Source organism: Telopea speciosissima, chromosome 7, assembly GCF_018873765.1.
Source record: "Telopea speciosissima isolate NSW1024214 ecotype Mountain lineage chromosome 7, Tspe_v1, whole genome shotgun sequence".
NCBI classification, from domain to species: domain Eukaryota; kingdom Viridiplantae; phylum Streptophyta; class Magnoliopsida; order Proteales; family Proteaceae; genus Telopea; species Telopea speciosissima.
The window spans coordinates 39,658,476-39,730,564 of record NC_057922.1 but is presented as its reverse complement, the minus strand read 5'-3'; the positions used below and the strand labels follow the sequence as shown (position 1 = coordinate 39,730,564).

Sequence of the window (72,089 nt, the reverse complement as noted above, 5' to 3'; positions counted from 1 at the left end):
CCATGACCTACCATGAGAAATCAGAAGAGAATGTGGGATGTGAGAAGCACGATTTCCGCAACCGGATTATCTTATTGTAAAGGTACTGTGGAATAGTCGGCTCGATCAAGGAATGTGCGGTTGACAAGAAGATGAATGATGGTCAAAGTATCCTTATCTACTTGAATCCCCAGACATGTTCAATTTCGAGGACAAAATTTTTATAAGGTTGGGGGAATGTGAAACCCCTACCCAAAAATAGGGGCTAATTGAATTTTTTGTTGAAAGCCCAGAATCTGAGGTCAAGGCTACCAGTATACTTGGTGCAATGGACCCGAGGTTGAACATGATGAGGTAGCCCATTGGTGAGGACCAATACACCATTAAGAAGGCAAACACAAGCTCCTTGTGACTGTACAACTCATCATAAAATGTACAGGCTAAGGAAGGTGCCATACCTTGATTCTAGGACCCTTGGACTTAAATCCTACTTCTAGGCTAAACTAATGATGACCCTCATCACCTTGAACGTTTTAGATAAAGCATTTTTAAACCCAAATATCCATTTTCATGATTGGTTTGATGATGAGAACCCAATTCCATACATACATCTTAAATCCCAACATAAATGACAAATTCTACTAATTTACAGATAGACCTTCTCTTAGTTAAAAGGATATAACTCCACCACCCAAACTTCATTTGAGTTGGTTATAATTTTTTTAGAAACTAGACTCATAGGTCTGCATTTTCTTAGAAGACACCATTACTTAGGTCTGTCTCTAAGTTAGTTAAAAGCTTAGCTCAAGTTGCTATCAAAATGGGATCCTGCTGTTTTGACAGGTTGACCTTTGTGTAATAAGAATAGCCTAACTTCATAACCCGATCTTCATTTCAATTGATTCCAATTTTCCTAGAAACTAGATTCATAGAGCTTCACTTTCCTAGAAGGAATCATGACCCAATTATGTCTCTAACTGGAATCATGACCCAATTATGGCACTAGGCGATGCCGCAACATCACCCAGAGTGGGCAATTGCTGTATTTTAATGTACAGATGTGTGGGGACCACCCATATTGGACATGGGAACTCTCCATAGGTTGAGGGAAGTCTAGGGGACCACCTCATACCCTCGGATCACTGTGGACCTCACCAGAGTGCCTTGAATGACTGAGAATCAGTCTAAAAATGCATTTTGAAGAGAGACCTAAGCAGACAAACAGGCCTCAGTAGAGGCTAAGTCTATAAATAGGGGGCCATGGGCTCATTTTAGAGCCCTTGGCAGATCTGAATCCGAGAGAGGAAGGAGAGGAAAGAAAGGAGAGAAAGAAGAGGAAGGAAGAAGGAAGGAAAAAGAAGGGAGGTTGCTGCTCCATCCCTGGTTGATCCGAGCTCCCCCACAACATTATTCAGGTAAAAAATCATGTACATACCGGATGTTCTCTATCTCCTTCCCTTGCATGCTGTGTCTTGCAATCCTGGGTAGCCCAGACCAGCTAGGGTTTGCCAAGCCTTGGTCCAGAACATCCATGCAGACCTTGTGCATGGTAGATCTGGGCTTTTTAGTAAAAATCAGAATATAGTTATGCTGCTGCCTTGGCCGAAATCTGGCTGTGCATGGTTGCATTGCCCAGATCCCATTCTGATTGATGGATTGAAGCCCAGATTGCAAGCCAGGGCTGCAAAGACCAAACCCTTGGTGGTTGCAGCCCTGAAACCCTATTGAACATGTGTATCCAGCCTTGCATGTGGCTGAATCCAAGATTTCAGGTTTGATAAAACCCTGAACACTATTCACCAGGGTTATTTGGGCAGCCACAGACAGGCTGACTGGAACCCTGATGGGAAAATCAATGGAACCATGAGATAGACCATTGCAAGGGCTACCCAGATCCCTAAACATGCAGAGGATCAAGTGTGGGCCCAACCCTACAGGTCCCACCTTGGAAACTCAGCCCAAGGTCAATTCTACAGGCACTGGCCGATGCACTGAGTGATGCAGCAAGACCCAGTGATGGAATCTTTCAAGAATAAAGGGGCAGATCTGTATTTTCCTGTTGGCCTTGATCCCCGGACACTGTGGGATGTGAGAAATGACAAAAATGCCCTTCCCCCACATCTGTCCATATGTGAAAAATATTTTGGAATCCTAAGTGGGACCCACAGGTGACTGTGCACTGCTGTGTTGATTCTACAGCACTGACCTAAGGTGGACAGTAGTGTAATTATGTCATAAACTGTAGGAGGACCATGTTCTGACCTAGTGGCAGGTACTGGTATTACAAATGACCAATTTTCCCCTGTGCCCTAACACTGGCCCATGCACCGAAACATGACCTAAGGCTCGGTGTAAGGCTCTGTGATTCCAAGAGTGAACCAATTGAACTCCGGGTCAACCTAGTAGGATTAGGGTAACCTTAGGACTTCTAATGACAGACTGATAACTTAACATGACAACTTGTGATTTACATCTAGGATTTGATTCCGTTCTCGAGGTGCACAGCAAGATACCGGCCGGAACTAAACAAACAACTGAACCGATAGGATCAAACCAAGGTGAGTGGAATTACACCCTGAGTGTAGGTGTAATATAACTCATGGGTCATGACAACAACAACAATATTTACTGTCTTTAATTATTTTAAATTGTTTTATATTCTCATTTGAATTCTGAATCTTATTTGATGAACATTGGAAATGTATGATAATGCTTGTATGTGAAATTGCTAGATTAGATGCCATAGCCAGCTTGGAAATGAGACCTGTGGCAGCCTGTATTATGGGATACGGTTGACACCACTTGACTCATACGATGCCATATAGACATGGGGTTAGAGTTTCATCACCCGCGCTGCGTACCCTTGCCAATAGGGGTTAAGGTGTTGGATGCCTGTGGGGGCAACAATTAATGTCAGGAGCTATATGCTGGGCTTTATGCCACAATTAATGTCAGGAGCTATATGCCGGGCTTTATGCTACAATTAATGTCAGGAGCTATATGCCGGGCTTTATGCCACAATATAATCCAAAAGAAAAAGAAAAGAAGAGAATTAAGCTAAATGCCAACGATTACCTCACAGGTTAATCACAGAGGGCTGGTCGGGCTGATCTAGGAAGGGATGCTGGAGCTGACTGGTCCTCTCCAACAACTCAATGGGTGTATCGCGGGAAGGGGTAACCAAGCCCGCACCAGGGATACATGTATTGGGGATTATAGTAGCACTGACTTGACTTAGTTGTGATGCTAGGTGACTAATAAATAAAATGATCTGCACCTCATGTAGGACTCATTTGGTTGTACTTGCATGTGCATGCATGGTTTATATTTCATTTACGGGCTCGGTGGAGCTTACACTCTTGTATATTCTCTTTTAGTTGATTTTGCAGGAGCGGATTTGCCAATGGGCGAGGGAGCAGTCGATGGAATTGTAGATCTCCCTCATCTCATTGCTTAGCGACGATTTGTTATTATTTAAGTTTCTTTCTTTCAAGAAGTGTAATTACTAAGACAATGTACTTACTGAACATAAATGGATATGTATATGGTATAACATAGGTATTTGGGATTTTATTATTGGTAATATAAATCGTCTGTGGGTAGTTCGATCTTCCGTTGCACTCTGATATTCTTTAGTATCTTTTTACCCTCAATGTGTGGTTTGTGAAGTGTAAATACTGCTTCTAGATCCTTGGGGATTGGCGGATGTCGTAGGATATCCAGTCACTTGCCTAAATCCTCCCAGGGGGTGGTTTGGGGTGTGACAGTAACACCTCACCCCAGTGTTGGGTAGCCCCAATATCCCTGCCAGTGAGACAGTGGTCAACCTGATATTCACTCCTTTTACCCTGCTCTCCAACCCAAACTCTTGTGCCCCAGATGGCACCAAATTGCAGTAGAAGTATCGAACCAAGTTGGGATAACAAAGTTCAATGGGAGTCAACATAGAGGCCCAACCTAAAGTGTTAAACCTAGTATACAGGCTATATTGATGGAAGTCATCCACCTGAACTACCCGACCATTGACTATCTTGAGGGACTTAAACTTGTCCCACTCCTTGAAATGCTCATACCTAGAGAAGAGGAATCGGTCGAATTCGGGCTCCTCCGATGATGAATCATCCCTAGGAGAAGAGGGAGGCACCGTAGATGAAGATGATGATAAGTTCTCACTCTCAACCCAAAGCCTCTTCTGGGCTACAGACTTCCTAGCTGTGCGATGACTTGTAGACATTGGTCTACAAAGAGAAAAAAAAAAAAGGGTTAGTGTTCTGGGAAAGATGATAAAACCCTAGCTAAAACAAGGAGAAACCAAGAAAAGATCTAAATTAGTAATTGTAACCAAAAATCTTACCTAAGCTTGTGTGGATTCATGAAAAATCCAAGGAAATGTGAGGATTTAGTGTGGAAATGGTCACACTACCCTCCAAAGAGATGCCCTAGGTGTTTAGAGAAGTTTAGGAAAAGAATCGTACAAAATGGGCCCCTCTCGGACTGTTATACCTGCACCTCGATTTTCTGGGCGATGGCACTGGGCAATGCATCCAACGCCCAGAGACATCGTCCAGTGATTATTTCTCTGCTGATTTTGTGTTTCAACACATGGGAACTTAAGTATTACCTAAAATAACCTCAATGGACATGGGAATATGAATTTCCATAAAATAATCATAATGGGTGTAAAAAAATATATATATAATAATAATTATTAATCAAATTAATTAATTTAAATAAGCCCAATTGTATCGAATAGTCTAGTTAAGGGAGAAAACAACTCTTACTTAGGAATTTTAGTAAAACACATGGAAATGGGAATTCCTTACTTTTATGTTTAATTCAAGTATCTAATAATAGATAAATATATATATATCTATAAGAATTAATGTGTGTAAATAATTAAGACTATGTGCTTAATACTGTGTTATATGAACTTAGTGGTGTGATGCAATGCAAATCCAAACATAGATATGTAGGTATGTTGTAATACATATTTAAGATGCGTAGTGAGCATAGATCTACCATACCCACAGTCTAGGTCAGCCAAGATTAGGATCTAATAGGTTGTCTAGTCAAACTAAGCCTTTAGACGCTAAGGTACCTCGAGCCAACCCAAGTATGTTCTTATTATTTATAGTCATTTGAATTCCAGTAGACATGTACTTAATTCTTTTAATTAAGTATAACCTGATGCTTAGAACCATTTTCCATGACAGGATCCATTACCTGAGCCAAGGCTGGAGACCCCAGCATCATGATCTATATTAGACAACTACAAGAGAGACTAAGATGGATACGACTAGTACTATCCCGAGCCGAGAACTGGTTGGACTTTTATCTAGCCCTTGTTGCTATTAGTGGACCAGGGGAACGAGATTTCTATCTATCCTTAGCCGAGGAAGTTAGAGCTGACATAGAGTACCTGCTTGCGATGGAATTTGTGATCGGAAGGAAGCTGGAATTGCTTGCCTATTAGACCAGGTAAATAATTAAAAGACTTTTATTTAAAAATTTGAAGTCTCTCATATAGTGTCATGCATAGCATATTATTACACACAAAATGTTTAAGGAAGAGAACATAATAAATGAAAGAAACACCTCATAACAGACAAAGAAGACATATCTAACAATATACCTTACTGGTGCGACTTATGAAATTCACTGGAACTATGGACTAGATTGTACCTGCAATAACTAGGAAATAACTATTGACCTCGATGAGCAATATTGGAATATTGAACATGCCCCTCTTTTTAGAGAAGCAACAATGGTCAACACAAGAAAAAGCTCGCGTGGTGGTCGTAAAGGAAAACAACCTCGTATTATATCGGAGGTTGAATTGCCAAAAGGGACTGAGGCTCAAAATTCTGAAGCATCGGCTACTTCGTCAAAGGCACCAGTGGCTGCACAAGCCACTGCTATAGCACCTCAACCAAATGTGGCAGTCGGCGATGTAACTGTATTCATGACTACTATGATGCGGACCATACAACAACAACAAGAATTTCTTGGTCAGATGTCTACACAGTTTGCAACCATGATGCATGAGCGTGCGGCACCACCACCCAACCGGCCCGTACTATTGCTACCACCTGTGCCTCAACACTTAGTGAAAAACTCTACCGCCAAGGTTATGGAGAGATTCAAGAAACTCCAACTGTAATACCCATGCCCAAAATATAAGGGTAATTTGGACTTTTCACTTTGTGTACAGAATCTATACCAATGGACCAATGAAGGGTGGAATTGTGGTTGTTAGCATGCACACTAGAGGTAAAACCTTGCTAGTATTTTATTAGTATTAGTGCAGGGTATGGTTATTTATTTATTTATTTATTTTTCCTTCTTTGTGCATGGTTATATGTTGCTAGTATCCAAATATATTTATTTATAAATTTATTAACATTTAAGAGAGGTTAGCCTAGTAGTTAGGACCCCATATGGATTTAAACAAGTCTAAGGATCAATTCTTGAGGGAAGCAATTGAAAGGAATTTTATTTGTTTTGCTTTGGATAGCTTGGTGGACACAATATTGACTTTTGACTTGGGGACTATAATCGATATTAAAACTTAAAATTTAATTAAAAGGGGGTTGAAACCTATTCTAACAAATAAAGAAGAAGAAGTAAAGAAGAGGAAATAAAGAAGGATTGAAGAAGAAGAAATAAAGATGAAGAAATAAAGAAGAAGGAGGAGGAAAAACAAAAAAAAAGAGAGGGAGAAAAGAATTTCACGTAAGAGCAAGAGAGAAGAGGATTCATTGGACTTGTCTTTTTTGAAAAGGTATACATTTTAATGTTCTCATATTCTATTTCATGATCATTTGAATATAGGAGATTGATTCTTGAGGTTGTATTGTTACAATGTACAGTTTTGGACAGATTCTGTCCGCTGTTAGAAAAAAAAATTATGTCTCTTAATCGGTGAGGATTTTGGACCCCAATTTTGGTGGAATTATAGATGACATGTATATGAAATATTTTTTCAGATTTGAGGCCCATCCAATTTCTTTTGGTATCTCATCTGAATGAGAACTTGGGACTAATCTATTGTCTTGGCAGAATTTGAATCTGAACTTGGGAATAATGAAAGCCCAACTAATATTTGGAATTTAGACTTGAAATTTTGGTGTGAATCATTATTATTTAGTCTAGTTTAATACAAAAAAAATCGGATTAAATTAAGTTTGGGATATGGTATTTATATATCTTTTAAATCTTTTGTGCAGATTCTGACAGAATCTGTGCACTAAGATTGAAACAAATGATTTAAATATAAAATAAAAGAATTTGGAGATGATTTTTGGTGGAGATCTTGGTATTAGGGTAAATTGGTCCCCTATAAATTTTGAGAGTCTCCAGATATGTACAAGGGGAGAAATATTATAATTTGAGGGCTGCCCGTGTTTACAAGTTGGGTACAGCTTTATATGGGTACATAAACCTATTGATTTTGCTATTTATAATCTATGTAGGGGATATTGGATCGTTATTTTTGTGATTTGAAGTGCAGTGAGAATTGAGTTAAAACTTGCAAGGTGAGTGAAACCCCGCAGAACCTATGTATTATTTTCATATACAAATCTCTTTTCTTTGATTTATCATTTATGAAATTTCATGATTTGAAACAACATGACTATTTGTGCATAATTATTTTGAATTCTATTTTGAGGAACTTTACATGTTTTGAATTATAATTTGATTTCTATGGAAAGAATGCATGATTGTGATTTTATCAAAAGCATGATGAGACTTGTCATTTTATAGGATATGATTTGAATGTAATATTGTTGGACTGCAACCCTTCCAACAGGGGGTTATATGTTGGGTGGATTGTTGAGCACAGGAGTGAGGCAAGAGCGTGACGTTTAAGGACATGGTCCGGTTCTGTGAGCCAGGAGCTCGAAGCTCACAATTCCATTATGTTTGATATGTAGACCGGGGGGTGAGGCAAGAGCGTGACGTTTAAGGAACGTGGTTTCCCCTCCATAGGAGCCCGTTATCGGTTCTGTGAGCCAAGAGCCTGAGTCCCATCCTATTGATTATATTGGTGATATGTTAATTTTTAGCAGTGCCATTTTATGAACCTACTGAGGCTATTAATTGGAACTAGATTGATGAACTTTTGAACTCATGGCATGTTTTACTGGAATTTGTGATATTTTCAGATTTATATAACATATGTTTTGAGATTCTATTACATTTCAGGATATGCATTTGTTTATCGATATTTATGTTCTGTTTCCCCTTACTCATTAAGCTTTCCCCAAGCTTACCCCTTTATTTAACCACACAGAAGACGAGAGTCAGGAGCCATGCTCATGTGATGAGTGCACTGGAGTTATTGGAGGAGATGATACTCAGATTGGGGATGATTAGAAAATTTATGGAATCAATTATCTTTTTTTTATTTAGAACTATTATAATGATTTGGGTTTGTATTTGACCCTAATACATGGTTTATTTTAATATTTGGATGGATGGATGTAATAGGGATTTATTTTTACTTTTAGTTGTGGTGCCACCAAAACCTTAGTTTTAAATATTCGAATTCATATTAATCGAATGCTGAATTTAACCGTTTACGTCTTCCGCTGTGTTATATGATGGTATTATTGAGGATTTATTTGGAGATTATGACTAATGGTTCAATTTTGGTTCATCTATCTAAAACCATTTCGATCTTGTGGATTTGTGTGACGACCCTTACCCCTAGGCCGGTTTGGGGGCGTTACAGTGGTGGTATCAGAGCGGAGTTTTAGAGTAAAATATGAACTAGAACTGGTGGCATAGGATTTTTAACATAGAGATGTTACACCTAGGATTGAACCTCTATCAATAGGGTAGTTTGTCTTGGTTTCCTGTGTACTAGAAATTTTGGCGTGGGAGTGATATATTGCTTTGGACTAAAGTGTACCTCTTATTGTTAGGTACAATGCCTCCCCGTAGAGGATGCTCAATTCCTCCACCACCACCACCAGCTGAGGAGAATCTACCCCCACCACCTCCTATTGTACTTGGGGTTACGCCATAGGATTTTATGGGAGCCTTTACAAATTTTATGAATTTTGTGCAACAACAGGCTATAGTTGGCGCTAACCAACCACAACCAGGGTAACAAGCCCCAAGGAGAGAGGATACCAGCAGGGTGATGGAAAAGTTTAAGAAATTGGGACCATTGGTCTTCAAGGGAGTGAGTACAGATCCCTTGTGGCCGTCAGTTTGGGTTGACAAGATGGAGAAAATCTTCAGAGTCTTGGAGTGCACCAATCACCAAAAGGTCACTTGCGCCACATTCATACTGCAGGGAGAAGCTAATATGTGGTGGAAGACTTCTAGGCAGATACTGGAAGCTCAAGATCCAGTAATTACATAGGCGAAATTCTTAGAGGCCTTCTACGAGAACTTCTTCCCTGAAAGCCTCAGGGAGAGAAAGGAGGTGGAGTTTTTACATTTGACACAGGGATCAGATTCAGTGATGGCCTACAAAAAGAAATTTGAGGAATTGGCTTGGTTTGCACCTGCACACATTGATACTGATGCTAAGAAGGCTAAGAAATTTTTGAGAGGTTTGAATCCCCAATTGAAGGGATCAATCGTAGTATTGAAGCTGAGATCATACGCTGAGGTGCTAGAGAGAGCACTATTATTGGAGGATAGTCAGAGGGGTACTATACAAGGCAACTCGAGTAAGGTACAGGGAAAGAGGCCTATTGACAGTCAGCACTCTAGGGATGATAGACCCTAGAGGCATCAGAGGACTCACTATGAGCAGACCACACAGACTCCTTGTCGTACCTGTGGTAAGCATCACAGTGGACAGTGTAGGCCAAATTCTGATAATTGCTATAGATGTGGAGGACGAGGTCACATGGTAAAGGATTGCCCTACCTCATTACCTCGTGAAGCACCATGGCTTGGACAACAAACAACACCACCGCAGAGGCAGCATCAGATACAACCGTATGGGCAGTAGCAGATACCACAGAGGTTACCATATCAGGGGCAACGTCCACATCAGACACAACAAGGACAACAACAGCCCTCGAGGCATCAAAAAAAGCAGAAACATCAGACTGGACAGACAGTTGAAACACAAAAGGCTCAGGCCAGAGTTTTTGCTTTGACGACAAAGAATGTTGAGGCTTCACCCACAGTGGTTACAGGTAAACCTATATCTAAGGATTTGATTTACAGTATAACTGATGACTTCTTTGAGTGATTGATGAATTGCATCTAAAACTAGAAAATGAAAACTAAAACCTAGAACATCTTTCAAGTACACTAAACATTTCTACCATATCTGCCAATGTATTATTTGACTTGGGTTCAACACACTCCTTTCTATCTAAATCATTTTCTGAGAAGATTAGTGTTGACCCTAGACCATTGAAACCCTCCTTATTGGTGACCCTACCATCTGGAGAGAATTTGGTTGCAGACACTGTGTTTGAGTCTTGTTTGGTTCAGATAGAGGGTAGAGAGATGCCAGCAAACTTAATTCTTCTAGACATGACAGACTTTGATGTCATACTTGGCATGGACTGGTTGTCTACTTACCACGCCAGTATACAATGTTATGAGAAGGAGATAGTTTTTAAACCCAAGAATGAGACTGAATTTAAGTTTAGTGGGTTAAGGACGGGTAAACCTGCATCGCCTCTGATATCAACAGTGCGTGCAACGAAGTTACTTGCTCAAGGTTGCCATGGATTCTTGGCTTCTCTAGTTGATTTAAAGAAAGAAGAGCAACAGTTGGAGGATATCCATATCGTTAGAGACTTTCCAGATGTGTTCCCTGATGACCTTGTTGCGTTACCACCCGATAGGGAATTGGAGTTTACCATTGATCTAGTACCCGGTACGGCATCGATCTCTAAAGCACCATACCGAATGGCACCATTAGAACTGAAAGAGTTAAAAAACCAGCTGCAAGAATTATTAGAGAAAGGGTATATTAGACCTAGTGTGTCTCCTTGGGGAGCACTAGTTTTATTTGTGAAGAAAAAGGATGGGACCTTGAGATTGTGCATTGACTACAGAGAACTGAACAAGGTGACCATCAAGAACAGATACCCTTTACCCCAGATCGATGATTTGTTTGATCAGTTGCAGGGTGCAAGTGTCTTTTCCAAGATTGACTTGAGATCTGGGTACCATCAGTTGAAGATCAAGAGTGAAAGACTGCATTCAGGACCCGTTATGGCCACTATGAATTTGTGGTTATGCCATTTGGGTTGACTAATGCAGCAGCTGCATTTATGGACTTGATGAACCGAGTATTCCATGACTTCCTAGATAGATTTATTATTGTGTTTATCGATGATATCTTGATATATTCCAAGAACAAGGAAGATCATGAGGAACATTTAAGGATTGTACTGCAAAGACTTAGAGAAAAACAGTTATATGCCAAGCTAAGCAAGTGCGATTTTTGGCTCAACCAAGTTGCATTTCTGGGTCATGTTATATCAGCTAGTGGGATTTCAGTTGATCCTGCTAAAGTCAAGGCAGTTACAGATTGGGCCAGGCTAACCATAGTTACTGAGATCATAAGCTTTTTAGGTTTGGCTGGTTATTATAGAAGGTTTATTGAAGGCTTCTCCAAAATTGTTGTGCCTTTGACTAGACTTACCAGGAAGGGTGTGAAATTTGATTGGTCGAGAGGAATGTGAGAAAAGTTTTCAAGAATTGAAGCACAGTTGGTGACAAGACACGAGTTGACGATACCAAGAGGAACAGGAGGGATGGTTATTTATAGTGATGCTTCACACAGAGGTTTGGGCTGCGTACTTATGCAATATGGCAAGGTGGTAGCCTACGCTTCGAGGCAATTGAAAAATCATGAGAAGAACTATCCCACATATGATTTAGAACTGGCAGCGGTGGTGTTCGCGCTAAAAATTTGGCGGCACTACTTGTATGGTGAGAAGTGTGAGATTTACACAGATCATAAGAGTCTAAAGTACTTCTTTACCCAGAAAGAACTGAATATGAGACAGAGACAGTGGTTAGAGCTAATAAAAGACTATGATTGTGACATTCACTACCACCCAGGGAAGGCGAATGTGGTTGCAGATGCATTGAGCAGGAAGTCACAAGGATTTTCAGCAGCCATTTTGACTGAACAAATACAATTTCAAGAGGACATCAGGAGCCTAGAACTAGAACTTATTGTCAGTTGCCCCACATCATTATTTTCCAAATTGACTATCAAACCATCATTGATTGACCAAATCAAATCAGCTCAAACTATAGACCCTTATTTAATAAAAGTTAGAGGTGAAATCCAGGCAGGAAAACAAACACAGTTCCAGTTGACAGAGGACGGGGTTGTGATGCATGGCACTCGCTTATGTGTACCAAATGACACTAAACTGAGAGATTTAATTTTGAAGGAGGCTCATTATTCTCCTTACACCATTCATCCGGGTGGTATCAAGATGTATCGGGATCTAAAGGAACATTACTGGTGGAATAATATGAAGAGGGAAATTGCTCTGTATGTAGAAAAATGCTTGACTTGTCAACAAGTAAAAGCTAAGCATCAGAGACCATCAGGATTGTTGCATCCATTGAAAATTCCGTAATGGAAATGGGAGCATATAAGCATGGATTTTGTCACTGCACTACCAAAGTCCCCTAAGGGACATGATTCAATTTGGGTAGTGGTAGACCGTCTGACCAAGTCGGCACATTTCATTGCTTACTCTATGAAGCATTCTCTGGAGAAGTTAACGCAGCTATATATTGATGTGGTAGTCAAACTTCATGGAGTGCCAGTTTCGATAGTGTCAGATAGAGACCTGAGGTTCACGTCTAGATTTTGGAAGAGCTTACATGAAGCCTTGGGGACAAGACTAAAGTTTAGTACAGCTTTTCACCCACAGACCGATGGACAGTCCGAGAGAGTGATACAGATACTTGAAGACATGTTGAGAGCCTGTGCTCTAGACTTGAAAGGAAGTTGGGAGAAACACTTACCTCTGGTTGAATTTGCATATAACAATAGTTTTCAGGCGACCATTGGTATGGCCCCATATGAAGCATTATATGATAGGAAGTGTCGATCTCCTCTTCATTGGAATGAGGTTGGTGAACGAAAAGTTATGGGACCAGAATTGATACAAGAAGCTCAAGAGAAAATACAGCTCATACAGAAAAGAATCAAGGCAGCACAAGACAGACAGAAGAGCTACGCTGACACAAAAAGGAAGGAGCTGGAATTCAATGTGGGAGACAGTGTTTTCTTAAAGATTGCACCGATGAAGGGAGTAGCAAGATTTGGCAAGAAAGGGAAGCTTAGCCCCAGATTCATTGGTCCGTTCAAAATTTTGTCGAGGATTGGACCAGTAGCTTACCGACTTACACTACCCCCAACTTTAGCTGGAGTACATGATGTCTTTCACATCTCCTTACTCAGAAAATATGTTGCAAACCCATCGCACGTCTTGAGTTATGAACCGTTGCAGCTAAGAGAAGACCTATCCTATGAAAAAACCCCTATTCGTATTTTGGATCGTAAAGAACAAGTCCTACGGAACCGCACCATATCATAGTGAAAGTTCTTTGGAATAATCATGGCATTCACGAGGCTTCTTGGGAAACGGAAGATGATATGCAGAGAAAGTATCCACAACTTTTTACCGATCCAGGTATGTAAATTTCGAGGACAAAATTTTTATAAGGGGGGAGGAATGTAATACCCATGCCCAAAATATAAGGGTAATTTGGACTTTTCACTTTGTGTGCAGAATCTGTACCAATGGACCAATGAAGGGTGGAATTGTGGTTGTTAGCATGCACACTAGAGGTAAAACCTTGCTAGTATTTTATTAGTATTAGTGCAGGGTATGCTTAATTATTTATTTATTTATTTTTCCTTCTTTGTGCATGGTTATATGTTGCTAGTATCCAAATATATTTATTTATAAATTTATTAACATCTAAGAGAGGTTAGCCTAGTGGTTAGGACCCCATATGGATTTAAACAAGTCTAAGGATCAATTCTTGAGGGAAGCAATTGAAAGGAATTTTATTTGTTTTGCTTTGGATAGTTTGGTGGTGGACACTATATTGAATTTTAACTTGGGGACTATAATCGATATTGAAAGGAGAAGAAAGACTCTCTTTGTCAAGTGTACTTGAGAAGTTGAGATAAATTAAGGGAAGGGAGAGAATGAAGAAACTTAAAGTTTAATGAATTAATAAATTGTAAAATAAATTAAGAGATTAAAACTTAAAATTTAATTAAAAGGGGGTTGAAACCTATTCTAACAAATAAAGAAGAAGAAGTAAGGAAGAGGAAATAAAGAAGGATTGAAGAAGAAGAAATAAAGATGAAGAAATAAAGGAGGAAAAACAAAAAAAAAGAGAGGGAGAAAAGAATTTCACGTAAGAGCAAGAGAGAAGAGGATTCATTGGACTTGTCTTTTTTGAAAATGTATACATTTTAATGTTCTCATATTCTATTTCATGATCATTTGAATATAGGAGATTGATTCTTGAGGTTGTATTGTTACAATGTACAGTTTTGGACAGATTTTGTCCGCTGTTAGAAAAAAAAATTGTGTCTCTTAATCGGTGAGGATTTTGGACCCCAATTTTGGTGGACTTATAGATGACAAGTATATGAAATTTTGTTTCAGATTTGATGCCCATCCAATTTCGTTTGGTATCTCATCTGAATGAGAACTTGGGACTAATCTGTTGTCTTGGCAGAATTTGAACCTGAACTTGGGAATAATGAAAGCCCAACTAATATTTGGAATTTAGACTTGAAATTTTGGTCTGAATCATTATTATTTAGTCTAGTTTAATACAAAAAAAATTCGGATTAAAATAAGTTTGGGATATGGTATTTATATATCTTTTAAGTCTTTTGTGTAGATTCTGGCAGAATCTGTGCACTAAGATTGAAACAAATGATTTAAATATAAAATAAAAGAATTTGGAGATGATTTTTGGTGGAGATCTTGGTATTAGGGTAAATTGGTTCCCTGTAAATTTTGAGAGTCTCTAGATATGTACAAGGGGAGAAATATTGCAATTTGAGGGCTACCCGTGTTTGCAAGTTGGGTACAGCTTTATATGGGTACATAAACCTATTGATTTTGCTATTTATAATCTATGTAGGGGATATTGGATCGTTATTTTTGTGATTTGAAGTGGAGTGAGAATTGAGTTAAAACTTGCAAGGTGAGTGAGACCCCGCAAAACCTATGTATTATTTTTATATACAAATCTCTTTTCTTTGATTTATCATTTATGAAATTTCATGATTTGAAACAACATGACTATTTGTGCATAATTATTTTGAATTCTATTTTGAGGAACTTTACATGTTTTGAATTATAATTTGATTTCTATGGAAAGAATGCATGATTGTGATTTTATCAAAAGCATGATGAGACTTGTCATTTTATAAGATATGATTTGAATGTAATATTGTTGGACTGCAACCCTTCCAACAGGGGGTTATATATTGGGGTGGATTGTTGAGCACAGGAGTGAGGCAAGAGCGTGACGTTTAAGGACATGGTCCAGTTCTGTGAGCCAAGAGCTTGAAGCTCATAATTCCATTATGTTTGGTCTGTGGACCGGGGGTTGAGGCAAGAGCGTGATGTTTAAGGAACGTGGTTTCCCCTGCATAGGAGCCCGTTACCGGTTCTGTGAGCTAAGAGCCTGAGTCCCATCCTATTGATTCTATTGGTGATATGTTAATTTTTAGCAATGCCATTTTATGAACCTACCGAGGCTATTGAACTAGATTTATGAACTTTTGAACTCATGGCATGTTTTACTGGAATTTGTGATATTTTCAGATTTATATAACATATGTTTTGAGATTCTATTACATTTCAGGATATGCATTTGTTTATCGATATTTATGTTTTGTTTACCCTTACTCATTAAGCTTTCCCCAAGCTTACCCCTTTATTTAACTACACAGAGGACGAGAGTCAGGAGCTATTCTCATATGATGAGTGCACTGGAGTTATTGGAGGAGATGATACTCAGATTGGGGATGATTAGAAAATTTATGGAATCAATTATCCTTTTTTTATTTAGAACGATTGTAATGATTTGGGTTTGTATTTGACCTTGATACATGGTTTATTTTAATATTTGGATGGATGGATGTAATAGGGATTTATTTTTACTTTTAGTTGTGGTGCCACCAAAACCTTAGTTTTAAATATTCGAATTCATATTAATCGAATGCTGAAGTTAACCGTTTACGTCTTCCACTGTGTTATATGATGGTATTATTGAGGATTTATTTGGAGATTATGACTAATGGTTCAATTTTGGTTCATCTATCTAAAACCATTTCGATCTGGTGGATTTGTGTGACGACCCTTACCCCTAGGCCGGTTTGGGGGCATTACATCAACCGCCAGCATTTTCCAAGATAACTTCCGAGGCAATGCTGCCGAAACGGTGGATTAGTGCCCTAGAGAAGGCATTCGAAGTACTTGAGTGCACGGACGCACAGAACCTGATATGTTTGGTTATCAGTTACAGAATGAAGCCGAAGCTTGGTGGAAGGCTACTAGGCCCAATTTGGAAGCCACTCACCCGAAACCCACGTGGGAGCAATTTAAAGAAGTTTTCTTCAAGAACTACTTCCCAGAGAGTTTCAGGGACAGAAAAGAAGCTGAGTTCACCGCACTGGTGCAAGGGACCAAGTCAGTGTTGGATTACCAACAGCGGTTTGAAGACCTGTTCCATTTTTCTCCAAAGCACCTGAAAGGGAAAGTTAGTAAGGCAAAGAAGTTTAAGAAAGGACTCAAGACTGAGATTGGATCAGTATTGTCAATCATGGACATCCGGGACTATGCTCAGATGGTCGACAAGGCGAAGACGATGGAAGATAGATTTAAGGAGAAAGAGAAAGAGAAGGCTACAACGTCGCCTGGGTTGAACAAAAGGCCAAATAATTTTTAAACATTTGGGTGGCCAAATAAAGCTTATCAAGGAACAAGTTCAAGCTCTAATCTGACTCCGTATCATAGTGGGTTAGAACCCTTTTTTCCCCACTTTCAATCGACCTGCTCAACCAGCTATGAGTCAAGGGACAACAGCAGCTTCGTCAGCCCGTACAGCAACAGGTCAAGTGAGCCAAGCCTCAACACCTGCTGTTCCACCCTATAAGTGTTACCTGTGCAACAAGGAAGGGCACATGGCTAAGGAATGTAGATCACGTGGGTATGGCAACAACTCGTCGAATCAGCCCTACGCTAGACCTTTTAAGCCACGGGACAATCGGATGCGAGGAAAGGTGTTCGCAATGACGAATGAAGAAGCTGAGGCAAACCCCGATGTATTGACAGGTAAGATTGCTGAATACTACTAAATTATAGAGAATAACTGGTTTACCTCAGGTAACCTAAATTATATACAAACCCTAGGTACCCTGAGTGTCTCAACCATACCTGCACGAGTATTATTCAACTCGGGCACATCCCACTCTTTTGTTTCTACCACTTTTACGAGTAGGATGAAAGATCAACCGAGAGACATCGGGCATGAGTTAGTAGTCAGCATACCGATGGGTAGTGTCGTGAGTTTGAAGGAAGTATACGACCCTTGCCAGATTAAGATTTGTGGGAAGAATCTAACCTCACGGTTGACAAAGTTTGATAATGAAGGATTTTGACGTAATACTAGGCATGGATTGGTTGTCCACCTATGGTGCAAACATCATGTGTGCGGAGAAGAAGATAGTGTTTAAATTGGAAGGTGGGTCAGTCTTCACCTATCAAAGTGAACGAAGAAGGTAACCCAGGAAGCTAACCTTATCTGCCCTCCAGGCGCGAAAGTTGCTAGACGAAGGATGCCAAGGTTTTTTGGCCACTGTGATAGACACGGAGGCGAAGATAAAACCCTTGGAGGAACTTGACATTATCAGAGAATTTCCTGATGTTTTTCCAGAAGATCTGACACAGCTACCACCTGACCACGACATAGAGTTCACGATTGATCTAGTTCCTGGTGCAGCACCGATATCCAAGGCACCTTATCAGATGGTGCCAATCGAACTGAAGGAATTGTAGGTTCAACTTCAAGACCTGCTGAAGAAGGTATTTATACAACCCAGTGTATCACCCTGGGGAGCACCTGTGCTGTTCATGAAAAAGAAGGATGGTAGCATGCGACTGTGTATCGACTACCGTGAGTTAAATAAGTTGACCATTAAGAATCAATATCCGTTGCTGCGCATCGATGACCTATTTGATCAAATATAAAGAGCAAGAGTTTTCCCCAAAATTGATCCTAGGTCAGGATACCATCAATTGAAGATCAAGAGCGGTGATATTCATAAAACGGCATTCCGAACTCGATACAGACATTACGAATTCCGGGTTTTGTCGTTCGGATTAACCAATGCCCCAGCAGCATTCATGGACATGATGAACAGGGTATTCCATGACGTGTCGGATAAATTCGTCATTGTGTTTATTGACGACATTTTGGTGTACTCCAAGAGTAAAGAAGAACATGCTCGACACCTTACTTTTGTGTTGCAGCGGTTGTGGGAACACCAACTTTATGCCAAGTTTAGTAAATGTGAATTTTGGCTTCATCAAATTGGATTCTTGGGACACATCGTCACCAAGGATGGCATCAAAGTAGACCCGGGAAAGGTGAAAGCGGTTCTCGAGTGGGAGACTCCAAAGAGTGCCACTAAGATCCGAAGTTTCTTAGGATTGGCCGAATATTACCAACGGTTTATTAAAAATTTCTCACGGATTTCAGTACCCATGACAAACCTTACAAAGAAGGGAGGCAAATTTGAATGGATTGAAGCATGCAAGAAAATTTTTCAGGAATTGAGAAACCGATTGGTAACAGCTCCAATCTTGAGCATTCCGGATGGCACTAGAGGAATGGTGGTATACACTGACGCATCCAGGATAGGATTGGGTGGCGTCCTAATGCAGAAGGGTAAAGTAGTTGCCTACGCCTCCAGACAATTGAAGGAACACAAAATGAACTACCCCACTCATGATTTAGAAAGTGAAATCTTCAGCGATCATAAAAGTCTGAAGCATTTCTTCACCTAGAAGGAGTTGAATATGAGACAGAGGCGATGGTTAGAACTGGTGAAAGATTATGACTGTGAAATCCAGTACCACCCTAGTAAGGCCAACGTTGTTGCTGATGCGTTAAGCAGAAAATCTCAAATAGCATCTCTCGCTTCCTTGGTTGTAAGCGAATAGTTATATGAAGAAGCTCGGAAGGTTGATCTAGAACTCGTGATCAAAGGAACGGCTATACAATTAGCAGCTATGGATCTATAGTCATCGATACAAGAAGAGGTAATTGTAAAACAACCATTGGACCCCGAGCTGACCAAGATTATTTGGGAAGTGCAACAAGGAGTCCATAAGGACCCAGATTTTTCATTAGCTCAAGATGACGCATTGAAGTTTTGAGACAGATTGTGCGTGCCTGATGATTATGATGTCCAAGACCGAATCCTAAAAGAGGCGCACAACTCACCCTATACAATTCACCCCGGAAGTACGAAGATGTACAAGGACTTGAAGAAGTACTACTAGTGGATGGGGATGAAAGAGACCATAGCAATATACGTGTCCAAGTGTCTCACTTGTCAACAGATAAAAGCAGAGAGACACCGACCGTATGGATTATTACAGCCACTTCCTATACCTGAATGGAAGTGGGAAAGGATCACTATGGATTTCGTGACAAATCTGCCTAACACCAGGAAGGGCATGAGCGCGATTTAGGTGATCGTAGATGGACTGACAAAGGCAGCTCACTTTATACCAATCAAGATAAGTTACTCAATGGAGAAGCTGGCCCAACTATATATAGAGAATATAGTCCACTTACACTGCGTGCCTATCAGTATTATGTCTGACAGAGACCCTCGATTTACCTCAAGGTTTTGGAGAAGTTTGCAAAAGGCATTGGGATCTCAACTGAACCTTAGTACAGCTTTCCATCCGCAGACGGATGGACAGTCAAAAAGAACTATTCAGACTCTGGAGGATATGCTCTGAGCCTGTGTGTTGAAAATGAACAATAGTTGGAATGCTCACATACCTCTAGTGGAATTTGCATACAATAACAGTTATCACTCCACCATTGGCATGGCACCATTCGAAGCGCTCTTTAGCCGAAAATGCCAGACTCCGTTATATTGGGATGAAGTTGGCGAATAAAAATATCTCGGACCAGAGATGATACAAGCAACCTGTGATAAGGTGGATGTCATAAGGGAGAAGATCAAGATAGCCCAGTCAAGACAGAAAAGTTATGATGATAATCGAAGGAAAGACATTGAATTTGAAGTCGAGGACAAAGTATTCCTCCTAGTGTCTCCTACGAAGGGATTGCTACATTTCAATAAGAAAGGCAAGTTGAGCCCAAGATTCATCGGTCCGTATGAAATTCTTAATAAGGTGGGACCCGTAGCATACCGACTGGTGTTACCACCATCTTTTTTGGGCATCCACGATGTTTTCCATGTGTCGATGCTAGGAAAGTACATCAACAACCCAACGCATGTACTATCAACTGAACCTGAACAGTTAGACGCGGATATGACCTACGAAGAACAACCCATAGAGATATTGGACAGAAAGGAACACAATCTCCGTAACCGCACCGTTGCCTTCGTAAAAGTTCGATGGGAAAACAACCCGATAGAAGAAGCTTCATGGGAACGTGAGGAACAAATGAAGGAAAAGTATCCTCAACTCTTCGAAGTGCAAGGTAAGCAAATTTCGAGGACAAAATTTTTGTAAGATGGGGAGAAATGTCAAACCCTGCCCCTGACTGACTAGAATCTTGACTGAAGGACAGGAACTCCAGACATGGTCTCCAAGAACACTATGGAGTATCAGTCCAGTGATTGAAATTGATGAAGAAACCCTGTGTGGATCCTCCTACATACCTGTCAGAAGATGGATCACTGACCCTTGCAACTGCACAGCTCATAGCATAATGTACTGCCTGAACTCCAGGTAATCTCTCTCCTCTTCACAACTGTGGTACCCACCTCTGGAAATATGTGTAAAAGACCCTAAATGACATGTGGGGACAAGGCCCTGACCATGGGTCAAACCCTATGCAAGCCCACAGAGTTTCAGACTTGCTGAAATCTCTGGGCGATGCACTGGGCGATGCAGACATCACCCAGAGACATCGCCCAGAGTGCAAAACAGCATAATTAACTGATTTTAAATTGTGGGGACCACTCATATTGGACATGGGCACCCTCCATAGGTTGAGGGAGTCTGAGGGACCACCTCATACCCCTGGACCACTATGGACCCCACCAGTGTACCTAGAATGGCTGAGAATGCAGTCAAAAATGCATTTTCAAAAGGGGCCTTAACAGGCAAACAAGCCTTAGTATAGGCTGGGCCTATAAATAGGTGTACCATAGGCTCATTTAGAGCTCTTAGTACTATTCAAATCATGGGAGAGAAAAGAAGAAAGAAAAGAGAGGAAGAAGAAGGAAGAAGGGAGGAGGCAGCCCTGCATCCAAGGCCAGATTTTGAGCCTTCTCAGACCTGTGCAGGTATAAATAACACTGCTCACACCTGCTTCTACCACTGATTCATATGTTTTGTTAAGTTTTCTGCTCTCTGGTAGCCCAGAATAGCTAGGAACTGCCAAGGACTGTACCAGATCTGCCATGCAAGTATGATGCATGGAAGATCTGGGAGTTTTATAAGATTTTACAGGTCTGTTTTGCTAATCTTGGGACCGAAACCTGGCTGTGCATGGCTGCACTGCCCAGTTACATTGAGAACAGGTTGTTTGGAGCCCTAAATGCAAGCCCTGGCTGCATGGGACCAAACCCTATGTGAGGGCAGACTTGAATCAGTGTATTTCACTTATAATCAGCCTTACATGTGGCTGAAACCAAGTCTGGGATGTTGGGAAAATCGTGGTTACTATTTACTGGGCTGTCTGGGTAGCCTCAGGCAGCCAAGTGGTGGGCCCAGTTGAAAATCCACTTGGACCAGAGTGAAGATCACCCCAAGGGGTACCTAATACCCTAACATGCATGGGGAGAAGGTTTGGTCACTGCCCATGGCCAGCAACCTAGGAAACTCAGCCAGATTTCATTTTTGAAATCTCTGGGCAATGTAGACAATGCCCAGAGACATCGCCCAATGAATGGAAATTGACAGATTTGCTAACCTGGCTTGGGGGACCTCACCCATTGGCCATGAAACTGTATGGGAAGGTGGAAAATGACCTAAATACCCTTTCCCATGTCTGTTCATAGGAATAAATGCTTGGGAGCCCAAGTGGGCCCCTCAGGACTTGGAAACCCTACCTATGATTGGTCCTACAGTACTGTCAAGTTGGGGACAGCACTGTAAGCTTAATGTGACGTAGGGTCAGGTACTAATACTATAAATCACCATTTTACCCCTAGGCCACCATCTCTGGATGATGCACCGGGACATAAGCCTAAGGCCCAGTGCAAGGCCCAGAGAACTCCAAGTGGAGACAAATTACACACCGGGTCAACCTAGTGAGCTTAGATCAACTCTAGGACCTCCAAAAATAGTTGGAATATTAAAATGACAATTTCTGATTTATATCTAGGATTTGATCCCACGCTCGAGGCCTACAGGCAAACTGCGGCCGGAACTGAATTTGCAACTGAGTTCTTAGAACCAGACTCAGGTGAGTGAAGTATTATCATATATGCATGTGTAACTGTAATGCTATGCCGACAATTAAATTCTTAAATTATAAATGTTGTGTTATTTAATTCTATTCAATTACTCAAATTACTACACAATGATTGTCTGTTGATCAATACTGTGATTCTTATCTGATGATTGTGAATGTTAGACTAGATGTCGTAGTCGGCTTAGAAATGAGGCCGGTGGTAACCTGTAGTATAGGATATGGTTGACACCGCCCGACTCATACGATGCCATATAGACATGGGGCTAGAGTTTCATCACCCGTGCTAAGCACCCTTGCCAACAGGGGTTCAGGTGTTGGATAACTGTGAGGACTACCGTAAAACCCTAGAGGCATTTACACCGGGAAGCCTCAACACAGCTGGGATGCCCCAGGGCAGATTTGCTGGGAAGCCTCGGGCTAAAAGCTTGGGAAGCACCGAAAGGTGAATTTTTGGCAAAATGCCACATATGATAATTATGCACCGGTTCGGGTGATTTGATATTGAGTCAGTTACCTCACAGGAGTTAATCCAGAGGATCGATCGGGCTGACCTGGGTAGGGAGATGTTGGAGCCGGCTGATCTTCTCCGACAACTCAATGGGTGTATCGTGGGAAGGGGTAACCAAGCCCGCACCAGGGATATATGTATTGGGGATTGTAGTAGCACTAACCTAACTTAGCTGTATTGTTAGGTGGCTAATAATTAAACTGGGCTTGCATATCATGTAGGATCATGTGGATTATGGTTGCATGTGCATTCATGATGATATGTTTCGCTCATGAGCTCAGTGGGGCTCACACTCTGTTATATATATTTTTCTTTAGATGATTCTGTAGGTGGATGCCGCTGTGGCATGGAGGCTCATTTCGAGGAGGAGAGCCCTGGTTATTATGATGATATTGGTGTGGACCCCGACGGAGGTCATGCCGATGATGCGTGCATTCTCGGTGGTCATTGATGAGGACCGTTGAAGAGTGCACTTGATGCTTTTTGTCTTGGGGACTCCTTTTTGTTTTTGTTAGGAGTTTATTGCCATCTTGCCTATGGTGCAGTTTTAGTTTCATTTTCTTTTTGGGGTTGAGTTATCTCACCCTGTGTATATATATATATATATATGTATGTATTTCTTTCTTTTAGCTTTTGTCAGCTTTGTTTCTCTTTGTGGGTTGTATCTGGGTGGGAATGTTTCAGAACACTTTGTATATGTATATATCACCTCATTCCCGTATCACTACTTCTCTTTGTTTATTATAATTGTAGTTTATTTGCAACACTCTGATCTTGCTTATGGTAAAGTGATGAATGTGGGACCGTGAATGTAATAACTACTTCTAGATCTGTGGGATTTGGCGGATTGTCTTTACGCAATTCGGGTCACCTACCTAATCCTTCCAGGGGGTGGTTTGGGGTGTGACATCTACTCCCTTCCTTGGTGGTCCTAAGGCTTGGTCTTGAAGATTTTCACCTCTATTCACAAGGTAAGGTCCTCCTTCCTCTTTTCCTTAGTTTTTTCCAAATTTTCTTCTTAGGTTTCTAGGGTTTTTGCTAGTTTCTTCCTTTTTCTTCTTGGTTGAACACTTGGGGGTACGAATGGGGTGTTTTAAATCATGTCCCCACCACTTTACTATTGTTACATAAATGTGAGAACCCCAACAACATTGCCACCATCGATTCATGCTAGGGTTTGGATGAACCAAGCCCAAACCGAAATTTCTCCTACTATTTTGAAAAAAAAAACAGCATAAGGTTTTGAATGTACTAATGATTTCTCCTATGATCACTACTTATACTCGTTGGTTAGACCCTCTTACCCTTACCTTGGATTATCTAACCATTTCTAGGTAATGCCTAAAGTAGATTCCATCTTTATATGGGATTACCCCCAATTCTTGTTAATTAGGTGCGAGTACTCTTGTATATTGGTTTGAGTTAGCTTGCAGTTTTGCTTTCCTTCAAATTTTCTCCATTATCCTTGTTTAGTTTACTATTGAATTAACCTTTTTAGTGGTGTGAATGATTAAGAAGGTTTAATTCCATGCTTGCTGTATTATATATATATTTTTTTTTTTTGAAATGCCTTTGTGATAGGCTTTTGAGCCTTTGTTTCACCCATCTCCATTTGCTGTTTTAAATCTAGTTATGGATGGCTTGAGTTTTCATTTAGATTGATCTCAGCCTTCTCTTGTTTTCTTTTACTTGTGTGTAGATAAGTAATCACCATGGCTCCAAGGAACCAAAGAAATGCGGCCCCCGAAGTGACACCCTTCGATGCCAACTTATTTGTGTCTGCTAAAGCAGAGGGATTATACAATACAAATCTCCACAACAGAAGCATCCTTGTAGGAAGGAGTATCATGGTTAAGGAGTTCACTGCTTTCAGGGTGGGCCCAAGATTCGATTTACTGGGGTGGTTTAACATACTATCATTACCCCAGCTCTATTACCCTACGTTGGTCAGACAATTTTACTCCAACATGATCATCGTCATTGAGGGTGCGGGGAGGCGCCGAATCACTTCATTTGTAAAGGGAGTACCCATCTTGCTTGATGAGGTAGAGTTGGGAGCTATTCTTGATATGCCTCCCAATGGAGGTTTGATTTACCACCCTCCAGGGAAGGATCCACATTTGTGCATGGACTCAACTGTCTACAAACAGATGTACAAGACTCTCACCGGTGACACGTTCGATCATCGGGTGATCCTCACTAAATTCGGTTGCTCCCAGCATGTCTTGACTTACATTTCCAAGACCAACTTGATTTCGGCCAAGGGACACACCATTGAGCCTTCTCTTATGGCTGGTTTCCTCACACACGCTCTGAACACCGGTGAGCAAGTGAGTCTGCCCTATACTATCCTCAAGCATATGGGGGCAAGCGATGTCTCGGTCCCGGCGCAAGCTCCACCTACCATACGGGAGGCTACTCACCCAAATTTTCCTTCATTTTGGGGTGGACCTCGACAACGAGGTGGGGTCAGAAAGTTTCGAAGAGTCATTTGGGTACAATGCCCTACTCAGGATGCGTATCCCATACGAGACCTTCAATGATGGGGAGCCAGTTGAGCTAGAGGGAGATGAAGGGGCCCAGGAAGAAGAAGAAGAGGAAAGGGAAGGGCCAGTGCATCACACTATGGGTGGCTCCAGATCTGGGAGTATGGACATGGGTGTTGTCCTCACTGCTATAGGGCAACTGAGCACCCAAGTCACTCAACTGAACACAAGTATGGCACAGGGATTTGCTGACATCAGGGGTCAGTTCAGTGCTTATGACAGGAGATTTGAGAGGATTGAAAAAGATATTCATGACATCAATGCCTATCTTTACTACGAAGGCAATGATGAGGAGGAGGAGGATGAGGAGTACAGTGATGACATGGAGGACTAGGCTCCATAGTGTCAAAGTCATGTTTTGTTTTCTTGCTTCAGTATTGGGGTTGTTTTGAACTTTTTAGTTAGTTTTTAGCCTGTGTATGAACTTGTGGTTTCAGCTGTAATTTTGTAATCTTGTTTTGGTTTGGGGTTTGATGTACTTACCTCCAAGGGAGGTTTTTTTTTTTTTTTGTATGGCTCAGCTGAACTGGTATGGAATGGGCATGTATATATGGTCTTTTGTTTTCATTATAGTCTCCTATTATTTGCTATGTCTTCGGCTTTCACACCTAGCTAGTCCTCTTTCTATGTTCGCACACACATCATTTATTATCTTGAAAGCTTTTAAATTACCCTAGTTGTGCGGAGTAAATCAAGAATCCCTGTTGGACTGTGGTTGGTGCAGAGCCTCACGCTCTGATACCATACTGTCAAGCCCCCATTTCGATAAAGAATATAATAATAATAAAAGGGGTGACTGGGATGACACACTTCAGCCCAATACACTATCAGGATCATAGATACAGTGTCCCAATCCACAGTCCTAAACTAATATAAATGTCACATTAATATCAGAGTGCAAAAGAAGGTAAATAATTGCATTTCCAAGAGTAAGCATCAGTGCAGAAGAGTTTCAACCTTATGTGATATAGTAGTTTACACATTGTTTACACTGACTATGATATAACTATACAAAATAATAGTATAACACGAAAATGTTTTTACAAAAGCTTATAAGCCCCAAAAAGAATAAAAAAGGGGACCAAGTTCCAAGTAATCACTGTGCTCCATAAGAGCAATCATCGCATGGACATTCATCGCCATGCTCCTCGATCACATACTCTGGATCCTTGGATCCAATAGCATCATATCCCGAGGGCTCAACATCAAGACCGCAAGATAGCCAATACCTGTATCATCATCTAAAAAGATTGTGTACACGAGGGTTAGCTCCATTGAACCAATGAGGGGATGGGGATGCACATACACACAAAGCACAAATAGTCCATGATGAATGATATTATTAATTATTTTCCACCTAACACACAATGCTAGGGAAGTAGGTATATGCTACTATGATAATTTGGAAATACACTGTGGTTCCTTCCTTTCGATGCCACAGTGCAACCTCAATTATAACATGGGAGCCCGCGCCGATCGTAGTCATTACCACCCATAGGCAGACCCCAATAACCATTGCTACCTTGACTGGCCTCTCTAACTCTCCACAAAATCCGGTGCTCTGGTTACCCAATACCTAAACCCCTATTGGTAAGGGTCGTAGCATAGGGGACTGTTCCTAACCACAGTTATATTACATGAGTTCCATCATGTCGAGAGGTAATCCGGGTGTATCAACGTCCTATTCCATCTAACACCCGGGTACTGGCACAACACGGCGCATCCAGACAAAATGTCATGCATATCATTAGTTCAAATAATTCAGGATTCCGGTACCAGCACTTCCCGGCACCGAAACCCAACACAGTCCACATCATAATCCATATCACAAGTACCCAATAGCAATATATGCAATAATGCAAGCATGATTATGATGATGAAATTAACAATATGTATATATATGAATAGATGCATATAGGCAAGCCCAAACAAGACCCAAACCCAATCACTTGTCATCTGCATATCGTTTGGTGTGGTTATTAAGGTTTGCTCCAGTGCACGCTCTCCCGCTCTACTTTGGTCGCCTAGGGATGCATGAAGGAGGGTGTTAGCAGGTGTAGATGGGTCCTATGAGGATCCCCAAGTGTCATTGTTACATAATTCAAAAGACAACAGGGACGGAAGCAAGGACAGAAGTAGTGCCACTGGATCCGTTCCTGGTTTTGCCCAGGCTCTGGGTCAAAATACAAGGGACGAAACATCGGGCGAAATCTTAATCATGGTTCCATCCGTTGTTCCATCAATACCCTATGGAATTACTAAAAGGTTTGAAACATCAGACGGAATCAGTCAGGGTAGTTCCATCCTTTGTTCCACCTAGGCTATGACCAATTTATATGGGACGGAACTACGGATAGAGGCCCGATGCCTGGTTCCGTTCGTGGTTCCGCCCAAGGTAAAACATGCATTCCAACAGTTTTCATCTCCCAGCCCTTTTCCTTGGGAACCATTAGCCACAAGGGCACAATGTCACCAACCACCTATGGGTTCGAGGTCTCACAAGAAATCCAACTCCCATGGTCCAAATCTAGGGTTTAGAGTTGAGGGAGCCATAGAACAGCAACATAGTTGCAATGGGGTTTTATGGGGGTGCAAATGGAAGAGGAGAACCCATTAATGGAGTCCATTTAACAACCAAGTCCACACCTTGGATTCCAAGTGGAACCCTAGGCCGATTTCTCCCATTGTGAGGTTTTCCCCCAAGGTTAAATGGAACAATGGGGAGGGGAGGGGGAGGGGGAGGGGGAGGGGGAGGGGAGAGGGAGGGGAGCTTACCTTAGTCACTTGGAGACCACGAATCACCTCCAAGCAATCAAGTCCTTCCACCCAAACCTTCTTCTCCTCCTTCCTTTCTCTTCTCTTCACTCTTCAATGCCCAAATGTTGGTAGTTGAGAAATGAATAGCCAATAAAGGCTAATGGTCTTTAGTATTAAATTTAGTCCTTAGGGCCCGTTTGGTTTAGTCCTTAAGTCATGAAACCTATTTTTTGTCCAAGTTAGGCCTCGTGGGCCCACTTACATGGCCCAACAATGTAAGTGAAAGTCAAGGGTGGGGTCCACCATGCTTGGGAGCATAGTCACAATGTCAGGGACACGGGGATGTGGGCCCCACATGAGAAAACATACAAATCAACCATAACAGCACGGACGGACGATCGGACGGAAGCAGTAAAGGTGGCTCCGTCCGTTGTTCTACCCCTGCTGTCAAGGCCGAAATCCACATTAGAGGTTGTGGGGCCTTGGCCCACACCTCAAGGACATCAAGGAGTGGCTGACCACATGAGAGTTAGGGAAAAACCATGCCCGATGTACAGAGTTCCTGGACCCCGAACAACACTCTCTTTTCGATGCACACGGCACAGAGGCACCACTTGTTGATACACACAGCCATCGGGTTCTCCTGCGATCCTCTTCACTTTTGAGACAAGTGCTAGGAGGGCAATCTAGGAAATCGCCATCCACGAACCTTCCCCAGTCTCGGTTAAAGAACCTCTCCTCAATCGGGAGTCCGGTGCTTCGATCGATGATCTGATGAGTTGGTTTGACGGCCATCGCAAATAATTCCCCGACATACTCTGCTGCCTCACCTATGTGGCACAATAGTATAATATTATATTAGGGTTTTGGGTGCAGTTGTAACATCTATAATCAAAAAAAGTTGCTTGATTACAAAGATACTTTTGCACTTGTGTCTAAGTTAGTTATTGTCCGTTGCCTCCTTGCCATCACTGTTTCTTGTAATTGGCATCTCCATCAACATGATGCTAATAATGAATTTTTGCATGACGATCTAGAAAAGAAAGTATATATGAAACTTCCACCTTGGTCTTCTCGACAGGGAAACAAATTCTAGTTTGCTATCTTCGCAAATCCTTATATGGTTTCAAACAGGCTTCATGACAATGGTTTGCCAAGTTTTATGTTGCTGGGTTGATGTAGGCCTAGATCACAAGTCTGATCAATTCAAGGCACCAATATAATAGGAAAGATGATCAAGAGACTATTTCACAATTTGGGCAGCAAAGCAGCACTAAATTCTGAAGAAAAAAAAATCCAGAATATTTGCCCTATTTTGGTCAATAGTGAGCTTAGTTCACTTTCCATATTTGGGTTTTGGAAGATTAGGAATTCTGGATTTTATTTTCTAATGGGCGATATCAACTAAAAGTCTAAAAGCCTCCTAGGGATTTTTGGAAATTCCCCTCCATAAGTTTCAGTAAGTTTTGAGCAACAAACAGAGAAGATTTGGACAATTTGGCCAGTTACAATTTAGAAGGTGTCTTGAAGCTTCCCAATAATACATAAGGAGATCTTGCCCCCGACCGATTTAGTTTTTTAGGAGATTTTATTTTCAATAAATAAATTAGATATATATTTTGACAAGAAACCTACCTTAGTAAAGGTTACCTCGTTTAAGTTTATTTTCTCTACGAATTCTCAACTATAGGATTTAGGTTTTTATTTTATAATCTTAATTAGCCGTAGGTTTCAATTAAGTTTTGGTTTCTTATAAATTGTAAGAGTTTTGCTCATTGAAAATAGAGTGAACAGAAATTTGAATTTGTTTTTGGCAGACATATTGAGTGTATAAACCTTTGAAACTACAGAGAGTTTCACAGCATCCTTGAAGAGTTGCAGCTTTTCTTTTGAAACCTTGAAAGTTTCGCTATAGTTTGGTAGAACTGTAGCTTTCCCCTTTCGATTGTCTTTCTCTTTTGTGCTCGTGTTACACAATTGCACACCTGGTAAAGTGTGTTCTTGACTCTCCTGATCCTTAGTTTTCAATGAGGCTGCATTATTACACTCAATCCCAGACAGATTACAACATCGTTAAATCCACCAACAAAAATTTCAATGCCATTCTTGTTTATGATGGCGACATCATTGTAGTTGGTATTGATCTAAAAAAAATTTAGTTAGTTGAGGATTTTCTTCATTCAAAATTTTACATCAAGAATCTCGGACTGCCTTAAATATTTCCTTAGCATTAGCATTGAGATTGCACGCTCTAAACATGGTCTTTATTTTAGTCAACACAAATATGCACTTGAAATTCTTGATGAATCAGGTTTATTGGGGTCCCACCCTTTCTCTTTTCCAATGGAACAACATTTGAAACCAACCAAATCAGGTGGTGATCGTTTGGATGATCCTTCTAGTTATCCTCGATTAGTTGAACGTTTGATTTATCTCACAATTACTAACCCTGACCTGGTTCACTCTATTCATATTCTTAGTCAATTCCTCGACAAGCCATGAAAGCCACATCATGATGTTGTTGTTCGGCTCCTTCGATATCTACCAGCATATTGTATATTGTGATACCGACTGGGCCCATTATGCCGATTCACACACATCCATTATTGGTTATTGTGTTCTCTTGGGATGCCTTTCTGATTCCATGGAAGTCCCAAAAATAGAGCAGTGTATCTTGTTCCTCCATTGAGGCTGAATACTATGCCATGACTAGTTCTACTTGTGAGATTACTTGGATTACATATTTGCTTACAGATCTCGATGTCAAGCATTCTGAACCAGCCATCTTATACTGTGACAATCAAGCAGCATTGCATATTGTAGCTAACCCTGTTTTTTACGAAATTGTCACCTTGTTCATGAAAAATTGTGAGCTGGATTAATGAGCATGGGTAAGAAATGTCACTATTCAACAAGTACACCCATATTCAAATCGAATTAAACATATTTCCCTCAACAAGCATCATTGATATAAATGGATATATGGGTAAGATGGGTTGGTATAAATGTCTTCACCCTTTCCATCCCCAATTAACTACGTAGGGGTGATTTGAGATTGAAGTAGCTAAAAAGGGCCAAGAATATGCCTAAAATGCATCTAAGAGAAGTGTTGAGGATAGACATGCATAGCTTAGGATTAATAACAAGTATACCTTTGAACCAGGAGGCTTGAACCCTAGATCTCCTAGTATCAATGGGCTTTTACACCACAAGCTACCAAATGCACTAGGCACTTGTTCACACAAAAGATCCATGTAACCGACCCTATCTAGTTGAGATAAAGACCGAGTTAAGTTGAATTATATAATGTAAAGGTATTTATGTAATATCCCTTTATATGTTCTAATATAATCCTACTTGTATTAATGCCCAGGCTGTGAGGGGCAATCTAGTAATTAGCCCATCTGACCTAAACCCTAGTTTTTCTATATATACTAGCTGGAGGCAGCAGTCTGGGTATTCCAAACTAGATACTCAGGGTGTAATGCTTTAAGCAACCTTGTGCTTAAAACCCTAACCCTAACAATCTTAAAGCATTAGGATATTTGTTTTCCTGCGATCAAGATCGGCTTTGGATTTTGGATTTACAATTTGTTTTTGAGAGATCGTTTTGGCGTTCGTCATTCTCGTTCACGGCTTTTGTCCAACTGTTCGTACATCATCTTCGATCTAACTCGAGCCAGCAAACGATTTTGGAGAACGCAACTAAAGGTTTGATGTTTTGAAAAAAAAAAAAAAGAGGATACTTTTGATTTGATTTATCAAATCTTATTGGGTTCGGCCAATATCTACCAGCAGCCAGTACTAACGTGTACGGTACCAGCGTCGACACCACTGCAACTCCGCGATCTTTTTCTCCGTTATCTAAATTCAGGGTTCTCCATCTCAGGTGTGACTGTTCCTTGAGCATTTATTTTTTTTATTTGAACTTTTGCTTGGGCATATAAACAAATCACTTAATATGGAGAAACATGCTGTTCCAATTGAGATGATCAAATTGGAAAGCTTTAGTGGCTCTGAGTTCAGTTCTTGGAAAAGGAGGACTCAGTTTGGACTGAAGTACCTCAATATTTTCTACACTGTAGTAAATAAATTTTCTGATTGTATGGACCTAACTGAAGCCCAATGGATAAGTGACGAAGACTTTTGCAAAGACTACCTATTGAACTGCCATCGATAGGCGCAGAGACCTATAGTAAATATGAGACTCGCAAAAGAGATTTGGGAAAACCTAGAAGCCCAATTCAAAAAGGAAGACCTATCAAAAACTCACTTGGTTGACAAGTTTATGGACTTCAAGTTTCAAGAAGATAAGGAGATACTTCCACAAGTAACAGACTTTGAGAACTTGAGAACAAAATTGAACCAAGAAAACATCCCCGTTGTTGATGCATTCTTAGTGGGTGCAATTATCTTTAAGTTACCCTCTACCTGGCATTCCTTTAAAACTGAGATGCACAGAAAGAAAACACAAGTGGGGCTGGATGATCTCAAACGGTTCATTAGAATCGAAGATGAGAACAGAGCCAGGAATAACTTGGAGATGGTGAAACAACAACAGGCATCTGCCAATTTGGTTTCACAACCCAAGAAATATCCTAGGCAATCCAAGCCACCTAAGAAAGAACCCCAACAGTTGGAGGCCAAAAAGACTAATTTTAAAAAGAGGGGCAAGTGCCGCAACTGTGGAAAGTGGGGTCACTATGCATCTGAGTGTAGGGGTCCTAAGAAAGGGAACACTGACACACCACAGAAGGAAGTTCACATGCTGATGGACAAGACTGAGCCTACTAACTTTGTTGCCATGGTTGGCAAGGGTAAGAGGTTGGCCAGTACATCTTCAGATTGGTGGTTAGACTCTGGAACGACTTGTCATGTTTGCAATAGCAAGGACCTGCTCACTGATGTTATTCAAGTAGCAGAGGCTGTCACTGTTGCAAATGGAGACTTCGTGGAAGTGGCTCAACAAGGGACAGCGAACCTGGTTCTATCATCAGGTAAAATATTAACTTTGAAAAATGTTAAAATCTTTCCTGATTTTGAAAAGAATTTAATTTCCATTGGAATTTTGGTTGATGCTGGCATGTCTATTACTTTTAGTAGTGGTAGAGTAACATTGTCTGTTAACTCCTTTTATTTTGGATGTGCTTATAATTTGAATGGTATGTTTAGGTTGAGTTTAGCTAATGAGACAATAAACCAGGTTAACCATAATTCACTTGATCCCAAAATACTACATTGTAGGTTAGGGCATGTGAACTATAAGAAAATGCTCAAACTAGCTAAAACTCATAATTTACCATTAGACACTTCAATTAGATTTAACAGATGTGAAGTGTATGCTCAAACTAAAATAACTAGAAAATCGTTCAGACCGTTTTCTAGGAGCACTCAACTTCTTGAACTTATACATTCTGACATTTGTGACTTTAAAAGCTACACAACTAGAGGAGGTCGGAAGTATTTGATAACATTTATAGACGATTTTTCTAGATACTGTCATTTATACCTGTTAAAATCTAAAGATGAAGCTTTTGAAAAATTTAAAATTTTCAAGAATAGGGTAGAAAATCAGTTGAACTTGAAAATTAAAAGATTTAGAAGTGATAGGGGAGGAGAATACAAATTGACAGAGTTCAAGGAATTCTGTGCCTCTGCAGGCATAATCCTTGAAACTACTGCTCCTTACTCACCTCAATCAAATGGCATAGCTGAAAGAAAGAACAGGACGTTAACAGAGATGTTAAACTCCATGTTATTGACAGCTGGTATGCCCTCTTGCTATTGGGGAGAAGCAGTGTTGACTGCAAATCACATTCTAAATAGACTATCACATTCAAAATTGACTTCTACACCTTATGAACTATGGCATAATCATCCCTGTAGATATGACACTCTTAAGGTTTGGGGCTGTATAGCTTATGTTAGGATACAAGACCCTAGGAGACCTAAGGTGGGAACTAGAACAAACACTTGTGTATATCTAGGTTGTACAGAAGACAGTGCTGCAGACCAATTTTTGGATCTATCAACCAATGTGGTGATAGAATCTAGGGATGCTATATTCTTTGAGGATAAATTCCTTAGAGATAAAGGCCTGACCTTGCCTGGTTTGGTCAAGTGGTTACTGGAATCACCTTTGGAATCAACCAATTGTTTCGACACTACTCCCACAATGCTCCTTGAATCGAATCTAGAAGAGTATCTACTAGAGATCGAGTACCCAAGAATTTTGGTGAGAATTTTGTGACCTACCATTTAAAGGCTGATCCATCCACCTATAAGGAAGCGATGAGATCTAGGGACTCCTTGTTATGGAAAGAAGCCATTGATGAGGAAATGAGCTCTTTAATACAGAATGAGACCTGGCACCTTGTTGATCTGCCTAGAGGGGCCAAGACAATAGGGTGTAAGTGGGTACTGAAGAAGAAACTTAATCCGGATGGGTCTATAGCCAGGTATAAAGCACGATTAGTAGCTAAAGGCTATAAACAGGTGAGAGGGATAGATTATTTTGACATCTACTCCCCGGTCTGCCATTTGGCAACAATAAGGATTCTTCTTGCCATAGCATCTATTGAGCACTATGTTGTGCATCAAATGGATGTAAAAACGGCTTTCCTTAATGGAGATCTAACAGAAGAAATCTACATGAACCAACCTGAAGGGTTTGTCATGGAAGGTTCTGAAAAAAGAGTTTGTAAATTAAACAAATCTCTCTATGGTCTTAAATAAACACCTAAATTGTGGCATGAGAAGTTTGACAAGACAGTAAAGAGCCTTGGTTTTCAAACCAGCAACTCGGATAAGTGCCTTTATTTTTTTTCTGAGTCAAACAAGGTCGCGATTATTTGCTTGTATGTACACGACATGTTGATTCTAGGTTCTGATCTCTCTGTAGTGAGTGACATTAAAGAAACCTTGTCCAAAGAATTCGATATGAAAGATCTTGGTGTGGTAGACACCATTCTTGGAATGAGAGTAAGCTTCAGTGAGCAAGGGATCACCCTTAGTCAGACTCATTACATTGAGAAGCTACTTTCTAGTTGGGGATACAGTGATTGTAAACCGATTGAGACACCCTATGACTACAACAAACGGTTGAAACCTAACACAGGTGACACCATGAATCAGTTAGATTATTCTAAACTGATTGGTAGTCTCATGTATGCAATGAGTTGCACTAGGCCAGACATAGCCTTTACGGTAGGCATGCTGAGTCGTTTCACTAGTAATCCTGGAAAAGAGCATTGGGATGCCCTATCGAGGCTGATGAGATACCTTAAGGGTACTCAAGGTTATGCTTTATGTTATAATGGACATCCTCCAACTTTGGAAGGATATTCTGATGCATCTTGGTGCTCAGATTTGGGAGACAGCAGATCCACCAGTGGTTATGTATTTACACTAGGAGGAGCAGCTGTAGCATGAAAATCCAAAAGACAGACTAGTATTGCTCTGTCATCTATGGAATCGAACTTTATGCTCTAGCTTCATGGGAGATGAAGCAGAGTGGATAAAGGATCTGATCATGGATATTCCATTGAGGAGTTTTAAGTTAAACTCTATATCTATATTCTGTGATAATCAAGCAACCAAGACGATTGTGAATAACTCACTCTTTAATGGTAAGAGGAGACACATCAGGCTGAAACAGGCTATGCTGAATTATAGAACAGAACAAGGGATTATCACTTTGATTGATGTGAGATCGAAGGATAATACGGCAGATGCCCTTACAAAGGGATTGAACAAAGATCGAACATTCAAAACTACAGGGGAGATGGGGTTAAAGACCATTTAGTCGGTCTTAACCTAACCCAATATTATTTTGAATTATTCGAATCTCATCTAGCCTTGGTAAGCATTCGGGACGATTTACATGTTTCGAGATAACTTAGTTAGGTTACTAAGTATGGGGGTTTGTGAAACCATTCCAAACTTGATGGTGTAGCAAATTTTCATGTGAAGTCTCCTTACTTTGTTATTCCACAAAGGAATATGAAAAAATGTCTGATATGTTTCAATGATATTGTGCTAGTCTTTATGTCATTCCAAATTTGATGACATGTCTTTCATAGTATGGTGTACCATTCCAAATTTGATGATACAACATAAATCTATGACTGATATGACGAATACAGTATTCCAAATGGAAACATGGTATGGTCCTTATGATAGAGACTATATAGGATCGAGTTCTTGTAAAGAAACTTGACGATGATGCTTATTGTTTTTTGATTTACCTTCAGCCATATATGAAATATACTAAGTTCTTATTGTTGAACTAGATACTATTGTGCAAATGATTGAATTCATAATATCTTATGAAATTCATATTTGACAAATTACAGAGAATGGCGAAGATGGAGGAGAACGGTTGAATCTGGATCTCGATGAGGATGACTTACTTGATGAGTAAAGTCACATGGATTGCAAGGACTTTTTCTTTTGATTATTTCTTTTGGTTTAGCCACTTACATGTGGAACTTCGGATTTATTGTTGGGTTTAGTTTTGATCTAAAACCCTAGTTTTATTTCTTGAAGTTTACTTATTTCTTATTTGATTTATTGGATTATTGATATTCAATTTATATTGATTCAATTACTGATTGAATAATGGTTCCTATACATGTGTAATGGATATATGTAGAACATAGGAGGAGATTGTAAGGGTATTTATGTAATATCCCTTTATATGTTCTAATATAATCCTACTTGTATTAATGCCCAGGCTGTGAGGGGCAATCTAGTAATTAGCCCATCTGACCTAAACCCTAGTTTTTCTATATATACTAGCTGGAGGCAGCAGTCTGGGTATTCCAAACTAGATACTCAGGGTGTAATGCTTTAAGCAACCTTGTGCTTAAAACCCTAACCCTAACATATAAAAACGATTGGTGATGGATACCATAAATGATAAAAAAAAAACCACAAATGTATCTCAGGGATATGTTGTCCACGACCTAATGGTATTAACACAGACCATCCAAATTTTTTTTCTTCCTGGAATCAATACTTTTAGTGCTAAAGACAAACTACAATGAGGAAGAGACTCTTGCAGCCAACATACATTAATTAAGACCTACAAGAAATGTACATACATTCTACTTCAAGGGAACTAACTTGAAGATGAACTGTAGCAGCGGATTCACGGTTGACAATTTGAGAAACACAAGCATCAACAGAGGACTTTATTTACCAGGGACTTTATTCAAATTCCGTTATAACCATTCAAAACAGCACCTAGTCTAGATATCAACCGCCAGTGGAACGGAATTTGCCTGCAAAAAAAAGAAAAAAATTCAAGTAAGGTGAAACAGTTCTCCCAATGATTAATCAATATATCATGGTAAAGCACAACTATTTTACTCTAACCATCCATTTCAATTTGTTATGTTGAAGCTCATTAGTTATTGTTAAAATGGACACTAACCACAGTATGCAACTGTGCTTCTCATGCCAATCTAAGCTCTCAAATGGGGCAGAAAGCAAAAGCGTTCCTTAAGTTTTATCATTCATTTCAGTACACCTTAGGAAAAGTCCCTCACCAGGTCCCGGAACTTTAAAATATAGAACATCTCCAGATAGCGCCGGGTCTCTCGCCTTTCAAGCTTTGACACATACTTCCAGAATCCATATACTCCAGCTAATGTCATTAGCCTGTCCGAATATTTCTTCCATGTGTACCTGCAAAATTTTAAGGTGACACGGTAACTAAGGGAAATAAAAATTGCACCACATCAAAATATGCAAGTGTTTTAAGTACCAACAGAATCAGAAAGGGAAGGATAGACCTTTCATAAATTCGCTTCAGTCCTCCCTCAGAGATCTTGTCCCATGTGCTGGGATCCTTCTTGCACTGTTCAAAGAATTCAGCCATAAGTTCAGCTGCTTGATCAGGGCGATATGGATCACTATGGAAGCCTGAGATACCGTGCTCAATTATCTCAGCAGGACCTCCATGACGAGTTGCAAATGCTGGAAGGCCTGAAGTCATGGCCTCGACAACAGTAAGCCCAAAAGCTTCATAGAAAGCAGGCTGTATTGAAGCAAAGAGCAAAGTCAAAAAAGAAGACAAAATGCAAGGTGTGTGTGGAGGAGAGAGAATGGATTAAAGAAGGCAACAAACACTATTTACCTGAATAAAGGCACCTCTTGTGTCAGCAATGTAGCGATAAAACTCACCATTGCGTGCTCGATTCATTTGGATTGATATCCAACGGAACTGGTTATCCAACTTGTATTTCTTTATGAGGAAATGCATCTTCCCAATCTCTTCAATTTCTTCACGGTCATTGGACTTCTTCACATCAATATAACCACCAATCACAACCAGGTTTACAAGTTCCCTTAATTTGGCATTCTTACCGTAAAGCTCAACCAGGCCTGTCATATTTTTCACTCTGTCAAGTCTAGCCATGGAAAAGATGATGGGCTTCGATCGATCACTCAACATTCCACTGTGTCATATAAATTCAGATTAAGAACTGAAAATATTTATTATTAATTGCAACATCAATTGTTGTTAATCTTAGTTATTTTCAACCTATAACCATGTAATTAAAATATTAGTGAGATCGATTGGTGGTAACTTAGAACAGCTACATCTGGTAACTTACATTCTCCTCAATAAGCTAAAGATGCATCAGTAGTGAATCAAATTTAAATAAATATAGTTCCCAAGTTATGCTCTTTCTCATTTAAGATTATTCAATGGATCATCTGCAGATTTTATTTCAATCCTGGCAAAATCTTGGTATGAGGCCCTAATTGTTCTTCTTAAGGTCTGGGACATTTGCTTTCTGTCCATGACCGAAGTATGTTTAGACTGGTCCAACCTAAGAGATTGCTAGAATCAGATCTAACAAAAAAAACGACTTTTTTTTTTTTATTTTAATAACTTGAATAATCCATAAGAAAATTTTCAAGGCAGCCTCTTGAAACTTTCAAAAGTGACTCATAGATCGGGTGGTTAGAAATCATCTGACCATCTTGATTCACTATGTATAGAATCTTTTAAATAGGACCGAACCATATGTTGATTCTACAGGAATTGAATACATGGGAGCTGAGCATCAGACTCAAGACATTCCATACATTCTGTTAAATAAATCCAGGCAGAGCTACTGATTGAACCAGTCAAAACATGATTTACAGCACACACAAGCATCTCCGAATCAAGAATTTCCAAAACTAGACGAGTAATTTCAATAAAGCCTCAAAAAACTTGTACAGATCCAGATGGTAAAAAATGATCCAGTCAGCCTGATTCTTTTAGGTCAGACCCAACCACCAATTATTCATGTTTGGGACACTAGACCATATAGCATACTGTAGCCGCACTCAATATGTATATATAAAATTTATAATATAAAACCAGGCAGAGTTACTAAACTGACTCGGCTAAAAGATGTGACGTTTAATAGTAACTGAAAGGGAAATGCCACTGGCATGTACATAGTATGTGCATAAGAGCTAGCTACACATGGTTGGGATCCCATTCCATTTAGCGGGTCACACTTCACTATTGGGACAGGCTTCACCTTCATTTAATGTGAGTGGTTTTAGCATTGTTTATAACTGAAAGCTACATGAACAATGAAAAGACTTGAACAATCCAAACAAAAAGAAAGCATCATTTTCATAATTTATTTATTTAATATTAGAGAAGGCAATATCAAAACATACTCACATGTGCTCATCATTTTGCTCAGGATCATATAAAAGCTTTTCGATTGAACCATGCAAGGCATAAAGTCTCTTTTCCTTCTCTGAGTATGGGAAGTATATGGTCATATCTGCCCCAGGGGAGACTATATTGAACTTTGGATCGAAAACATCAATACCATGAACAACTCGGTAGAGCCCTGGAAGAGTGAAAGCTGAGTGGCTCTCATACTGCCCAACGGTATTCTTGCTGAGAAAAAAAAGGATACAAGATTAACCATCTTTGAGAGTAGCAGATCCATTGTAACACAATTGCACTAACATGCGAGCACCTCCAAGTACCAATATGCCATTATACAATTAGGCACAATCATGGAAAACAACATCGTGATGCATCCGGTACTAATATCTTTACAATTTATGGACTGAAGAAAAAAAGTGTGTCCCAGTGCATGAGGCTCCCGCTACTGCAGTGTCTGGGAGGGGCAAATGTAAGCAGCCTCACCCCCCCCCCCCCCCTTGCTTCACAGGAGAGGCTGTTTCCAATTATGGACTGACAAAACTCAGTTAAAAAAAAATAACAAAGGATGCTGATGTGTGAAGATAACCCGTTTCATGAATCTACCCAATTAAAACAAATAAGCAAACCATGAAGTAACATATGGGCAAAGGAAACCAGGGTGAAGATAGAACATGATAAGATTAATTTGAGGTAAATTTTTTTTGACTGCAGAAAAACAGGATAACTTACACGAAGCAAAGACTAAAATAATTATAATGACCAAGCATCCAAGTGCACTACAAGAAGCAAGAAAGAAAAAGAAGAAGAAACTAAAGTAGATCGGGATACTTCAGAAAGCATGGGACTAGAAAACAATATGTATCATGGGCATTGATATAAAGAGAAATATTGACTACTACATTAAATGAAATCATTACTACTATATTAAATGATAAAGATCGTTCAATTCCTTCGAAGTCATAGGATCCTTGTTTCTCATTCAAGAAACTGCTCCTTCCACTCTGTTCTAGAGAGTGACTAGGGCAAATTCAGTCATTTTCTCATGTTCCAATTCAGCACTTTCCCTTTTTTATTATTTTCAAAGGAGAAGATAATTCTTTTTACCGACATATGCAAATCCATCACAATATTATAATATGACCAAGAGATCTTTCTAGATCATCCATTGCTCCTCATTCTTGTGACACCACCCATGAGAGCGATGTTAACCATCGGTCCTTGAAGCATATTCTCAAATCTGCTAATCTATGGATGTCACAATGGGGGTATGCATGGATGTTCCTATTTGACATCTTGTCTGGGCTACTGAATTTATGTTCTTAATTTCCTAGCTTGGATACTTTGCGGGATTTGATTGAAACTTTAGAATGGGCTCATGAAAGAATGTCTTTGGCTAATTAAAATTGACGGAGAGATAAACCATTAGTCTTTCTATGTGTTGACACTTGACAGAAAATGTACCAACAGAACAGAGTTATCTTGATCAACATCCAAGGAAGTCTCAGGAGAATGTACATCTATGATCCACAAACACAAATACAAAATGCAACTAATGATGGACTTAGTAGAAATAGAAATTCATGACTTCACTGGGTTCATCATGGAATTGGATTCGGTTGAGCTTTCGGGGTTGACTACCATCCTGATTTGTAGATTGTAGCTTCTATGTCTGAATCTATGATGGCCTCTCATATTTGCATGGAAGGTATCATGATTGGTCTGAGAACATTGTTTCAGATGTCTATGTTCATCATGAATAACTTACTAATAAAAATTCCAGGTTAACGGTTTGAGCAAGTTAAAATATAAGAACTTGTGAACCATCCAGTCTTAGTAGTCTCCTAGTGTTCAGTGCATCTTGAAACAGAGGCTTTGCCAAGTCAATGGGACTGCTGGAGATCTAGCCATACAACACTACAAATCGCATAATGAATTGGACAACTAAAATAATAATCAATAAAAGCTTAATCAATTAATCAATAAAATAAAAACAAACTACAACAACAACTCAGCTTTATCCCAACTAAATGGGGTTGGCTACATTGATCCTTACCCTCCAATCAGCTCTGTTCTAGGTCATACTTGACACAAGGCCTAAGCTACGCATGTCTTTCCTCACCACTCCTTCTAGAGTTATTTTAAGTTTGCCCTGGATTTTTTAGCTCCTTCAATTTGAACCAAATCACTCTTCCGTACTGGAACATCAAAAGGCGTCCGTTGAACATGGCCATGCCACCTCAAACGACTTTATCGTAGCTTATTATGTATCGGAGCTACTCACAGATCAGCTCTAATATGATTCCTTACTTTAACCTTCCAAGTTTTGCTACATATCCATCTCAACATCCTCATCTCAGCTACACTGAATTTATCTATATGATGCTTCTTAACTGCCCAACATTCCACACCATACATCATAGCCAGTCATATAACCGTCCTATAAATTTTTTCTTTAAATTTGAAAGAAATACGTTGATCACATACCGCTCCAAACACACCTCTCCACTTCATCCATCATATTTTAATTCTTTGTGAAACATCATCCTCTGTATCACCTTCTTTATTTATGATTTGAGTCCGGATTCCTAAGATAATCATTTTTCGGAATCTCCCTCTCATTAATTTTCAGCACCTCATTATTTGTCCTATCTTAACAAAAGTTACACACCATATACTCTGTCTGTGTTCTATTTATCTTAGAACCTTTTGATTCCAAGATTGATATCCATAACTCCAACTTGGTGTTATTCCTTGCTCTTGTCTCATCCACAAAACAATATCATCAGCAAAAAGCATACACCAAAGAACCTCATCCTAAATGTCTCTAGTTAAATCATCCATGATAAGCTCAAACAAAATCAAGGGCTTAAAGCCGATCCTTGGTGTAACCCAATTGTAATTGAAAATTCACTACTTTGATCCCCCACAATTCTTATGTTGCCACCACACTATTATACATATTTTTAATTATGCCCACATATTTACTTGAAGCACTTCTCTTCTTTAGTACTTGCTAGATTAACTCTATAGGGACTCTTATCATAAGCTTTTTCTAGGTCAACAAAGACCATATGGAGATCTTCTTGCAATCTCTAAATCTTTCCATGAGTCTCCCAAGTAAAAATAGCTTTTGTTGTGGATCTTCTTGGCATAAAACTAAAGAGTAGGCCATTTAAGCCCTAATACTAGAAGCAATCCACATATACAATTACTAGTTGTAAAGAGAGACAATTACAAAAAAGACAGGAAGTTCACATGGAAAACAATTAAATAAAGTCTCTATTCCAGGAATAAATATTGAATCTATTTTCAACCACACAAGGGTTGCTGAAGAAACCAGTATGAAAAGTCAATTGCAGTAGCATAAAACAGGAGAAGATTAGATTACACATTAGGGAGTACTACATCAAAGGACCATATAAAATGAGCATGAATTAAATAATTAAAGGATTATAATTGATCTTTTGTCAGTCAACAGTACAGCACAAGGATTTTCATCTTGAAGTAACAGTATACGCTAACAGGTAAGACAAATAAATATGCTTGCATGCAAATTCATTAAGATATCTAACAAGCCAAAAAATGGACTTACCTTCCTGCAATCTCTTGGTATGTACTGGTGATTATAAAGTCTGCATGGTTCATAGCAAGAATATCAGCAGTAAATTGGCACGAGAAATGGTACTTGTCCTCGTATTTTTTCCAATATATGTCTGAATCTGGATATTTTGTTTTCTCCAGTGCATGTGCAATTGTACACTGCACACAAACCATTCAAAATTTTCAAAGTAAAATTTGGTTCTTAATAGTTTAACTAACAATGGTATGCATAAACATGCAATCAGATAATGATAAAAGACCTGTGTGACTCCAAGCTTATAAGCCAGTAATGATGCAACGAGATTCCCATCACTATAATTGCCAATTATCAGATCTGGAATAGCCTGTAACTCAGCAGCAATTTCACTTGATACATCCTACAATATTCAAATGTTAGATATAGCCCATAAACATGAAAGCAAGCACACACACACACACACACACACAAACAGTGGCAATTTCACTTGATACATCCTAATCACAATATTCAACTGTTAGAGATAAGCCACACACACACCCTCACCCACACACAGATAATAGTTTTTTCAGTTTATTTTACTTCACTCGAATTGCAGAATAATAAAATGATGGGAGAGGGTTCCCCACGATGCCAGCATGGGGAGGAATCTGCACATCACACAAATGGTTGTACTGAAAAAGACATCATCCACATGGGACCCACATATTATGCAGTCCTAGATTGGTTGAGGACCAACTAAGAGCCAATTAATCAGGATCTGTTATGAACAGGTATCGGCTAGGTCAAAATAGGGTTTTTGGAGAAATTAGGATTAGGGTTTGATGTATGGGTTATGTCAAGTTGATGTAGGGGAGTCTATCAGTGAAGGTCCTGAGATGTTTTGATGGAGGGAAGTATGTAAACTTGAATAGGCAGCACATTAGGGTTAGGGTTTTGGGTTTTTAGAAAAGGAAAAGATGGATTTCTAGGGTTTGGCTGGACAGAAGTAAACCAAACTTGAATGGTTTTCTTAAAAGGGTATGAGGGATAATCGTCAGATTTGTAGACTGTTTTGACGATTGGTTTGGGCTGGGCAAAATTATGGTTGTTGGGAAATTCAAAATAAAAAAGGGGGAAAGGTAGGGTAGAGGATTAGGAGAAGAAGATTGGGGATGGGGATTGTTTCCAACTCACTGTTGTTGCAGGGAATCCTTGATAGCAGCTTGTTGATGGGAGGAACTCGAATAAAAATCGAATCTTTGACAAAAACTAGAAAGTAGAACTTGAAGAGAACCACCCAGGCTTCAGACAGCAGAGTGTCGATTGGATCAGACACGAATGCCACCCGGGTTTCACACCGCAAGGTGTCGATTGGATCAAAACACCAACCCCACCAGCCTTGATCAAACACAAGACAATCTCCAAGGGAGAGAACAAAGTTGCAGAGCAGCTTGAGCAGAATTTTCTAAAACAGTGAGGTAAAGAGGCGCCCCACGATTAGCTTTATTTATATTGGCCAAAGGCCTAAATTCCTATTCAGACTAGACTAAGAAGCCCCTACCCGACCTTATTACAATTCACAGCCTCTCTAAAATTCGTGGAGAGGTGTGGACCCAAACTTATAATCTAAACAAATAATAGAAACTGACTCACCTAGCCCTAGACTTATTCCCATCAATATAAGCCTCTTTTGGTGATGTATCTGCATCACATATTCAAAGCAGGAGAGAGAAAAAAAACTATGTGAGAGGGAAATTGCACTCTGTCATCATGGAGAAGTTTTTCCCCTAAAATGATATTTAATATACACTGCAGCTAGTTCTAAGAAATTAGTATTTTCTTCTATAATGAAACAATGAAAAGAAAATCACCAACTCTATGCAAGGATCTAAGAGAAACTACTTGGAAATAAAATATGGAAACCTCATCACCTGAATGTATAAATTTACACATTTTTTTATGACTCTATGCAGAGTGCCTTAATGCCTAATTACGGATGAAGCTGATCAATTTTTAGTCTAAACAGGATATCACCTCCTAACTTACTAATATCTTAAAATTGCTATGAAACTTTTCGGTATGGTACGAAAAGAAAACAAATTTCAATTTTAACTTCGGTACACCTAAGAGAGGATGTCTCTTCAATTCATTAAGAACAAAGGGGTAGGGACTACATACATCTCTCCCTGGTGTACCTTAACATTCTTGTTTCTAATATTAGTGCCAAAGAAGATGTCTAATATCATCTGTGGTAAATTTCTCTTCACATGTCCATCTAGAGTGCAATAATGCAAAAACAATGTTGCCAAGCTAATTTTGCAAACACTCCTATAACAGTCCACATCACAGAGATCTCCCCTAAAGGTTAAAATTGATCCCAATGGGTGTGGTACCATCATATTGATTGTAGGAAGAAGCAAAAGTCAGAACTGAGAATAGGGGGCATCCAAAAATAAATGACTTAAATAAGTGGGTTACAATCTTGTTGATTACTGTGAAAAGCAAGTCAGAGCTGAGAAGCAGGGACATCCAAAAAAAATGATTGACTGAGTGAGTGAAAGGTTGTAAAAAAGAAGAGGAGGAAGAAGAAGAAGAAAGTGATAAGAATAGAAGAATGAAGCAAAAGTGAGAAGCAAAAGCTTCTGAAATACGTAGGCACAGTGTGGGTATATTCCTGGGCACAGTTCCTAACATTACTGGTCTTCCTAGTAATAGAGGGTCCTGCTACCAGGATCAATAGGAAAACTCAGAAACTGTGTTTGGGGATCTAACTAGTGCCTTTTTCTTTGGACAACTGTCCAGACTTGTCTCCATATTCTCTTCATACCAAAAATAACAATTAATTAAAGAAATAAATAGTTAGGCAGTAGACCTTCACATATGAAGCAGGGGAGAACAATCAATCATAACCACTCTTAGCAACAAAGTGGTCGGAAGGTAAGTATCCTGTGTTCCTTAATACCCAAATCTTCCAAGAACAACGTTTATATTTAATATGTCAAATATCAGTAGTGCTTTTTGACTCTGTATTGGGAGTTGCAAACTGTTCATGCTTGATATGCAAAAGGTTAACCAATTGTTATAGAAGTAAGTTCAAGGATATGCATTTTTCACAAATTGAGTTTCTTCAATATGATCCACATTTTCTAGCAGTTTCAGCCTGTTTCACCAAGCGATAAACTGCAGTTTACAAGCAAAATCTTGGATACAAAGAAACCCACATCCAACAAAAAGTGTTTGACTTATGAAGAATTACTAAGTGGAGGGAAGGAACAGTTCAAGTTGTCATTATTAAAAAGACCATACCTCCGCAAACCTTTCCAGGTATGGCCATACATCAAATCTCGATATCCATTTACGAAGAATCCCTTTCTCACTTCTAAATGGCACCCGCAAAATGTATGTATTTTCTGTTCCACCAATTTTCTCAAGACGTTGGTTGCATGTCGTCCCTTTTGCATCAGGTATTAGTCGTGTCACCTTGCATCGATCATTAGTAAAGAATTAGATGGAAAACCATGAAGAGAACCTATAGGAAACAAAGTAGAGGATACTGATTATCAGGTCTATGTTGTGAGAAGCAAAGGAAATATACATACCACAAGAATCCTAGGAGTAATATCCAAGCCTTGCTTCTTCATTCTCAAAATCATTTCATTCTCCAAGGCACGCACTTGGTCCAGTATATAAACAACCTGTGTAATAATTACAAAATCTGAGCAGATTGTCATTCTCATGTTCATAAACATTAAAACTGGCAGACAGATAAATGTCTTTTAATGCACATAAGTGGAGATATATTATCAGATATTTAACAAACAAAAGAATATAGATTGCAGGGTAAAAAAAGGCGCAACAAGGTCCAGAAACATAAGCATTGATGACAATACCTGCCCACCAGTGTCAGGCAAACCCAAGACTTTTGCTTGGCCAAAGTATCCATGTGGGGATAGAACGACAACATTGAACACCATTGGAATCCTCCCAAGGAAGGTCTCCAAAACAGATGGATCAGGTGCTTGAAGGATGTCAGAAAGTAGATGTATTGTCTCAGAAACACGTTCTGCATTATCACCCCAACCTCTTTCAAAACCCATTTCCTGGAATCTGCTTATGAGGGGATGAACCATAAATGAGAATCAAACCACTCTAAGCAATTGAATTGTGTATCGGGTAGGCAATATAAACCCTTAGAAACAAATGACAGACAATACAACATGATGAATACAGAGGCAGATGCACACAAACATGGATTAAGCAGAGCTTACCTATGCTCAAAATCACAATAAGGTGCCTCTGGCGGGAGTTTTGAAAGATAATCCTCTGCTTTTGCCAAGGCAGACTGGAGTCTGGATACACTGGTAATGCGATTATTCAGCATCATTGCCTGCACACCGTATTAATTGAAGTTACATTACTCAGCTCTAAGGTTTTACAGCATTGGCAACAAAGTTGTTCTACACCAGAGTTTGCCCATCCTTCACAGTTGATTCTATCTTTTCCCCTCTCCATTGTATTTGATATCTTCTAAAACTACGGAAGGCAGGGAAATTGGGGGGGGAAATAGAAGTTATGAAGCACTAGAGCATGGCATGGCGTGCAGATTGGTCAGGAGAAACAGAGAGCAAAAGAGGAGCAGAGCAATTCGATTGCAGACTTACTTGCCCCTTGTATTTGTGGGCTCGGAGAAAATCAACCAAAGGCTCCAAACAGTCTTTGTTACGGAACATAATTGAAGAGAGGTGACGGTTGAGGAATTGAACACCGTTGCCGATGTACGATGGCCGGCTTGGGCGAGGAAACGACGCGTTGAAAGGTTCAAAATCGAGTTCGAGCACGAAAGGATCATCGCGTCTGACTCTGAAACAAATTTTAAACGTCAAGATTTCAGAGACAATGATACTGAAAAGGATTAAAAGAGACGAACAATTACTCACTCTCCATCAACGAGTTCCTCCTTGAAGCGAAGATAGTCAGAGACACTCAATTGTTCAACACTGAGGTCGTCAACGTTAACACGAACAAAATCCCAAACGCCGGGCCCTGGACGAACCGCTATAGCGACGAACGGCGGAAGAACTATAGCTTCCTAAAATCAACGCCATGGAGATTTCAGATAAAGCAGAAATTAAAAAAAAAAAAAAAAAAAAAAAAAAAAACTGATGTAATTGATTCAGTAAAATTTGCGGAAGAGTAGAACCGTTAAGCCACCTGAGCGAATTCTAAGACTTCACTTAAGGGGCAATCATCAAGCTTTTGCTTTCCTTTATCTTCTTCGACAACGTCGGCTAACGCGTCAAGGAGGTGATGCGGTTGCAGAATCCCTTTCCCCTTGGCAACATACCTGAATAAATGAATATAGAAAAGAATGAGAAAGTGTGAAAGGAAATTCAAAACCCGAAGTTTCTGAAAGTCAAAGAAAGGAAAGGAAGGAGAACCTGGAAATGAGAGAAACGAGTTGGTTACGGTGAGCAGAGAGGGTGTCTTCGACCTTCTCTCGGGCGCTGGGCAATCGTCCAAGTTTAGGATTCGGCATGATCTTTGCGATCCTTCACTATCAGAAAGTAGTAATCAGTAACAAATAACAAAGCAAACCTCACTCCTTTCTTCCTCTGCTACGGATTTCAGGAGTTCAGACCAAATGACACAACCAAAAGAGAGAGAAACAAGTGCGTGCGCGCGCGAAATGAATCAAACGCCAAGTGTCGGTCACAGAAGAAGACAAGAAGAAAGGAACCTGCTTCTCAAGGTTCTAGGATGAAGGATTGAAACAATTATAACAAGTATTTATATGTAGAGTATGATGATGGATCAAGCAAGGCCGACGAGGCTAGTCGAACTCGGTGTGGATAGGATCCAATACAGTGGGGCCAACGGCCAAGCCAAGAAGAGGACAAAGTAAAACCGCCATTATTGTCTGTGTGCAAGTAGGTAGTTTTACAATTAAATTGGTATTGGGAAAATTACATGCCCTCTTTTGTATTATGGCCTAAGTACATAATTTATAATTTTTTCCTGAACTTTCTTTAATTACACTCAGACACACTTTGGTTTTTGATGTTAACCTGTTGTTAGTTTTAATTTGGAAAAGAATATTTTACCCTTATATTAAAATATCATAAACAAAATTATAATGCTATCCTTTTTTTCATCTTCAACCTAAAACATCCATAACTATCTTTCCTCCTTCACCGCTAGCACCACCACCATCGTCACCATTCGCTGGAAATTTTCACTAAGGAGATTGCTTAACTGGAGAGGCCACGTCGTGGGTGAAAGAAAGAAAAAATATAAAGAAAACCATGAGAGTTTGGGGATCCAACCCAACCCAAAACAGTGATAGTCAATAATGGAGCGAAAGTGGGAGCGGCCATAGTCAATAATGATCTTCTGGATCCCAGGCTTCTGTAAACCCTCCTCACCAAAATCTTTTGAACATTTTTCAGGGGAATTTTCATCCGCAGCACCTTGCAATAACACACAGGTTTGATATCTTACATCGGGATGGCTCGAAGGGGAGAAATGACGGAGAGATACAGAGATGGGGAGAGAAGAGCAATGAGGAGGATAAGAAGCTAGAGTAGCAGAGGCTGGAGTTTTGGGCTCTTATAGGAACAGAGGTTGCAGGTGCTGCGGAGATTCTGGTACAGGAAGCATTAGAGACTGTATAGTTTCCGACAAGCTTCCATGTATTTTCCAGCAAAATTCTAACTGGAAAAAAATGGTGTTCCTATGTTCGGTCAATTTTGGGCTAAGGTGTTAGTGGGTTCTTCAATACTTGGCTCTCGAAAAGATGTTTAAATGTTTGTGGCTGCAAATACGACTAATGAGAAAGGTAACGATAATGGTGGGGAAGAGAAGAGACTTGATTGCAACAGCTCAAGTCATTGAAGTTGAAAAGAGACCTCGATTCTGCATATGTCACAATGCTTCCAAGAAAATTTCCAGAAAACCTTTCAAAGATCAATTTACACAACACTGAAATAAAGCAGACCTCTTGTAGCAGTTGAGACAGTTATAGAATCTCCAGATCTTGAAATTGATGGATAAATCTTATGTGGGATATACACTGTGCTTGAATAACCCAAGAGAAGGGTAATGAAACAGTGAATCTCTCCATGATGGGGCGGGATTGCAATGGGGCGGGATTGCAAGGGGGTGGGGTTGCAACAGGAAGAAGAAGAAGAAGAAGAAGAAAGAGGGTATTGTTGAGTTCAGAAAAATTTGATTCAATGTCAAAATCAGAAGTTGCAAGAGCAGGGCGGGGGCGGAGTTGCAGGGATGGGGTTGCAAGTAGAGGAAGAAGGAGGGTAAAATGGTCATCTTATAAAGACACAAGGTTAGTTTGAGGATTACATAAAATATTACTAAGCCATGTCACCGCTTATTAGACGGAGGGTAACGCCGTAACGGCATAGGTGTAACAGTAATTTACTGCAAACTAAAGGAGATCAGAGTGTAATTGGGAAAAATCCAGGGGAAAAATCCAGGGGAAAAATGTGTAATAAGGCCATAGCACAGGGGAAGAGCATGTAATTTTTCCATTGCTATTAAACCCAAAAAAAAGAAAAAATTTAAATTGCTATGATGGTGACGTGTGGAACTGTGAAATGCGTTACGCGTTTCGTTTTCGGAAGTTGACCATTTTCTCTTTCTTTTTAAGATAAGGACATAAGATTCTTGGAGAAATTCATCCAAGCAAGGGGAGGTGTACTTGGTATTTGGTAATGCCATACTGAGAAAAGAGATCGATCTGAGTCTGAGCTCTCCTGTGTGTTTGGGTTGCTTCCGCGTGGAACCCCAATGTCTCAATACTGTGTTCCAATTCTTGCCAATGAGAATAGCAAATTGGGACCCAGATGGTGAAGAGTGAAGTGAATTACTCCAATCACGGGATCTAATTCTGTCTTTTCCTTCTACGAAGCCGCCATAAAATGGGTAATTTAATACACCCGAGAAGCAAAGACACAAAAATCTTGATAGAGGTAATCAATCATCCATTTAGAAATAGAATGTGTTTCCCTTTTATATTTATGACAGAAGAAACAATAATCAAATCAAGACCCAAGTAATCTGACAGCAATTGTGAATATTTCCATAAGAAGTTGACAAGGCTCAGGTAGCAAGCATCTAAATCAGGGAAAGGCAGTCAGAGTGGAAAGCAATATGATGAAGGCCAGCATGGAGAGCAGAGTTCATAGCCATCCGAAAAACTAAAGCCTCACACACAATAGCAGAGGAAGGGGTCACATGATTAGTGGCAATGAAGCACAATTCCTACCTACTATTGAGAATAATGCGCCCTAACCCCAAAGTTTTTGGCCTGCACAATTCCTCCCTTGTTGAATTGGGGAGAACGGTATTTTCCACCTTATACAATATGGGTGAGAATCATAGTCACATCATTAATGGTGAAGTGTGATTTTTGTTGTTATCCACTATTTTTTTTATGAGAAAAAAAAAAAGAAATAGGAAAAATTTCACGGACACCCCCTAAAAGTATCCAATATCTCAGAAACTTATCATACTTGGTCAAAATGTCACAGACACCCCAAACGTTAAGCACAGTTAGTACCCAAAGGTGAAATATCCATTGTATTTTTTAGTTATTTATATAAAAGGACAAAACTGTCATTTCATCTTCTTCCCTCTATGACTGCGGCTCCGGCGACCATCACCTGCTCCGTCCGATGTCATCTCAAAACCTAAGTCGATTCTGGTTGCAGCAATCCTTATGATGCCTATCTGCTACATGAAGGCATCGCAAGTGCGATCGCAACGGAAGCGTAAATAGGATCACAATATCAATGGTGCAGTCATTCAAAATAGAACGAAGCAGGGATCGATTATTACCTAAGTCTCACAAGTGCAAGACCTCCAACCGATGATAATCCTTTCGCAGTCATTCCACGCACCACGCAAGCTTTGCGTTCCACCACAATCAAGCTTACTCCTCCACAGTTCCAAGAACAGAATTGCTTGGACCACCTCTAGGATCAAACACCAAGAGAAGGAGAGGACGATTTTTCTAGGAGGAGGAGCTCTGCGATTTTTTGCTTATGGGTTTCCTTGTGTTTTTGTGTGATTTTGTGATCTCATGAATATTTATATTTCTCTCACAAAATCTCCATATTGCAAGCTCACATGGGATAAATATATTGAGTTACTATAAGTGACTCAATTATCTCCCAAGCAATCTTTCTCTAAATTAGGAAAGACATGGATTGTTAGGAAAATCCAATCTTGAGTGAATATGAATATTCTCTCCATTGGGTTTCCTTTTCTAACAATCTCCTCCATCCTACTGTAAGATCCAATCTTACAAGAGGATCATGAAAAGGACATCACGATCAATCGTCACCGCGTAGATGAATGGAACTGAAAGGAAAGGGGTAGGATCGCAATGGGATACCACTTAGCTTCTAAGAAAAGGCCATCGAAGATGCTAAGCAGATGTAATAACCTACGTCCAAAGTAAGTAGTTAAAACACGCATTAGTCCCCCACAAAACAATGTTGCATGGTTCAATATAAGGCATGTGTACGGGACTGTCAATCCTCAATGAACCGATACACCGATCGAGAGATTCAATTACCTTGATTGGACCAAAAGAAAATATTTCAAACAAAATGTTCAAGAAAATAGATAATGTTTTATATATGACTAAAAACATTTGAAAAAAAAACATTTTGAAGATGCCACAGGATCCGGATTTGGGTCCAATCCTGTATAGAATACTCTCCTCAACATATTCCCAACATATGGGCTGTGGGTTTCATGTTGGGCATCTCTTTCGAATACAGTCAGACACTGAGAATCCAGCACACCGATATATAGTCAGAGAGAGACATCAACCGTTGGTACACCAAAACTCTCAACATATGAATGCGTCGATAAGGACACCTCAGGTCAAGGGACCAATCGTGAACTACTTAAGAGAATCTCATTTTCTTTATACTGACAGTACACCACATGTGAAATTCTCAATGATCTAGTCCAATGCACACACCAAATGTGTACTCACATTTGTGTCTTGGAAAATAACCTCCCTAAGCATACACAATGTGACCACCATGCCGAATGGGATGTCCAGTTCCATCCCCAGTGGTGAACGGTTTTAGGTATGAATACCTAAGGACAATAACTGAGCTCAACAACTGATCATGCTAATCAAAACAAGAATTTATTATTCAAATAGAAGGAGTTTTGTACATCAGTGCCAGTCACCCATGGACTTCACCCCCATATTCCCAACATGTTTCTCAAAAACACTAGGAGGCAACACCTTGGTCATGAGGTCAGATAGGTTATCTGCAGTGTCAACCTTAGCTATGGCTATATCGCCACACTGAATAATCTCACAGATCAAGTGATATTTCCGCTCCACATACTTGTTCCTCTGATGAGCTCTTGGTTCCTTCGCTTGTGCTATAGCTCCCTTGTTGTCACATAACAGTTGTATGGGTCGCTCCACTAGCTCAGGCACCACCTCTAGGTCTGTCAAGAATTTCTTGAGCCAGACACCTTCCTTGGGTGCTTCACTAGCTGCCAAGTACTCAACTTCTGTTGTGGAGTCGACTGTTGACTTTTGTTTGGCACTCCTCCAAATTACTGCACCCCCACCAATCATAAAAACCATCCCAGAGGTAGACTTTTTGTCATCCTTGTCAGTTTAGAAATCCAAATCCATATATTCAACTACTGACAACTGATCACAACCATAAACAAGGAAGTAATCTTTGGTCCTCCTTAAGCACTTGAGGATCCCCTTGACAGCTGTCCAATGTTCCTGTCCTGGATTGGATTGATATCAACTCACAATCCCTATGACATGATAAATATCTGGCCTGGTACATAACATGGCATATATCAGACTTCCTACTGCCGAAGCATAAGGAACTCTCTTCATAGTCTCAATTTCCTTAGGAGTTTGAGGACTTTGTGACTTGGATAAACCGATTCCATGTCTGAGGGGCACACTACCTCTCTTCAAATCCTGCATGTTGAACCTCTCAAGCACTTTGTCAATGTAGGTGGATTGTGATAATCCCAACATCCTCTTCTTGCGATCTCTCACAAGCTTAATTCCTAGGATGTAGCTGGCTTCACCCAGATCCTTCATTGAGAATGTTTTGGACAACCACATCTTTACAGATGAAAGTAACTCCACATCATTCCCAATGAGCAATATAGCATCCACATATAGGACTAGGAAACAGACGGCACTCCCACAGACTTTCTCATACACACATGGCTCATCGATGTTTTATTCAAACTCAAAATCCTTGATAGTTTGATCAAAATGGATGTTCCATGATCTGGAAGCTTGTTTTAGTCCATAAATAGACTTCAACAACTTACATACCTTGTTTTCCTCTCCTGGAGGGACAAAACCCTCTGGCTGATTCATGTATATGACCTCATCAAGATAATCGTTAAGGAAAGCGGTCTGCACATCCATCTGCCAGATCTCATAGTCATGGTATGCAACAATCGACAATAGAATCCAAATGGATTTAATCATCGCTACAGGTGAGAAGGTTTCATCATAGTCAACACCCTCTTTTTGGGTATATCCCTTCGCCACTAGCCTTGCCTTGAAACGTTCCACCTTTCCATCCACACCTCTTTTCCTCTTGTAGATCCATTTACACCCTATGGGTTTTACCCCAACTGGCAGATCTTCAAGAGTCCAAACATGGTTAGAATCCATGGAATCTATTTCACTGCGCATTGCTTACTGCCATTTCACTGAGTCAACGTCCTTAAGAGCCTCAGCGTAAGTATAAGGATCTGTGTCTGAACAGTCAAACACCATGTGGAATTCTTCTACCTTTTGGTCCTCCTTTGTGAGAAGGTTCAAACGAGTTGGTGGCCTGATAGACCTCCCACTCCTCCTAGGCTCTTGAGGCTGTTGCTCAACTTTGGGTACGTCAACTGGAACCTCTGTCGATGCTGAAGGTACTTGGTCATCAGTTATTTCTTTAATGACCACTGGATCTGATCTCAGTGAGATCATGTCATCCTCAAGAAAAGTCGCATGCTTACTAACTATGACTTTCTAATTAACATAGTCATAGAAGTAGTAGCCTATTGTAGTCTTAGGGTATCCAAGAAATAGCATCTATCTGTTCGAGATTCCAACTTATCCGTCTGTTGTTTCTTTACATGCGCTATGCAACCCCACACCTTGAGATGTTGAAGGCTTGGCTTACGCCGATACCACAACTCAAAAGGTGTTCTGGTCACATACTTTGTTGGTACCCTGTTTAGTATATAGATACCAGTTTCCAGTGCGAAACCCCAAAAACTCAATGGCAGTTCCGAATAACTCAACATGGACCGAACCATGTCTAACAAGGTTCGATTCCTCCTTTCTGAAACTCCGTTCTGTTGAGGTGTTCCCGGGGCTGTCAACTGGGTTATGATCCCAGCTTCTTTCAGATAGTCCCTGAACTCATCTGATAAGTACTGTCCTCCTTGATCAGATCGAAGGCACTTGATGCAATTTTCTAACTGTTTTTCAACCTCTACTCGAAATTCCTTGAATTTATCAAAGGTTTTCGACTTGCGGTGCATCAAGTAAATATATCCATAACGAGAGTAGTCATCAGTGAAGGTCACGAAATATTCGTAACCATATCTCGCCTGAACATTGATGGGTTCACATACATCTGAGTGTATCAATTCTAACACTGCTTCGGCTCTTCTTCCCTTGTTAGAGAAGGGTTTCTTGGTCATTTTTCCTTATAGACATGACTCACAGGTTGGGTAAGGTTCTACCTTCAATGATTCCAAAGGCCCATTCTTCACCAACCTGTTTATCCTTTCTACTCCAATGTGACCTAACCTCAAGTGCCAAAGGTATGTAGAATTATCTTGGGCTGATTTTCTTTTTAAAGAATTATTGGAGATCTCATTCACCTCTAGTACCGATTTTAAGAGATATAACCCGTTATCCAGTAGGCCAGAAGCAATAAAAGAATTATTCAATCGAATAGTTAATTTATTACCAAAGAGGAAAGTATAACCATCCATAACAAGCCTACTAACAGAAACAATATTCCTCCTAAAATGAGGACCATAAAAACAATCTCTCAAAACAAAAGTACTATAATAAAAAACTAAAGTAAAATCTCCAACGGCCTCAGCAGCGGCCTCAACACCCGTACCCGTTCGCAGTCGAACTTCATCCTTACTCAGTCTTTTTGTCAGCTTGAACCCCTGCAACAAGTTGCAAATATGGGCGGTAGACCCCGAGTCCACCAACCATGTGTTAGTACGTTCCTCTGACAAATTAGACTCATAAAGGACCAAGGTTTCAGAAATACCTTCTTCCTGTTTCTCCTGCTTCTTTTTCTGAGCAACTAGGAAAGCACGACATTCCTTCTTTCAATGTCCGTCCTTCTTACAATAGAAACAAGTCCCCTCACTCTTGTTCTTCTGAATTCCCTTATCGCCAACCTTAGGGTTTTTGCCCTTGTTAGCCTTCTTCTTCTTCTTCTTGCCCTTGGGCTTTGAGGAAGAAGACTTGTCCTCTGTAGTTAAGACCTCCACTTTCTGCTTCTTGGATGCAACTTCCACCTCTTGCAACATGTTGCCCAGCTCAGGGAGTTCCACAAAAAGTTTATTCATATTGTAATTGACAATAAACGATCCGTAGATGTCCTGAGGCAATGAGTGGAAGATGACATCCTTTTTATAATTCAGCTTGAATGAAGTCCCAAGGTTCTCCAGATCCAGGAACAAGTTCCTCAGTTTCATGACATGGTCAATAACCGGAGTACCTTGAGCCATCTTCGTGCCATGGAGGAGTGTCACCAGTTGATGATGGGCATGACGTTCTTCCCTCCCATACATCTCCTTCAACTCCTCCATCATGTCCTTGGTCAAGTACAGATCCTTGACTGAATCAGCGATGGTCTTCTCCAGAGAACTCAACACGAGGAGTTTTGCCTTAGAGTTTTTCTGTCGAAACAACTCATAGGCAGGCTTCGATTCAGGGTTCTCCTCATTAAGGAATTCAGGCTCATCTTCATCCAGGACAGACATTAGACCTTCCGTAGACAGGAGTAACTTGATGTTCCTCCTCCAGTCAACATAGTTAGGGCCGGTCAAAACATGGTCTTTGATAAGGGCGGCATAGTTCATTTGGGTAGACATTTTTAAAATCTACATGATGTATAAAAATTACTAATTAGCATGATCTACAACCATTGAAATAACTGGGGTAAGAACAATCAATGGTCAGTCACACCCCAAGCTTTCCTCTAGCTTGTAGGGCATGCATTGGAAACGACCAACCCTCATGCTCCTGACTTAGCCTATCGGAGTTCATCATTCGCATCTTGGTTGGGTGGACTATTCTGCTCGTCACTTAGACTTCCAATGTATTTGGCCACCTTATTGTCATGCCCATTCCTATCGGCTGACATACACTTAAGTCAAGTGTTTATCCTTAATTTCGGAGGGAACTATGGTGTTTGTGGGTTAATGCCTATTATCATAGAACACATACCACTGACCATATTCTCTATCTATCACATGTGAGATGAGTATAGACAATTTCACCAATTCACCCTAATATTATCCTATTGGCATCTACAAGAGTGGATCAATGATATTTCTACACTCACCAACTAAGGAAGGCCATGAGAATCCCACCAACCAGGACTTCCTATATCACACTTGTATTATAATGAGGGAAAACGGGAACGCATATTAAACCACAAGCATACATCCAATGTATAAACAAAATAGCACACCCATCCAAGGAAAACTATAAACACATAAATACCAATGGTTATGGGACAGCATCTTTAATCAATGTGAGTTCATAACTAAGACAAACTCACTTTGACTAAAAATGGATGGGAGTAATCATAGTCTCATATGTTACTCCCACTCACGGCAATTATAGTGTGATAATGCATATGCAACTATCTATTACAGGAAAATTCTAAAACTGTAATAATTAAGGACACTTCAAGTGAGCAAGTCCTTCCTTAATTCTTGTCTCCAACAAACAGGCAAGATCCCTGATCCATGATCCACGATCTGCGATCCACGATCCATGATCCATAATCCATGATCCATGATCCTTGACTCAAGATCCATGATCCAAGATCCATGATCCACGAGGTTACAATGAATATTTTCAAACTAATCTAAAATATTACAACTCTTTCCAAATAAATAAAATTACATAACAGAAAACCAGTCCACCAAAATTGGATTGTCTGGAGAATAATAAAGGAAATTACATATAAAATCACAACCATGCCATGCCTAGCACACACATACATCTAATGCATGTAATTTTATTCATCCCATAACCATGGTCCACATTATTTACATGATGCTCAAAAATAATATTTCAATATTTATCTGATAATTGCCCAAAAACACATAAAACATCATTACCATGACAATTCAAGCCATTATGATCAAGTGCATCCAATGCATCCATCATGCAACATTACTATGGCAACTTATGTCAAAATGGTTATGTGCATTACATGATCATTACCATGACAATCCAATGTCACTATGATCATGCACATCACATAGCCATTACCATGGCAACTTATGTCATAATGGTCATGATACATACCCCACAAAGCCATCACATACATGCTTAAAATAAAACTAACAATTATAGTAAGCCATTATGCCAAATTGGGGAAGGTGGGTGAAGGGAAGAATCTCTCCACCCATCTTCTCCAATGAAAATCCCTTTCATTAATGAAACCAAAATTTTTTTTTTTTTTTTTTTTTTCATTTGTAAAAACCTGCAACACAAAGTGAAGCAAAACAAAAGGGAAAAATAAGTGCACATTCATACAATAGCATCACATGCGGCAAGGTCTCCGCACGCATGCGTGGGCACTCGCACGCTGCCGCAGTCGTAGGGTGCACACGGCCGGGGGTATGGGGTATCCAAGGGGTGGGGTGCATGCGGCTAGGGTGCGCGCATGCAGCCAGCCCGCGGCCCCTATGCGCACATGCATCTCACCTTCAAAATTTTATTTTTTTATTATAAATAGAATAAAAATTATGAGAATCATAAAATAATGAACAAATAAAATTGAAAACAACCCCATCGATAAAGAGGCTCTGATGCCACTGAAAGCATCGCAAGTGCGATCGCAACGAAAGCGTAAATAGGATCACAGTATCGATGGTGAAGTCATTCAAAATAGAACGAAGCAGGGATCGATTATTACTTAAGTCTCACAAGTGCAAGACCTCCAACCGATGATAGTTCTTTCGCAGTTGTTCCACGCACCACGCAACCTTTGTGTTCCCACTACGGTCAAGCTTACTCCTCCATAGTTCCAAGAACACAATTGCTTGGACCACCTCTACGATCAAACACCAAGAGAATAATAGAGAAGGAGAGGACGATTTTTCTAGGAGGAAGAGCTCTGCGATTTTTTGCTTATGGGTTTCCTTGTGTTTTTGTGTGATTTTGTGATCTCATGAATATTTATATTTCTCTCACAAAATCCTCATGTTACAAGCTCACATGGGATAGATATATTAAGTTACTATAAGTGACTCAATTGTCTCCCAAGCAATTTTTCTCTAAATTAGGAAAGACATGGATGGCTAGAAAAATCCACTCTTGAGTGAATATGAATATTCTCTCCATTGGGTTTCCTTTTCTTACATTGGTCCTAGTTATTGATACTACAAAAATGAACTAGGATCCCTTATTGCTATACTATTGTTTCTAATGAAGATTACAAGTTCTTGAAGTCAAGACATTAAACATTCCTGAAGATTGTGGTTGCAGTTTCAGATTTCATCATACAGAGTTACAGATCAGAGAGAAAAAAGAAGTCAAATGCTGGTTTTTTCTCCTTTTTCTCTTCATCTTTCTTCTCCTCCTTCGTTTCCTCTTCTTTCTCTACCGGTGGTGCGGCTTCAGCTTCCGCTGGAGCTTCTGATTTCTACTCCAGTGGTGCGGCAGTGTCGAGAGCTGGGAGTGGGACGAGAAGCTTGAGCTTCTAGTTAGTGATCTGGACACCATGGCCTCCGAAATCCTTGAGCTTAACATCTACAACGATAAGAAGACAGTGAGGCGAAGTAATTTCCTCGGTAAAGTCAAGAACTCCGGTGGTGGTTTTGTGAAATTGGGATCTGAAACGCTAGTTTTTATTTTGGAAAAAGTGGGGGGTTTCTTGCTTGAAGTGGCTGAGATCTAGTGGTTTCGTCATTTTCTGCAGCTTGATTTGTGTGTTCTGCTTGTTTTGTTGTGGGGGAAACCCTAGGAGCTCCGGCTTGAGCTCAGAATGTGTGGCTTCACCGGCTTGTGGAATTAGAGGCTTGATTGATTGGAGATTGAAGTGCAAGGGTTTCGGTTGGGCATTACATTTCTCGCCTTGCAGACCTCAACAATGAGCTTCCGACTGCAATTATCTGCCATTCTTACAAGGCAAAGAACCAAACTTTCTGCTATTAGAATGAATTTCAAACATCTAATGGATGAGGTGGTGGCGGGGTTGCAGGGGAGCAAGAGAAGGAGGGCTGGAGGGGGTGGCGGTGGCGGTGGTGGTGGTGGTGGTGGTGGTGGCGGCGGGAGAAGAAACAGCAGAAGGAGAAGAAGAAGGGGAGAAAAAAAGAATAAAAAAAAATTATTGAATAAAAGCAAGGGCAAAATTATCTTTTTCGAAAAACTAACTTCTAACATCATTAATTCATCATTAAGGGTATTATAAAGATTTCATTGTGATAAGGGTAATTTTGCCATTTAGAATGAGTTAACAGACACTTAATTACAGGAAATTGAAATAAATTCATAAAAATAGAGGATGTCTGACATTTTGACCAAGTATGATAGGTTTCTAAGATATTAGATACTTTTAGGAGGTGTCCGTGAAATTTTCCCATAAAAATATATTAAATGATCAAAAGATTTACAATGTTTTCGTATACAAAAGACAACTTATTTTGGCTGAGCTCTATTAGCAATGTGAGGAACAAACACACAAAGAAAAGGGTTCCTTAATTGACGAGAATGAGGCTCCACTACAAAAGTCAGTGATTTTCAAAAAGTAAAACATCAGAGGCCATGGCCATGCCGATTGGGTTGGAGATAGAAGAAGACCGGGGATTAGCTTGCTAGAACTCCAAACTTCTTTCATCTTCATTCCCAATTGTATAACATGTTCAATACTTGTTTGGATGCTAAAAACTTCTAATTCTAGAACATGATGACAAGTGAGATAATCTGCAGCGATATGAAGCAGAAATTAATGGACAAGTGTACCCCATGGAATCTTGCTCACATTCAAGTTTCAAACCAATGAAGTGCCAAATGGGAAAAATAAAGCAAAATACAACATTGAAACAAGGGAAGATGGTTTCCCCATGGCGTCTACATAGGAAGAAATCTGCATGCCACAGCAATGGCGGCGTAGAGGATATTATCACCCACATGGAGCCCCTATGGGTCAGAGAGAGAGAGAGAGAGAGAGAGAGAGAGAGGTGTCACTATGGAACCCCACATACCATTATGTGATAGGACATATGCTGGAATCTGCACTCCGCCGTCATGCACTTCTTTTTCCCTTAAACATTTGATTCTATCAAGATGATGCACGGATTACTAAATGGTGCTTAGATGTACATCAGAGAAGAAATGACACATCTGGAAAAGTATGGTGTACTATAGTAATATGGGTGGAGGTATGCAATTTGAGTTTTAAATTGATGTTATGAGAAACTTTAACTAATGATTGTATTCGGGGTTAATATTTAGCACACAAACAATCTATATTATTTTTTAAATATTCAACAGTCAAAATTTGCATCCCGATTCTCTTGGCTTTGTTGGTAGAGTTGGTAGCTACTCATCTAAAAGGTAAGGGATTTGAAATGCTCGATTTCTAAGCTAGAAGATCCCAGAAAGATATCTCCTGCAATTCTCTAACCGGTACAATTCCCCTAGTGCCTCTAGTAAGGGGGGGGTAGACCCCATCCAGGTAGAGTGTTCAATCAGGGGTGGAATGGTCATTTCGCCCCTTATTAGGGAACCATTGTAACTGTACCAGGCGGGGAACCGCTATCAACCCGGATCTGGCTCCTGTCCAGCCGTGGCGGGAACTGGACGGTGCAACACCCCCTTAACTTAAGATCTTGTCATGTGGATTGACTGACATCCAACGGTCAATAATAAAAAGAACTACTTTAACCCTAAATCCCTGCAGATGAGTCGGGTCACTCCCTAACCCGAAAACTTCCTCCCCTACTTACTGTCCCTCCGGTGAACAGTACTGTCAAATAGAATAAAGGTTAACCTAACGTCAGACCCCTCTCTCTCTCTCTCTCTCTCTACGCAAACCCTACAGCCACTCCTCCCTCGTTGTCTTCTTCCCTGCTCCCCATGCCCCAAAGCTTCTGTGATTTGGAGTTTTCTTCAACTTCATGAGCTTCAAAACTGGTTTCTAATGTTGAAGTTGGATCGTGGTGGGGATCGAATCTGATCTGGACTTTTGGTCAGTTGTATTATTGTAAAAAGAAAGATAAAATTCTAATTCAACGAGAAATTGGAATCTCTACTTAGCATCTGCCCTGATCCTTCTCTCTCTCTCTCATGTGCATTATTGTATTTTTTTTTAGTAATTCTGATGCAACAATTTGGGAAGAACAACCAAAAAAATCTGGAGGAGTTTTCGTAATGGTTTGCAATGAGTAATTTCTTCATTGGTCTTGGCTAATAATGGGGATTTGAGTGTCTTTTTGTAGACCATATTGCAGTATCCCTGTGCACTTCTCAGGCAATTTGGGAACTACCTCGAGAACTACTATATATGGGTACCCTCCTTGAGAGGGTTAATGGAATCAGGTTTCGTGCTCGAGCTGCTATTTGTCCATATGTAGGAAATAAGAACAGGGGAAACAGAACATTTCAGGATTTTGCAAGGTAGATGGAGGGGGAGGGAAGAGCATAAGGTGGGAGTGGGGCAGTGGATGTCTTACAAGCCACACTCACAGTTGCAGGTTTCCTAAGAACTGAAACCCCAAAAAGAAAAAAAGAGAGATGGAGAGATGTGGAAGAGGGATATGGGCGGAGATTATAAAAGGAGTGGTGAGTGGTGACTGGTGACTGGTGAGAGAGTTTGGGTTCCCGAATCACCAGTTTTACAAACCACGGCGGGTTTCTCGTTGGAATAGCTAGATCAGGCGGTGGTGAACCTCATCGGAACACAGAGATCTAGCCCTTCAATCTTCTTCCACTTCCCCTGTACCAAGTTTATAAATTGAGTTAGGTTTGACCTTAAGAACGAAAATGAAAGAGATAGAGAGTATACCTAGATCTGGCGGTGGCTCTGTTCGTCGGAATCCATTGAAGAAGGGGAGTTTGGTGGTGAGGTACTAAGTCGTCGGGTGTCGCTACTGCCTGGTTTCCCTTTCTTGTTCGCAGGGTTGGAGGAGGAAGAATCGTGAATTTTTCGGGTTAGGGAGTGACCCGACTCATCTGCAGGGATTTAAGGTTAAAGTAATTTTTTATTATTGACCGTTGGATGTCAGTCAGTCCACATGGCGAGATCTTAAGGGGTTGTTGTACCGTCCAGCTCCCGCCACGGCTGGACAGGAGCCAGATCCCTATCGACTCCTGCCCTTAGTTCGTAAGTTCGGGAACGGCAATTGAACGGGAACGGATACATACGGCAATTAAACGGACTAGACGGTAATAATACTTTTCAAAATTTCGGCTTCATAAAACGCATACGGTAATAATACGGTACGCGTTTAATATAGATATAATACGGCATAGACGGCAATAATACTTTTAAAAAAACGGACATATATTCATTATATAACATGCATTCCTCACTTAATAAACAAAATAATATCATGATTTTATGAACTAAAATAAACACAATAATATAATATGTTATATAACATCTCTAAGATTATCATTTAACATACCAAAATATCAATAATCTATAAGAAATGAATGTAGATTGTCTGAAAATGACATGAGCAAGTTGATTACCTTATCATTAAATCATTCTTCCAACATTACATTTCTTTCTATCTACAATGAGATAACCATATATTTTTAATCAGATGTGTTCTTGTGAAGGGGGATAAGTTCCCACTAATTAACCAACACAAGACAAGAGGGAGAGTTCCAGATATGGATCTCCACTGTACACATTAGCTACAAGAGACAGAAAAACAAGAATAAAATAGAATAGAGATTGAGCCGTTCTCGCTAATATCACACCAGATTCATTTGCTTCACTACCACCATCAAAGTTCAAAGACCAGAGAAACAAGAGGAGAGTACAAGACTTAAGTGCCGCTTTGTTGAACGGAGATGGCGAGGATGATTGGAGAAGGAGGGCGGCTACTATTGCCTGCTACGATTGGATGTTCAACGCAAATCGAAAGGGACGAAAGGGAAAGTGAAATCGTTTCCCTAAATTCTAATCTTTTGGGTAATTTAAAAAAAAAAAAAAAACATATAATATGCGTATTATACGAGTATAATACTCGATCGATTAAAAAATGTGTTTTTTTTAATAAAAATATGAGAAAATACGAGGACGGGAGTATTATATGTTTAAAAATATGAAGATGCATATAATACGCGTATGATACGCGAATTTACTAACTAAGCTCCTACCTCAATTAGCTCTTCTAGAATTGAGTTTCATTTGTCTTTGTTCCATAATGTGAAAGTGATGAGCTGCCTTTTGACTAAAATGGCCCCAAATTGACTTTGGATTTCCTTGCACACATAAAATCATTAGATTGCTGATTTTTGTGGTCATATAATGTTAAAAGTTCCTCAATCCTTTTTTTTGTGGTGAAAAAAGTTCCTCAATCCAAGAGAAGTATTATTGAATGGTTTAGAACTGTTTGTATGTTCACATAAAAATGGCTGACTATACAATGTAGTTATTCCAATTGGGTTTGTTGACTTTGAAACAACCAACAATATTGTTCAAAAGGAGTTAATTTTGGATGTTGAAAACAGAAAGGAAGGATGAGGCTCTTAAAGGACGATATTTTTCCAACTTGTCTATTTTTTTTCCCAAAACTATCTCTAAGAAGGGATTTTGGACCTAGAATAGCAGAATTTTTATCCTATGCTGTAACTGCATGGTGCTATACTACATCGTGCAGTGGCTGCAGAAGCCATGTGCACCATTGGGGGCCCGTTATACCACATGACCTCTGCAGCACCGCATGATGCAATACAACATCGTGCTGTAACAGCAGAAGATAACGATTCGGGACAGCATTGCTAAAATCATTGGTCTTTTAAAATCCTTTAGCTTTTGGACTGACCCTTGGATCCCTTCCATACCTGGTTTTACACTGTTTGAAAAATTCCCAAAGGTTTCTTGAGAAAGTCTGTTTGTTTTTTAATAATAATCTCACATGGGATTTGGACCAGCTAAGACAACTCACTCCTAGCCAAGCCCCTACCATTTCCCTTATCTCCATTTCTAATTCTTTTGATTCTTAGTGGTGTACTCTTGCTAAGGATGGTCGGTTTCAAACTAAACAAGCGGCTAACTTTCTCAAATCTCTTTCCACAAATCGTGATTTTTCTTCTGTCACTTGGTGGAATTTCTTTTGGAAACTTAATTTACATCCAAAATTTAAATAATTTTTCTGACGTGTATTAAATGCAAGGATTCCAGTTAAGGATATTGTTTCAAAATGGATTTAGGTCGATTCCACTTGTGCTCTCTGTAGCACTTGTAATAAGACCCTCTGGCATATCTTCTTCTCCTGTGACTGGGATAAACATATCTGGGCTGTTGGACCTCTAGGTCTGAGAACTGAGTTTCTCTCCCACCCTTCCATGGAACACTTGTTCATATCCACTCTTCTCACCCGAAGGCTTGATAAGCCCACTCTCAGCTGGTTTTTCTCTGTGTTTATTATAATTTGTTATTTTATTTGGAAAACTAGAAACAATTGTTGTTTTAAGTTTGTTAAACCTAACCCTCTCATGCTTCTGAATGGTAAATGTTTGGTTGCAGGATTTCCATATCTCCCCAACCCCTAATTCATCCTTATCTGTAAATGGAAATGATGAGGATGACTTGTTTATTTCTTCCATGCCTGCTTTACTTACTTTAGAATTTCCTGTTTTGTTATGCGCAGGGGTTGACTCCAGAGAGCTAAGTTCTTCTGGATGGATCTTTGGCATTTTGTTAGATGACAAATTCATTTTGTTCAATGTAGGTTCCATTAAGAACCATCATGTTTTGGAACCAAAGCTGTTTGGGATATTAACTGGGTTAAATTTTGTTGCCAAGAGAGGTGTGAAGGTGAAAGAAGTTTGGTGTTCAGACCACTCTTTGCTTGAACTTCTTCCAACTCCATCTCGGTCTTCTTGACCTTACGAACTACTAACATATTTTTTGTAGATTTTGGACATATCTAATGATATCACTTTCCAGAATTTAACCTCTGAGGGAATTCTAAAATGGTTAAAAGTCAAGGCTAAACTAGTTGGTCCAAAAAAATTACGTTGTATGTATGAACAATTTTTTCTTTTCATCATAAAAAGGCTGAAAGTGAAATACTAAACACAACAGTCAAGATTAGAATTTGGTAAGAATCTTCGGTTTTTGGAATTTTGAAAGTTAGAACAAAAAGTGTTTTTTTCTTCATTTAATCGAGAATTTTGTTGTTTGAACAAGCAACAACATTTGTTTGATTTCACGACTTGACTTAAACTTTGACTTTTTTGCTTCTAGAATTGGATTCTAGATACTTGCAACAAATTTTTCTATTTCGGTCATAGACTTATGGGTCATGATGGAAGGATACATTGTTTATGATAGGCACACCACTTGCATGTGGTAAGTTAGCAAGCAACACCAATGAAGGTGTGGGATGGAACATCATATAGGAGGGGAGGTGGTCATTTTAAAGGGGGAGAGAGAGAGAGATAGACACACTAGGCGCTAGCTTGCGGTATTTCCATTTTCTTAAATATTTATCTATTCTTTAACCACATTACAAATACATACATGCTAACAAAGAAAAAGTTAAAAATGCAGTTATAGCGACCGGTAGGGTAGTTCAAGTATTAGCCTTAATTACATTTAACCTATAAGAAATGTGAAAGGTTCTTAATATTTTATCCTATTAGAGTCACGTAAGGTTCTCTTATTGAGGACAAAAATTCCAAGCACCTTATGGAAACTGATAAGGTTGGCAAAACATATCATATTCCAGCATAAAATTTATTATTTTATATTAAAAAATTTGAATTGGGCTTTTGGGGAATGAACAAATAAGCCCTGGGCTAGCTATAGCTTGGTTACCAATGGGCAATGGGTAATGGTTAGTTGGGAAGGAATGGGCTGGGCCATAGCCCATAGATTAATAAAATGAGAGAAAAATTTCTCGGAGCCACCAAGTTAGTACTCTCTTACACTCTATCTCTCTCCTTCTCACATGAAATTCCTACTCTATTCTCTTGTTCTCTACTCCCTATTTATGAAACCGTCCATCACTCCTTATTGGTCCACTCTCCTATGCCGCTTGCTCAGAGAACCCTCTTCTGTAAAATGATAAATCATATAAGAAAAGCTCTTATATACCCCCTAGCTATGTACGTAAACGAGGGTAAGACTCAAAAGAGTCTTTTGCCCTTACCATATCTGTCTGATAGATGGGCAAGAGATGCAATCCTTACACCCCTCTTATAGGGGTTAAGATCTCAAGAAGCGCTCCTGAAATTACTCATCTCCTTTTTGTTGACGATATTTTTATCTTTTGTCGGGCTACACCTAATGACATTCTGACTATTAAGGTAGTCCTGGACCTTTTCTCTGACCTTTCGGGCCAAGAAATTAACCTTTCCAAAAGCTGTATTCACTTTAGTTGGAATGTCCCCATGTCTCTTAGACGTACCCTTAGTTCATTGGTTGGTATTAAGGAGATGAATACAGATTCCATTTATTTGGGAACTAATCTTTTCCATGGCAGGTCCAAACATAAGGAGTGGGAGGGTGTGATTGCATGCATGCACAGTAAACTTGCTTTCTAGAAAGCAAACCTCTTATCCTATGCCAATCGAAGTGTTTTGATTAAATCTGTGCTTGCTTCGACACCAGCATATCTGATGAGCGGTTTCCGTTTCCCTCTTAAAACGTGCCGACAAATTGATTCTTTGTGTTTTAATTTTGGAAGGGGAAAGGGGGGGGGGGTCCTAGGAAGAAAATCTCTCTCATTTCTTATGATAGAATGTGTGCCCCCAAAATATCGGGAGGCCTTGGATTTCGCAAAGCTGAAATCCACAACAAGGCCCTACTGATCAAGTTGGGCTGGAGACTGCTAACGGAACCATCTTCCTTGTGGGTTAGATTACTTAAGGAAAAGTACTTTCGAACCATTTCGTTGTTTGACCCTTCTGCAAGAGCTAGGAAAGGTTCGTGGGTTTGGAATAGCATTACTTCGATCATCCCTGATTTGGAGAAATTAGTTTTCAAAAAAATTGGTGATGGTGCTACCACTTTTTTCTGGTTTGATAGATGGATCCCAAATTTGCTAGGTAATCTCTCCACATTACTACAGTCCTCCCTATCTGCTACCGATAAGGCTACTTTGGTCAGCTCCTTTTTTCAAGGTAACAACTGGAATTCCTCTAGGCTCTTTCCTTGCAATAATCCTTCTGTTATTGCTTTCATTAGCACCGTCAACTTTTCTAACTCTGCTGATAAATGGTGCTGCATTAAAGCTAAGAATGGTGTCTTAACCACCAAAATTGTTGCACTTGACTTACTCCTTGTTGTTCTACTTTCTCTTTGGTTGAATTCTCTTGGTGGAAGTTCTTTTGAAAATTTCCAATTCATCCAAAGTTTAAGTTTTTTATGTGGCGTTTACTAAATGCAGGAATTCCTACCAAGGCCACTCTATTGAGATGGATCCAGATTAACTCTCAATGTGCTCTGTGTGGAACTGGTGTTGAATCATCATGGCACCTGTTTTTATCTTGTGATTGGGTCAAACACATTTGGGCGGGAGGTCCTCTGGGATTAAGGACGGGGGGTTTGGACTTGAAGAACCTTAAGTTTGTTTGTTTATTCTTTTTTCTCTATTTCAAGTCGGATAAACTTATGCTACAGTGGTTCTTTAGTGTCTTTTTTATTACATGTTATTTCATCTGGACGGTTAGAAATAAGGCTGTTATAGCCTTGGAGCAGCCAGACCCAGGTTGGGTTTTACATAGTGTTCACAAGTGGATTTCGGATTTAAAGATTCCCCCCCCTCCCCCACCATTCCATCCCTGGTTGTAACCGATGATGATAATTTTGTGTCTTTATCTCCTCCTTTGCACCTACCCTTTCTTACTTCACCTGTTTTAATATGTGCAGGATACTCTGCCACTGGATTAACCACAGCAGGATGGTCCTATGTTTTTTTGATAGATGGCAGACTAAAGTTTTTTGATACAGGAACGTTTCCTCACACTGCAGAGCTTGTGGCAGTCCTTTTTGCAATACGCTCGGGTTGTGATCGAGCGGCCTGCATTGGGTTGCAGATTAAAGAAGTATGAGTCGATCATCCTTTGATAGCCAATACTCTTCCATCTCCTACAAAATGCCTATGGCCGTGGTTTTTGTTAAAGACTTCCTTTATACCTCTAACCGTACCTAAGGTGTTAAGTTTACTAGGGAGGGTAATAGGTTCTGTCTAACTGTTGCTAAAAATTTGGCTAGGAATGCTTGCTCGAACAATACTGTAAATGATGTTTATTAGTCGTAATATATAGTTTTTTTACCATTAAAAAAAAAAAAAAAAAAAAAAAAGGAAAAAGAAAGAAAAACAGGAGAAAGGGTCCCCTTAACTCAGAAAAGCCCAACCCGAGATTGTGCTAGGATATCCAGCATAGGCCCAATTCTGATTGACCCTGATTGGGCCAAAGTTAACTCTACTTGACCCTTGCAGCCCATATTTTCCATTCCACAAGCAATTCAATAAAGAGTCATGTTAGGCGTTCTCAGTCCACATGTAAACAGATTGGCTAAGCAAGCTTCCACTCACAGATCGACAAGCAAGGCATTTCCTTTGAATAAAAAGGTAGAGTTGACGAAAAAGCTATATTTTTTTGTACTTATATATACAGAGTCGGGCTGGGCTCAAATTAAGGCTTCAGCCCAAGCTTAGCCTGGCTTGACTCAAACCTGAAACTCTCAGCCCTGGCCCAATCCAGTCCCTGTCAGATTCAGTGTGGGCTTGAGCTTTGCTGGAACAAACTTGAATTGGACCATGACCATCTAACCACCTGTATAGCAACAAGGTGAGAAATTAGTACTAAAACCTAAGAGGTTATTTATGAACCTAAAGGGAAAGTGAATTATTCCATTTTCTTGGCTGTCAGCCTTGTAACAGAAACATTCCTACTACACGTATAGCAGCAAAATTTTTTCCATGCATGACGGCAGCACCATGGGAACAACCCACAATTGACACTTTCGGCAATGGCTATTACGTGGGTCCATAAGAATATAAGGTTTTCCAAAGGGAAGTGTGAGGGGTAACTAGGAACTTGTAGGGCGGGTGGGAACATCATGCACGACCACAAACAAAGATTCAAAGGCAAAAACAACTAAAAGAGGAAGAAAAAGAGAACATGTTCCATCCTCATTCCTACAATAATTAAATAGGATTGAAGGCCAATATATAGTAATTAAAGATGAACTTCTCTAATCCTCCATTATATATGATTTATGATTCACCACCCCATCATCATATCAGGATTAACTCCAAATTTAACAACCCCTCTCTGGATCTTTTTCTTTTAAGCGAACTGAGACTTTCATCTTAGGTGAGTACCCAAAAGGTACGGGCCATAGCTCATTTAATAAGGGTAAATGGGATCGTCTGCGACAACTTTTATCTTGTGAGAATTAAGCTAAAAAATAAAACATTGTAAGACGTTCACCGAGTTCACCGAGTCCTTCTATTAAGGGAAGAACTTGGCTTAGTCACCAGGAATGCACCCTAAGGGGAAGTTCCTGAGTCAGTCAATTCAAATCAATGACAGTACATCAAATAAAACAGGAGCACTATACGCTCCCTACGCACCCTCTATGCGCGCCCCTATACAGCAAAAAGATTAATGGTCTTTAAAAGAGATATGCCAGGATTAAATAGAAGAAAGAAAGAGAGAGAGAGAGAGAGAGAGAGAGAGAGAGAGAGAGAGAGCTAGTGAAAGCGATTTTCACATAATAAAAGGACCTCTATAATTGTTGGAGAGGGCATCTAATACTTTCGCACAAATATAAAAGGCTCAATGGCTTTTACATAACTTGCAAAAGTTGAAACAAATAAGTCCAATTGAGTTGAATTATTGCATTAGCT

At 39.9% G+C, this 72,089-nt stretch overlaps 1 protein-coding gene across 2 annotated transcripts; it reads right to left on the bottom strand.

The window, feature by feature from the left end:
• Nucleotides 1–21,913: 21,913 nt before the first annotated feature.
• On the bottom strand, nucleotides 21,914–49,359 carry LOC122667939 (sucrose synthase 2-like). Of its 2 annotated transcripts, none has more exons than XM_043864429.1 (15): nucleotides 49,172–49,359; nucleotides 48,945–49,077; nucleotides 48,671–48,822; nucleotides 48,395–48,587; nucleotides 48,002–48,120; nucleotides 47,624–47,840; nucleotides 47,333–47,428; nucleotides 47,040–47,213; nucleotides 44,035–44,151; nucleotides 43,767–43,933; nucleotides 40,178–40,402; nucleotides 38,624–38,945; nucleotides 38,280–38,524; nucleotides 38,013–38,172; nucleotides 21,914–21,924 (listed from the first exon to the last, which is right to left on the bottom strand). In XM_043864429.1, exons 1-14 carry the CDS (start codon nucleotides 49,267–49,269, stop codon nucleotides 38,016–38,018), a joined length of 2,415 nt encoding a protein of 804 aa, XP_043720364.1. In that variant the 5' UTR covers nucleotides 49,270–49,359; the 3' UTR covers nucleotides 21,914–21,924; nucleotides 38,013–38,015. The 2 variants fall into 2 exon arrangements, with proteins under 2 accessions (XP_043720364.1, XP_043720363.1); XM_043864428.1 differs by lacking the exon at nucleotides 21,914–21,924 and adding an exon at nucleotides 37,665–37,766 and having other exon boundaries at nucleotides 38,034–38,172.
• Nucleotides 49,360–72,089: the final 22,730 nt, after the last annotated feature.

What these genes read in the sequence shown, in the direction of transcription:
- LOC122667939 (XM_043864428.1), bottom strand. Translation starts at nt 49,269, where the DNA reads ATGCCGAATCCTAAACTTGGACGATTGCCCAGCGCCCGAGAGAAGGTC. An exon ending in AAGTCTTAGAATTCGCTCAG is followed by an intron (nt 48,823 to 48,944) that starts GTGGCTTAACGG and finishes CGTTGATTTTAG; the next exon opens with GAAGCTATAGTTCTTCCGCC. An exon ending in CCCACAAATACAAGGGGCAA is followed by an intron (nt 48,121 to 48,394) that starts GTAAGTCTGCAA and finishes TACGGTGTGCAG; the next exon opens with GCAATGATGCTGAATAATCG.